A 72,089-nucleotide genomic window follows, 5' to 3' on the forward strand; every position below is an offset into this window, starting at 1 on the left:
CAACGGTGAATTCCAGAGTCATAGATGACCAAGATGATGCTACCTCACCACCTCCAACTTCGGCGCGTATTGACACTGCACCAAGTTCTTCTGCACCGCCAAACCCCGACGCCGACCCTGCTGCCTCACCTACTCCTTCTGGGAACGAGTAGAAGCTCTATGTCTTCAAACCTTTTTGGTCCTTTCTGACAAAAGGGGGAGAAGCATATGAGTTGATAGTCTTCAAGTGGGTCCAAATGGGCGGTTGCTTTATATTTTTGCCTAGTGTTTACAACTCCCGCTTTTGATACATTTGGTTCTTTTAGTTGTAACACTTGAACTTGATGGTCGTCTGCTACGTTTTCTGCTATTCTGTGATGCGATGATAAATTCCGCATGTGCGATGATAAATCCCGCACTTAGTCATATTGCAGACGTCCATTTTTCATTATGCATGTCATTATCTTCGTTATATCAATTCATGCATGATGAATTGTCTTCATAAGTTGAAGAGGATCTCCATAAGTACAACCTGCCATGTGCATTTGCATTCCAAAAGCAAATTACTTATATGCACATCTTCAGGGGGAGCCTTTTGCTACTTATGAAGACAATACCTTTATCCTTTACAATTTCACATACTTTTATCCCCGTTGAAAACTTCAACCAGTTTGTCATCAATCACCAAAAAGGGGGAGATTGTAAGTGCATCTAGTGCCACCCCTAGTTGGTTTTGGAGTATTGACGACAAACCTGGTTGAGGGACTAATGTGTTTGTGAGAATTGCAGGATAACACAGGTAGTAGTCCCTCATTGATTTGGTTTACCTATCGGAGATGACCCCTAAAAATGTATGAAGACATTGAAGACAATGGTGGTATGTGAAGATGTTCTCATTGAAGACTATGACATGAGAAGACATCGTTTGAAGACTATGGAGCGCAAAGACTTAGTTGTTTTGTTGTTTCCTTTTCTTCTTTGTTGAGTCATAGGAACCACCGTACTGTTAAGTGGGGTCCCAGTGAACAAAGTCAGAGTGACTGAAGTGATGCTCAACCAAATCCTATGTCTTCGAGCAAAGACAATGAGAGCAAATCTTATCCAGAGTTGGATGAGTCAGCTTTACTTGTAGCCCAAGTCAAGCTGCCGCGTGTGTTTGAAATCTGACCGTTGGAACACGTGTCAGTTCCTTAGTGACCCAGGGTCATTTCGGACAAATCAGGTCGGGTTGCCTAGTGGCTATAAATAGCCCACCCCCTACACCATAAATTGGTGGCTGCTCAGAGTTAGTGCACGGCTTTTGTCATTTGAGAGCAACCCACCTCCGAAGCTTTTGAGAGAGAGAGATCCTTGCGAGGACAAAGCCCAAACACCCAGAGCCAAAGAGTGTTAGGCATCACTGAAGTCTTTCTATCCGCGTGACCTGAAGACTTGTTACACTTGAGGACTGTGAATCCTCCAGCCGGTTAGGCGTCGCGTTCTGAGCATCCAAGAGTCATTGTGGATCGTCGGTGAACGAAGTCTGTGAAGGTTTGGAAGTCTACCTTGAAGACTTACCAGAGTGATTGGGCGAGGACTGGGTGTCCTTAGCTCAAGGGGAACGAGGTGAAGACACGGTCTTCTGAGTTAAATCTCAGCCTCCCTAACCAGACGTACAGTTGTCACAACAACTGGAACTGGTCCATCAAATCCTTTGTCCTCACCAAGTGACTGGTTATATCCTCTCCCTCTCTTTACTTACAGTTTGTCTTCGTGTAGTCACTGCCTGCTTGCACTACCTGTTTGACTTCACTGTGTGACTACTTTCGTTGTTTGGCTTCATACTATCTTCCATCCTGATCTTTACTACCTAGCTGCTATTAGTGTTCGTGCTTTCACTTCATTGAATACTTGACTATGGCATGCTTAGGGTAGTCTACCTTCCGTTGCATATCAATAGGTTCATTTCTATTGTTTGTCTTCGAAACTCTCATGTTTTGAAGACTTTCATAAAAATCACCTATTCACCCCCCCCCCTCTAGTCGATAACTAGCACTTTCACAAGCGCAGATTTTTGTAGGACCATAGCAATTTTCCCTCAAGTGGATGACCTAAGATTTATCAATCCGTGGGAGGCGTAGGATGAAGATGATATCTCTCAAACAACCCTGCAACCAAATAATAAAAAGTCTCTTGTGTCCCCAACACACCAGATGCAATGTAATTTGTATAGGTGCACTAGTTCTGCGAAGAGATGGTGATACAAGTGTAATATGGATAGTAGATATTGATTTTTGTAATAAGAACAATAAAAAACAGCAAGGTAGCAATTGATAACACGGAGCACAAACGGTATCGCAATGCTTGAAAATGAGGCCTAAGGTCCATACTTTCACTAGTGCGATCTCTTAACAATGCTAATATAATTGGATCATATAACCATCCCTCAAAGTGCGATGAAGAATCACTCCAAAGTTCCTATCTAGCGGAGCACATAAGAAGAAATTGTTTGTAGGGTACGAAACCACCTCGAAGCTATTCTTTCCGATCGATCTATCCAAGAGTTCGTACTAAAATAACAGCAAATAATTTCAGATTCATAATACTCAATCCAACACAAAGAACTTCAAAGAGTGCCCCAAGATTTCTACCGGAGAAACAAAGACAAGAACGTGCATCAACCCCTATGCGTAGATTACCCCAATGTCACCTCGGGAATCTGCGAGTTGAGTACCAAAACATATATCAATTGAATCAAAATAATACCCCATTGTCACCATGGGTATTCATATGCAAGACATATATCAAGTGCTTTCAAATCCATAAAAGTATTCAATTCGATAAAACGAAATCTCAAAGGGAAAACTCAATTCATCACAACAAGATAGATAGTGGAAAACACCATATGATCCGACTATATTAACAAAGCCCGCGATACACTAAGATCGTGACATCTCAAGAACGCGCGGGAGAGATTAAACACATAGCTACTGGTACAAACCCTCAGCCCCGAGGGTGGATTACTCCCTCCTCGTCATGGTGGCCGCCGGGATGATGAAGATGGCCACCGGTGATGATTTCCCCCTTCGGCAGGGTGCCGGAACGGGGTCTAGATTTGTTTCTCGTGGCTACAAAGCCTTGCGGCGGCGGAACTTTTGATCTAGGGGTTACCCCAAGGGTTTTGGAATATTTGGCAACTTATAGGGCGAAGAGGCGGTGCGGGAGGCCACCAAGGTGAGCACAACCCACCGGGGCGCGCCTGGGGGCCCAGGCGCGCCCTGGTGGGTTGTGCCCCCCTCGGGGCACCCCCTAGGTGCTGCTCTGGCCCATTGGATGTCTTCTGGTCCATAAAGAATCCACAAAAATTTTCGCGGTGTTTGGACTCCGTTTGATATTGATTTCCTGCGATGTAAAAAAACAAGCAAAAAACAGCAACTGGCACTGGGCACTAGGTCAATAGGTTAGTCCCAAAAAATGATATAAAGTTGCTATAAAATGATTGTAAAACATCCAAAAATGATATTTTAACAGCATGAATATTTCACAAATTATAGATACACTGGAGACGTATCAGCATCCCCAAGCTTATTCCTACTCGTCCTCGAGTAGGTAAATGATAAAAGAAATAATTTATGAAGTGTGAATGCTAGCAAAGTGCACAAGTTTGATCAATGATAATTTCAATCACTTTTCCTAGCATCATAACAGCAATTCTTTCTCATAAAACTTCTCATGTTAAAGTAGCAACCAATTCACATGCTAAGGTTCATACAATGAATTCTCTTGAAACTCAACAACCTATATTCTTAGTCACCAAACAATTGCAATTCAACTTACTCAACAGAGTCTAAGTAAGAGCTCCACATACTCAATAATCATATAGTCTTCCATGATTGCTACTACTCAAAGCATATTCTTAGAACAAATGGCATCCATCGAACACAGAGAAAGATAGGGGCTCAAACAGATCTCATGTTCGAGCGAGATGGCTCTCCTTTCCCCTCCCCGCTTCCCCCTCTCCTCTCCTCCCTCCCTGTGCTCCCCCGCCCCCTGCTGTGAGAGCTCCGCCGCCCCCCCTCTCCTCCCGTGCCTCCCACGCGCCCTCCTCTCCCCTTCCCTCTCCCTCGGCGCCGTCACGGGTCACGTTGACCCCTGCGCCATTGCTCGGCTCTCGTTTCTGGGCTCTGGACGTCGATGGTGATGGCTCCTCGGACGGGGAGGATGCGCCCTCGCCGGTGTCTCCCCTGCCGGTGTTGGCGCCTAAGGACGCGCCCCGCCCTTGCAAGTTTGCGCCTAGGGGCCAGGGCCGGTCGGTGGCATCGCCGGAGGCGGGCGCTGGTTCGATCCGCGTTTCTCGCCATCATCGAAAATCTTGTAAGATCCCCCTCCCCTCTCTAGCCTCTGGGATTATGGGAGCGGCACCGGCCGTGGGGTGGTCGCGGGTCGGTGGTGCCTGCTCTCCTGTCTCGCGTGCCTCTCTCTCTCTCTCCCCCTGCCTCTAACTCTAGGCCGTTGTCGTCGGTGATCTTGCGCCCGCCGGGGATCGCCGCAGCGGCGGCCGCGCATACCCTAGATCTGGCTCTCCCCATGGCAGCTAGTGGGCCACGTGAGGGCCTAGACCTTGGGCCTCTTGGGTCGCACGAGTGTGAGCGGCCCATCCCCTCCCCCCTCTGTCTTCTGTGGACGCGTTTCCCCCTCTCCCCCCATGGGCCCTGGGTGGTTGCCTGTGGCCAATGTTCCCCCCTCCTCCCTCTCGGCCCAGGTGGGGCTGGCCCGGGCGGGCTATATATGGGTGCCCCGCGGCTCCATCCCTCCCCTTCTAGGGCTTCCGGCCTCCGCCGCGGATCTGCGTAGACACAGAGCTCCTACCGCCGTCTCGTCAGATCCACCCCACCCCCTCCTCTTCTCCTTTCCTTCGTGGCAGCTCTCTCCATGGATAAGTCCAGGGGCTCGTCTAGCGAAGCCATGTCCGGTAGCAAGCGCCGGCACGAGGAGTCGCCGGGCTCGGGAATCGATCTGGAGCTCGAGGCCTCCCTGCATTCCAAGCTGGAGGCGGAGCAGGCGATCGTGAGCAGGTGGCTCATGACTGCGAGGCATGGGTGGCTGGTCCGCAGTGGCTCCAGCGTGCGGAGCGCGAGCGGGCGCTACCTGGATCTGGCCTTTTGGGCTCCGGATCTGGGTTGGCGGGGCCTTCGGCGCTGGATCCCTGAGAGATGGCGGCGGCGGCCGGAGCTGGTGGCTCCTCCTCGTCGGGGCCGCGCCCGGCTCTTGCTCCGGGTCGGGGTTCGGCGGTTCCGCTTCATCAGCCTCCTCGTCCCCCTACTGCTGGGGCTGGATCCCGTCCGCCCCCGCGTGTCTTCTCTGGTCATGCGCGTCGTCCTCCTGGCCCTTCCACTGGCTCCTCTTCGATGGGGTTGGGGGACGGTATCCTCCCCCTCCCCCACCCCCTCATCCTCGTCAAGGTGCAAATGCTCCGAGCAATCCTTCCGCCCTCACCTGCTTCGCTTGCCACCAACCTGGTCACTTCCAGTCAAGATGCTCTAACCCTCCTTTTTGCTTGATCTGTTGTTCTGAAGGCCACCTCACTGCCAACTATCAAAATCGCCTAAAACCCCCGGCTTTAGTCCACTTTGGGACGGGACTCCCTGGTTGTTCTTTCTTTGCGCTGGATAGCGACCTCCCTCTGGTGGCTGCGGCCCCTTCTCTCTCCAATGCTACTACTGTGACGGTCCAAGGCCAGAAGATCTCTCCCCAAACTTTGTTGGAAGGGCTGCAGATCTGGGATGAGGGTGGTTGGGACTGGCAAGTGAACCAGATCTCAGATCATGAGTTTGCAGTCGTCTTCCCCTCTAAGGAGTGTCTACGTATAATCTCTTCCTGCACTAGCTTCACTCTCCCTCTCAACCAGTTGGTGGTGTCAGTCAAAGCAGCAACTTGTGGTGTCAAAGCGATGGGACCGCTTTCTCAAGTGTGGGTGCTAGTTGATGATGTCCCGGCTGGTCTCCGTTCAACCCCTTTTCTGATGGCTTTCGGTGTCTTAATCGGGAAACTTGTGGAGGTGGATGCTGAGTCCTTGGAGAAGATTGGCCCAGTTCGGATCAAGGTCTGGTGCATGGACCCTATTTGTGTTTGTCGTGCTATTGACGTCTTCCTTTCCCCCGGCGGTGTGCGGCTGTGGGTCAGGGTGGAGGGAGCTGAGGCGTTCCAGGCCCCCCACCTCCTCCTCCTTCCAATCCTGAGGATTCAGACAAGCATGACAAGAATGGTGGTGGCTCTGTTGGTGGGCACAATCCTAGTGGGGGCTCTGATCCGCGCTTCCCTCAATCTGAATGGGATGGGCTGGAAGAATCTGAACGTGAGTTGTTTAAATCCAATTCTCCCGTCGACAAGGCTCCTAAAGATGCGGTGGACGCGCCTAGTCATGATGCTCGGACCTTGAATGCAGGTGCACTTAAGGACAAGGGTGTCGCGGCCACGGGCACTCCCATTTCGGGGGTATGCTCCAATCTCCTTGCCTGTCCGCTCTATTGGGGAACGCAGTAATTTCAAAAAAAATCCTACGCACATGCAAGATCCATCTAGGTGATGCATAGCAACAAGCGGGAGAGTGTGTCCACGTACCCTCGTAGACCGAAAGCGGAAGCGTTTAGTAACGCGGTTGATGGAGTCGAACGTCTTCGCGATCCAACCGATCCAAGTACCGAACGCACGGCACCTCCGCGATCTGCACATGTTCAGCTCGATGACGTCCCTCGTACTCTTGATCCAGTTGAGGCCGAGGGAGAGTTCCGTCAGCACGATGGCATGGCGATGGTGATGATGAAGTTACCGGCGCAGGGCTTCGCCTAAGCACTACGACGATATGACCGAGGTGTGTAACTGTGGAGGGGGGCACCGCACACGGCTAAGAGATTGTCTGTTGTGCCTTTTTGGGTGTCCCCTACCCACGTATATAAAGGAGGGAGGAGGAGGAGGCCGGCCCTAGAGGGGGCGCGCCAAGTGTGGGGAGTCCTACTAGGACTCCCAAGTCCTAGTAGGATTCCCCTTTTCCTTTCCGGAGTAGGAGAGAAGAAAGAGGGAAAGAGAGAGGGAGTAGGAAAGGGCAAGGGGGGCACCGGCCCCTTTCCCTTCGTCCAATTCGGACCCATGGGGGGCATGCGCCTCCTTCCCTTTGGCCCGCCTCCTCTATTCCCGTATGGCCCAATAAGGCCCAATACTTCTCCCGGCGAATTCCCGTAACTCTCCAGTACTCCAAAAATACCCGAATCACTCGAAACCTTTCCGATGTCCGAATATAGCCTTCCAATATATCGATCTTTACCTCTCGACCATTTTGAGACTCCTCGTCATGTCCCCGATCTCATCCGGGACTCCGAACAAACTTCGGTCATCAAATCACATAACTCATAATACAAATCGTCATCGAACGTTAAGCGTGCGGACCCTACGGGTTCGAGAACTATGTAGACATGACCGAGACACATCTCCGGTAAATAACCAATAGCGGAATCTGGATGCTCATATTGGCTCCCACATATTCTACGAAGATCTTTATCGGTCAAACCGCATAACAACATACGTTGTTCCCTTTGTCATCGGTATGTTACTTGCCCGAGATTCGATCGTCGGTATCCTCATACCTAGTACAATCTCGTTACTGACAAGTCTCTTTACTCGTTCTGTAATGCATCATCCCGCAACTAACTCATTAGTCACAATGCTTGCAAGGCTTATAGTGACGTGCATTACCGGGAGGGCCTAGAGATACCTCTCCGATACACGGAGTGACAAATCCTAATCTCGATCTATGCCAACTCAACAAACACCATCGCAGACGCCTGTAGAGCATCTTTATAATCACCCGGTTATGTTGTGACGTTTGATAGCACACAAGGTGTTCCTCCGGTATTCGGGAGTTGCATAATCTCATAGTTATAGGAACATGTATAAGTCATGAAGAAAGCAATAGCAACATACTAAACGATCAAGATGCTAAGCTAACGAATGGGTCTTGTCCATCACCTCATTCTCCTAATGATGTGATCCCGTTCATCAAATGACAACACATGTCTATGGTTAGGAAACATAACCATCTTTGATAAACGAGCTAGTCAAGAAGAGGCATACTAGGGACACTTTGTTTTGTCTATGTATTCACACATGTACTAAGTTTCCGGTTAATACAATTCTAGCATGAATAATAAACATTTATCATGAAATAAGGAAATAAATAATAACTTTATTATTGCCTCTAGGGCATATTTCCTTCAGTCTCCCACTTGCACTACAGTCAATAATCTAGTTCACATCACCATGTGATTTAACACCAATAGTTCACATCACCATGTGATTAACACCTATAGTTCACATCGCCATGTGACCAACACTCAAAGGGTTTACTAGTCAGTAATCTTAGTTCACATCGCCATGTGATTAACACCCAAAGAGTACTAAGGTGTGATCATGTTTTGCTTGTGAGAGAAGTTTAGTCAACGGGTCTGCCATATTCAGATCCGTATGTATTTTGCAAATTTCTATGTCAACAATGCTCTGCACGGAGCTACTCTAGCTAATTGCTCCAACTTTCAATATGTATCCAGATTGAGACTTAGAGTCATCCAGATCGGTGTCAAAGCTTGCATCGACGTAACTCTTTACGGCGAACTCTTTATCACCTCCATAACCGAGAAATATTTCCTTAGTCCTCTAAGGATAATTTTTGACCAATGTCCAGTGATCTACTCCTAGATCACTATTGTACTCCCTTGCCAAACTCAGGGAAGGGTATACAATAGGTCTGGTACACAGCATGGCATACTTTGTAGAACCTATGGCTGAGGCATAGGAAATGACTTTCATTCTCTCTCTATCTCCTGCCGTGGTCGGGCTTTGAGTCTTACTCAACTTCACACCTTCCAACACAGGCAAGAACTCCTTCTTTGACTGTTCCATTTTGAACTACTTCAAAAACTTGTCAAGGTATGTACTCATTGAAAAAATTATCAAGCGTCTTGATCTATCTCTATAGATCTTGATGCTCAATATGTAAGCAGTTTCACCGAGGTCTTTCTTTGAAAAACTTCTTTCAAACACTCCTTTATGCTTTCCAGAAAATTCTACATCATTTCCGATCAACAATATGTCATTCACATATACTTATCAGAAAGGCAGTAGTGCTCCCACTCACTTTCTTGTAAATACAGGCTTCACCACAAGTCTGTATAAAACTATATGCTTTGATCAACTCATCAAAGCGTATATTCCAACTTCGAGATGCTTGCACCAGTCCATAGATGGATCGCTGCAGCTTGCACATTTTGTTAGCACCTTCAGGATTGACAAAACCTTTTTGGTTGCATCATATACAACTCTTCTTTAAGAAATCCATTAAGGAATGTAGTTTTGACATCCATTTGCCAGATTTCATAAAATGTGGCAATTGCTAACATGATTCGGACAGACTTAAGCATCGCTACGAGTGAGAAAATCTCATCGTAGTCAACACCTTGAACTTGTCAAAAACCCTTTTCGACAAGTCTAGCTTTGTAGATAGTAACACTACTATCATCGTCCGTCTTCCTCTTGAAGATCCATTTATTTTCTATTGCTTGCCGATCAACGGGCAAGTCAACCAAAGTCCATACTTTGTTCTCATACATGGATCCCATCTCAGATTTCATGGCCTCAAGCCATTTTGTGGAATCTGGGCTCATCATCGCTTCCTCATAGTTCATAGGTTTGTCATGGTCTAGTAACATGATTTCCAGAACAGGATTACCGTACCACTTTGGTGCGGAACGTATTCTGGTTGACCTACGAGGTTCGGTAGTGACTTGATCTGAAGTTTCACGATCATCATCATTAACTTCCTCACTAATCGGTGTAGGCATCACTGGAAATGATTTCTGTGATGAACTATTTTCCAATTCGGGAGAAGGTACAATTAACTTATCAAGATCTACTTTCCTCCCACTCACTTCTTTCGAGAGAAACTCCTTCTCTAGAAAGGATCCATTCTTAACAACGAATATCTTGCCTTCGGATCTGTGATAGAAGGTGTACCCAACAGTTACTTTTGGGTATCCTATGAAGACGCACTTCTCTTATTTGGGTTTGAGCTTATCAGGATGAAACTTTTTCACATAAGCATCGCAACCCCAAACTTTAAGAAACGACAGCTTAGGTTTCTTGCTAAACCATACTTCATACGGTGTCGTCTCAACAGATTTAGATGGTGCCCTTTTTAACATGAATGCAGCTATCTCTAATGCATAATCCCAAAACGATAGTGGTAAATCGGTAAGAGACATCATAGATCGCACCATATCTAATAAAGTGTGGTTATGACGTTCGGACACACCATTACGCTGTGGTGTTCCAGGTGGCGTGACTTGCGAAACTATTCCACATTGTTTCAAATGAAGACCAAACTCGTAACTCAAATATTCGTCTCCGCGATCAGATCGTAGAAACTTTTTCTTGTTACGATGATTTTCCACTTCACTCTGAAATTCTTTGAACTTTTCAAATGTTTCAGACTTATGTTTCATCAAGTAGATAAATCATCTGTGAAGGTCAGAAAATAACGATACCCGCCGCGAGCCTTAACACTCATCGGACCACATACATCAGTATGTATTATTTCCAATAAGTTAGTTGCTCGCTCCATTGTTCCGGAGAGTGGAGTCTTAGTCATCTTGCCCATGAGGCATGGTTCGCAAGCATCAAGTGATTCCAAAAGCCCATCAGCATGGAGTTTCTTTATGCGCTTTACACCAATATGACCTAAACCGCAGTGCCACAAATAAGTTGCACTGTCATTATTAACTTTGAATCTTTTGGATTCAATATTATGAATATGTGTATCACTACGATCGAGATTCAATGTACCATTTATATTGAGTGTATGACCATAGAAGGTTTTATTCATTTAAATAGAACAACATTATTCTTTGACTTAAATGAATAACCGTATTGCAATAAACATGATTCAATCATATTCATGCTCAATGCAAACACCAAATAACATTTATTTAGGTTCAACACTAATCCCGAAGGTAAAGGGAGTGTGCGATGGTGATCTTATCAACCTTGGAATCACTTCCAACACACATCATCACCTCGCCCTTAACTAGTTTGTGTTTATTTTGCAACTCCCGTTTCAAGTTACTACTCTTAGCAACTGAACCAGTATCAAATACCGAGGGGTTGCTATAAACACTAGTAAAGTACACATCAATAACATGTATATCAAATATACCTTTGTTCACTTTGCCATCCTTCTTATCCGCCAAGTATCTAGGGCAGTTCCACTTCCAGTGACCATTTCCTTTGAAGTAGAAGCACTCAGTTTCAGGCTTGGGTCTAGCTTTGGGCTTCTTCGCGGGAGTGACAACTTGTTTTTCATTCTTCTTAAAGTTCCCTTTCTATCCCTTTGCCCTTTTCTTGAAACTAGTGGTCTTGTTAACCATCAACACTTGATGCTTTTCTTGATTTCTACCTTCACGGATTTTAGCATCACAAAGAGCTCGGGAATCGTTTTCGTCATCCCTTGCATATTATAGTTCATCACAAAGTTCTAATAACTTGGTGATAGTGACTAGAGAACTCTGTCAATCACTATTTTATCTGGAAGATTAACTCCCACTTGATTCAAGCAATGGTAGTACTCAGACAATCTGAGCACATGCTCACTGGTTGAGCTATTCTCCTCCATCTTGTAGGCAAAGTACTTGTCAGAGGTCTCATACCTCTCGACTCGGGCATGAGTCTGAAATACCAATTTCAGCTATTGGAACATCTCATATGCTCCATGGCGTTCAAAACGTTTTTGAAGTCCCAGTTCTAAGCCGTAAAGCATGGTGCACTAAACTATCAAGTAGTTATCATACCGAGCTTGCCAAACGTTCATAACGTCTGCATTTGCTTCTGCAATAGGTCCGTCACCTAGCAGTGCATCAAGGACATAATTTTTCTGTGCAGCAATGAGGATAATCCTCAGATCACGGACCTAGTCCGCATCATTGCTACTATCATCTTTCAACATAGTTTTCTCTAGGAACATATCAAAAAATAAACGGGGAACTACATCGCGAGCTATTGATCTACAACATAGATTTGCAAATACTATCAAGACTAAGTTCATGATAAATTAAAGTTCAATTAATCGTATTACTTAAGAACTCCCAATTAGATAGACATCCCTCTAGTCATCTAAATGATCACGTGATCCATATCAACTAAACCATGTCCGATCATCACGTGAGATGGAGTAGCTTTCAATGGTGAACATCACTATGTTGATCATATCTACTATATGATTCACGCTCGACCTTTCGGTCTCAGTGTTCCGAGGCCATATCTGCATATGCTAGGCTCGTCAAGTTTAACCCGAGTATTCTGCGTGTGCAAAACTGGCTTGCACCCGTTGTATGTGAACGTAGAGCTTATCACACCCGATCATCACGTGGTGTCTCAGCACGAAGAACTGTCGCAGTGATGCATACTCAGGGAGAACACTTATACCTTGAAATTTTAGTAAGCGATCATCTTATAAAGCTACCGCAGAACTAAGCAAAATAAGATGTATAAAAGATAAACATCACATGCAATCAAAATATGTGACATGATATGGCCATCATCATCTTGTGCCTTTGATCTCCATCTCCAAAGTACCGTCATGATCTCCATCATCACCGGCATGACACCATGATCTCCATGATCTTGATCTCTATCAACGTGTCGTTACATGGCTGTCTCGCCAACTATTGCTTTTGCAACTATTGCTATCGCATAGCGATAAAGTAAAGCAATTATATGGCGCTTGCATCTTATGCAATAAAGAGACAACCATAAGGCTCCTACCAGTTGCCGATAACTTTAACAAAACATGATCATCTCATACAACAATTTATATATCATCACGTCTTGACCATATCACATCACAGCAAGCCCTGCAAAAACAAGTTAGACGTCCTCTACTTTGTTGTTGCAAGTTTAACGTGGCTGCTATGGACTTAGCAAGAACCATTCTTACCTACGCATCAAAAGCCAAAACATTTTTTTTGTAAAGTGTGCTATTTTAACCTTCAACAAGGACTGGGCGTAGTCACACTCGATTCAACTAAAGTTGAAGAAACAGACACCCACTAGCCACCTGTGTGCGAAGCACGTCGGTAGAACCAGCCTCGCGTAAGCGTAAGCGTAATGTCGGTCTGAGCCGCTTCATCCAATAATACCGCCGAATCAAAGTATGACATGCTGGTAAGCAGTATGACTATTATCACCCACAACTCTTTGTGTTCTACTCGTGCATATAACATATACGCATAGACCTGGCTCGGATGCCACTGTTGGGGAACGCAGTAATTTCAAAAAAATTCCTATGCACACGCAAGATCCATCTAGGTGATGCATAGCAACGAGCGGGAGAGTGTGTCCATGTACCCTCGTAGACCGAAAGCGGAAGCGTTTAGTAACGCGGTTGATGTAGTCGAACGTCTTCGCGATCCAACCGATCCAAGTACCGAATGCACAGCACCTCCGCGATCTGCACACATTCAGCTCGATGACGTCCCTCGTACTCTTGATCCAGTTGAGGCCGAGGGAGAGTTCCGTCAGCACGACGGCGTGGCGACGGTGATGATGAAGTTACCGGCGCAGGGCTTCGCCTAAGCACTACGACGATATGACCGAGGTGTGTAACTGTGGAGGGGGGCGCCGCACACGGCTAAGAGATTGTCTGTTGTGCCTTTTGGGGTGTCCCCTGCCCATGTATATAAAGGAGGGAGGAGGAGGAGGCCGTCCCTAGAGGGGGCGCGCCAAGTGTGGGGAGTCCTATTAGGACTCCCAAGTCCTAGTAGGATTCCCCTTTTTCTTTCCGGAGTAGGAGAGAAGAAAGAGGGAAAGAGGGAGGGAGTAGGAAAGGGTAAGGGGGGCACCGCCCCCTTTCCCTTAGTCCAATTCGGACCCATGGGGGGCACGCGCCTCCTTCCCTTTGGCCTGCCTCCTCTATTCCTGTATGGCCCAATAAGGCCCAATACTTCTCCCGGCGAATTCCCGTAACTCTTTGGTACTCCGAAAAATACCCGAATCACTCGAAACCTTTCCAATGTCCGAATATAGCCTTCCAATATATTGATCTTTACCTCTCGACCATTTCGAGACTCCTCGTCATGTCCCCGATCTCATCTGGGACTCCGAACAAACTTTGGTCATCAAATCACATAACTCATAATACAAATCGTCATCGAACGTTAAGCGTGCGGACCCTACGGGTTCGAGAACTATGAAGACATGACCGAGACACATCTCCGGTCAATAACCAATAGTGGAACCTCGATGCTCATATTGGCTCCTACATATTCTACGAAGATCTTTATCGGTCAAACCGCATAACAACATACGTTGTTCCCTTTGTCATCGGTATGTTACTTGCCCGAGATTCAATCGTCGGTATCCTCATACCTAGTTCAGTCTCATTACCGGCAAGTCTATTTACTCATTCCGTATTGCATCGTCCTGCAACTAACTCATTAGTCACAATGCGCAGGGCTTATAGTGATGTGCATTACCGAGAGGGCCCAGAGATACCTCTCCGATACACGGAGTGACAAATCCTAATCTCGATCTATGCTAACTCAACAAACACCATTGGAGACACCTGTAGAGCATCTTTATAATCACCCAATTACGTTGTGACATTTGATAGCACACAAGGTGTTCCTCCGCTATTCGGGAGTTGCATAATCTCATAGTCATAGGAACATGTATAAGTCATGAAGAAAGCAATGGCAACATACTAAATGATCAAGATGCTAAGCTAACGAATGGGTCTTGTCCATCACATCATTCTCCTAATGATGTGATCCCGTTCATCAAATGACAACACATGTCTATGGTTAGGAAACATAACCATCTTTGATAAACGAGCTAGTCAAGTAGAGGCATACTAGGGACACTTTGTTTTGTCTATGTATTCACACATGTACTAAGTTTCCGGTTAATACAATTCTAGCATGAATAATAAACATTTATCATGAAATAAGGAAATAAATAATAACTTTATTATTGCCTCTAGGGCATATTTCCTTCACGCTCTCCCCCACCCATTCTGGCATTGAGGATCTGCCTCCATCCCCCCTGCGGTCTGCTGATCTACCCCAGTCTAAACAAAAGAAGAAGTCTTCAGTGCGGAATTTCTCAGCGAAAAGCAGGGCTTCCTCGGGCTTCAAGCAGTCGATGACGGGCATCTGTCGTCGTCTGGACAAGGACCTGGGGTCGGCGTCGCGTTCTGGCCCTGCCTCGGCTTCTCCTGCGGTGCGATCTCCTCTGATCCGGTCTCCTGCTTCCATGGCTCGTAAGGGCCGACGAGTTCGGGATTCGGGTGAACCGGTGGCGTTGCGGGTGGAGCGGCGCGCGACGGCTAAGGATCTTCCCTCCCCAGGTATGGTATCCAGCTCTCACCCTCCTCCTTCCCCGATTCGGCTCATTCTGCCTTCCTTTTCAGATGCCCATCTTTTAAGGGACAAATGCATTTTTGCCCCTACTTTGAACCTACCCACGGGTTTTACCCTTAATTTTCGACTTTGTTCAGTTTTGCCCTTAGATTTTCCCCCCAGGTCGTCCGAATGCCCTTTGACCGTTTGACCAATACTTTGAAAATTCATAACGAATTGATATGAACTCGGAAAAATGCAAATAAGATATTAAAATGTTCAGATAAACATTACCTTTATGTGTATGCCATTTGCATTCAGGACAAATGTACCATTTAAATTACCTAATGTTATCAATGTTATTAACATTGTTAAAAATAAAAAAAGGAATAAACAATATTTTTTCAGGAATAAAAATTACATGCAAATGTAGGTGATGTTTTCTGAACATCCTGATATGTTATTTGCATTTTTCTGAGTTCATATCAACTTGTTATGAAGTTTCAAAATAATGGTTAAAGTTGTTTGAAACTTCATAACAAGTTGATATGAACTCAAAAAAATGCAAATAACATATCAGGATGTTCAGAAAACATCACCTACATTTGCATGTATTTTTTATTCGTGAAAAAAATATTTTTTATTCCTTTTTATTTTTAATAATGTTATTAACATTGATAACATTAGGTAGTTTAAGCAGTACTTTTGTCCTGAATGCAAATGACAAGGTAATGTTTATCTGAACATTTTAATATCTTATTTGCATTTTTCGGAGTTCATACCAATTTGTTATGAATTTTCAAAGTATTGGTCAAACGGTCAAAGGGCATTCGCGCGACCTCGGGGGAAAATCTAAGGGCAAAACTGAGCAGAGTCAAAAAGTAAGGGTAAAAGCCATGGGTAGGTTCCAACTAGGGGCCAAAATGCAATTGTCCCATCTTTTAAATATTATGTCCGATGTCGGGGTGTCTCTTGATCCCGGGCATGGGTCCCCTTCTCTCCTCCTCTCTACTATTAGGGCCAATGAGATGGCCGAGGCAACCATAGCCAAGGCCAAAGAGGCTGCAGCCACTGCGACTGCAGTTGACTCGCAATCGGGGGTGAGGACGGAGGGCTTGGAGGTTGGTAGTGGCCAACCCCACCCGCTTACGTCCAGAAGGGGCAATTCCAAATGATCGAAATCCTGTGCTACCCCTTGCAGGTCCAGTCTTCGCATCAAAAACCTCTCCTTCAAATGAAAGCTCTATTCTGGAACATTAGAGGTTTCGGCGCTAGGGGGCGCCGAGACCAAATTAGAGACGTTGTTCGTGGTGATAATGTTGACATTCTAGGGCTGGTTGAAACTTTCAAAGAATCCTTCTCCCCTAATGAACTTTCTGCGATTGCGGGCGTGGACAGGTTTGACTGGCACTTCCTTCCCTCTTCTGGCCACTCGGGAGGGATTCTTATAGGCTCTAAACGGGATGTGTTTGATTTTGTGGCTTTCGATCATGGCATTTTCTGGTCTAGTGCAGTAGTGCATCACAGATCTCTGAACACCCTATGGGAATTCATGGTCGTATACGGCCTGGCTGATCACTCGTTGACCTCCTTATTTCTTGATGAGCTCTCCTCTAAAATTGAGGCCTGCACAATTCCGATTGTTATCGGAGGCGATTTTAACCCCCTTCGCACCCCCTCAGATAAGAGTAATCTAAACTTCTCCTGGCCTCTGGCGAACGCGTTTAACAACTTCATTAGCAACTGTGCTATCCGTGAGTTACCCAGGGTGGGTGCTCGTTTTACTTGGTCTAATCATCAGGATATCCCGATCAGGTCGGTGCTGGATTGGATTTTTATTTGTTCCAGGTGGGACTCCCTTTTTCCTCGTGCCTCCCTATTGACAAAATCCAATGTGGGCTCGAATCACACCCCACTCCTTCTTGATGCTGGTCTGCAGCAACCTGTGTCCTCTTCTCGTTTCTAGTTTGATGCTTCCTGGCTTCTAGTGGAGGGCTTCTCGGACATGTTGGCTATTAAGATATCAAACCTCCTTTCCTCTCGTACTAGATCTTTGGGCCTCATGGATGACTGGCATAGATGCTCTTATGAGCTGCGTAAATTTCTTAGGGGTTGGTCGCGCAATCATGCTGCAGAAGAGCGTAGGGCAAAAAAATCTTTAGAGACCCAGATCGAGGGACTTGATCGTACTGCTGATACCTTGAGCCTCTCAGAAGCGGGGTGGTCTTTGCGTTACAATCTTGAAGCTGCTTTGATGTAGTTGCATCAGCAGGCGGAGATTTATTGGCGTCAACGCGGTACTCTTAATTGGACGCTTAAAGGTGACTCTCCTACGGCCTACTTCTTCGCCATTGCCAACGGGAGAAGAAGGCGCAACGGGAGAAGAAGGCGGTGCTACATTGGCAACCTCCTCATTAATGGTGTCCGATCTTCGAACCAATCTCTCATTCTTTCTCATGTGGTTGAGTTCTTCTCTTCTTTGCTGGGGGCCAAACCGGAAAGTGGCTTTACTATTTCCCCCTCCCTTTGGGATGATATTAATAAAGTATCTACTGATGAGAATGAGGCATTAATGATCCCTCTCTCTGATAAGGAAATCTGGGATGTTGTCAATCGACCAATCCCAATGCTGCCTCGGTTCCTGATGGGTTCTCTATTCCTTTCTTCAAGAAATTTTGGCGCAGCTAAGGCGGCTGGTGTGCCAGATCATTCACGGGTTTTGTTTGGGGTCTATTGATATTTCTCACCTGAACTATGCTATGATTACCCTAATCCCAAAAGTTAAAGGTGCTGAGTTGATCTCTCAGTTCAGACCTATTGCTCTTATTAACAATTTTGCGAAGTTCCCGGCAAAAGGCTTTGCGACTCGTCTCACCCTTGTCGCTTATAGAACTATCAGCCCTTTCCAGTCTGCTTTTATCAAAGGTCATTTTATTCTGGATGGGATCATGTGCCTTCACGAAATTGTGCATGACCTCAGAACTCGTAAGTCTAAAGCTGTTATCCTCAAACTGGACTTTGAGAAAGCCTATGACCCGGTCAGTTGGCCTTTCTTGAGGAAGGTTCTCTTAGCTAAAGGCTTTGACAGTGCTTATGTTCATATGATCATGCAGTTGGTCTCGAGGGGCCACACTGCGATCTCTGTTAATGGTCAAGTCGGCAACTTCTTCGCCAACGGTAGGGGTCTGCGGCAGGGTGATCTAGCCTCTCCAATCCTGTTCAACTTCGTCGCTGATGCCTTCTCTCATATCATGTGGAGAGCTGCCTCGCATGGTCACATCTTCCCTGTCATTTCGCACCTCATCCCGGATGGTGTCACCCATCTTCAATATGCTGATGACACTATCAGTTGAACGATTCTTGTATTGCTCACCTTAAGTTCATTCTCCTCTGTTTTGAGGCCTTGTCGGGGCTAAAAATTAACTTCTCAAAGAGCGAGGTCATTATCACCGGCGTGGATGACAATGAGGCTCTGAGGGTGGCTCGCCTTCTCAATTGTAAGCTTGGTTCCTTCCCTTTCAAATATCTGGGCCTTCCTATCTCGCCGAATGTGCTTCATGCGAAAGACTTCGCTCCTGCTGTCGCTAAGGTTGGCAATAGGGTGCTCCCCTGGCGTGGTAGGTACAACACCAATGATGGGAAAGTGGCACTGATTAATGCTTGCTTGTCTTCTCTACCTATGTTCCTCATGGGGTTTTACCTTCTTTCGGCTGGTACCCATGCAAGCTTTGATTAGCATAGAGGCGCATTCTATTGGAACACAGCAGATAACCGGCGCAAGTACAGACTTGTTAAGTGGCAACTTATGTGTAGGCCAAAAAACCTTGGGGGGTTGGGGATCATTAACACTGCCGTCATGAACAAATGCCTCCTGATTAAGTGGTGGTGGAAGATCATGTCTAGTGGGGTTGGCTCCTTATGGTATTCTATCCTTAAAGCCAAGTATTTCCCCCCACACTAGTCCTATGTTTGCGGTGGCTCGGCGTGGTTCGCAATTTTGGAAAGATCTGATCCGGGTCCGCCCGCTGTTTCTAGCTCATGTTAAGTTCATTGTTGGAGATGGTACCCCCGTTCGCTTTTGGCTTGATTGGTGGTGTGGAGACTCACCTCTCTCTGTGAGCTTTCCTACTCTTTTTTCTTATTGCCCTAACCCGAATATCTCCATCGCGGAGCTGTCGGCTAATAATTGGGACCTTGCCCTCCGTCATTCCCTATCGCCTGTAGAGTTGGAAGATTGGCAAAGACTTACTGCCTTCTTCCCCCCACTCTCGGAGATTCCGGATTCGGTGGTTTGGCCTCTCACCTCTTCTGGTCGCTTTTCGATCAAATCTGTGTACTCTAAGCTAATTGGTGGCTCGCCCACCAATAGATTCTCTCGAATTTGGCAGGCCCGCATCCCCCCAAAAATTAAGATCTTCCTCTGGCAAGCCTTCAGAGGTCGCCTCCCTACGGCCGATCAAATTCGTAAGAGAAATGGCCCAGGCTCGGAGTTCTGCTTCCTATGTGGTGAAAATACGAATCATATATTCTTTCACTGTGTGCTTGCTAAGCTTGTTTGGAGCTGTGTTAGATCTTGGCTCCAGGTCACCTGGGACCCCTCTTCATTTTCTGAGCTGAGAGGCCTCACCAATTCTCTGGCAGGCGTTACAAAGAGGTTTTTTTTGGGTTGGTCTGGGTGCTATCTGCTGGGCGCTGTGGACTACTAGGAACAAGTTTACCATCGAACATGTTTTTCCTGCTAAACCTGCTGATTGTTTATTTAAATCGTGTATATTCTTGCAGCAGTGGAGATCATCGAATAAGCCGGAGGACCCGGATGCTCTTGATCTTCTCATATCTAAAGTTCGGGCCTCAGCGTCGTCCCTATCCAGGCAGAATCATGATGCTTAGCTGTTTTGGAGCCTCTTCGACTAGTAGTTAGCTACGTCATCTACTTTTTCTCCGGCCTGCGTGCTGTGTGTTGGCTGGGTGCCATGTATCCCTCATACTTTCGTTATCTTTGGGTCTGTGCTTGCCCTCGTTTGGGTATACTTTATGATGGTTTGGTTGGCTGGTTATGTGGTTCTATAACTCTGCCTAGTGGCTTTATTTATAAAGTCGGGTGCATGCCTTTTCTCTACAAAAAAGATAGGGGCTTAATATTTTGCCTCCCAACTCATTTATCATAGAGATAATTGTCAATAATAATAAATCATGATCAAATATATTTGACTGGTCATATGTGCCTAGATCTTTCCCCACCACATGATGCTTGCCGACTAGAGAATAATTGAGGTTGAATGAGGATGTATACTATTGACTCTTTGCATAAAAGTAAATACTGGAAAGTAAAAGATAAGCCCTTCGCAGAGGGAAGCGAAGGTTGCCATATGCTTTTTATTTGGATGCCCAAGCTCTTAATGTAAAGGAACGTCACGTTATATTTCCCCTTATGATAGCAAACTTTATTATGTAGTCCGTCACTTTTATTACTTTGCCATCACAAGTTCGTACAATGCTCAATTTTCCCTTACATTAAAATATCAAACATATTTAGGAGCAATTTTTATTGCTTTATGCACCGATGTCAACTTACTTGAAGGATCTTACTCAATCCATGTGTAGGTATGGTGGACACTCATGGCAAGAAACTGGTTTAAGGGTTTTTAGATGCACAAGTAGTATCTCTACTTAGTACGAATTTTTGGCTAGCAAAAAGATCATAGGAAAACACCACATGTTGGAGGATCCATAACAATATAACTTCTATGCAAATATACCCAAACGTAACTCATTACGTTGTCTTCCTTGTCCAACTTCAACTAATTTGCTCAAGTTTTAAAATAATTAATAGGTATTCACAATCTTAGAAGATGTCCAAGATAATATATTTGCATGTGAAAGTTCTCTTCCTTATAGTAATCATTCATGAATTGCTTGTATGACCAATATTGTGATTGTCAAGCTTCAAAACATTTCACTTTCTGAACCCAATGTGAAGCTACCACTAGGCATGATATGAACATATAATTTCAACTTCATGATATTCAATTCATTCAACAATTTAGTCATAGGATATAATTGAAGCATAAGAGTAAATGACAAGCTACTCCAAAAAGGTATAAGTAAATATCAAGCGAGTAGTTAAGTAAATAGGTAGCTATGTGAGGACTCTTTCTTATTTAAAAACAATCAGATCTAAGTATTTTATTAAAACATAAAGAAAAAACAAAATAAAATGGAATTCTAAGAATAGCACACATCATGTGAAGAAGCAAAAATGTAGGATCAACCGATACTAACCGATAACTGTTGATGAAGAAAGGTGGGATGCCTACCGGGGCATCCCCAAGCTTAGATGCTTGAGACTTCTTGAAATATTATCTTGGGATGCCTTGGGCATCCCCAAGCTTGAGTTTTTGTATCTCCTTAATTCCTTTTATATCATGGTTTCCCTAAATCTTAAAAACTTCATACACACAAAACTCAACAAGAACTCGTGAGATACATTAGTATCAATGCAAAACCTTACCATTCTCTACTGTAGCAAATTACTAAATTTATTTTTTAACATTGCATACTAAATGCCTCTGCATATTTAATACTCCTATCCGCAAATAGAATCATTAAACAAGCAAACATATGCAAACAATGCAACCATAACAGCAATCTGTCAAAACAGTACAATCTATAAAGAATGCAAGAACAATCATACTTCTGTAACTCCAAAAATTCTAAAAATTTACCACACTGTAGAAAATTTATTAGAGATTATTTTGCAAAAAGTTTCAACATTTTATCACATTCTGACTTTTCTGGGGAATTTTTGCAACAGAGATAAACTTTCAGTTTTGAAACAGCAACATGTAGACTTGCAAAATCAGCATGGTAAAGGGTATCCTTGACATTTTTATTGAAAAGAAAGATGCAAAACATTATTCTAAGTAACAGAAAGCAAATCCTGGCAAAAGAAAATGATGCTCCAAGCAAAACTTATATCATGTGATGAATGAAAACATAGCTCCAAGTGAGGTTACCGATAATGTTGAAGACGAAAGAGGGGATGCCTTCCGGGGCATCCCAAGCTTAGTTGCTTGGATCTTCCTTAAATATTACCTTGGGGTGCCTTGGGCATCCCACACTTAGGGTCTTGTCACTCCTTATTCTCCTCATATCGATATTTCACCCAAAACTTGAAAACTTCAATCACACAAAACTTAACGGAACTTCGTGAGATAGGTTAGTATGATAAAGAGCAAACCACTCACTTTTGGTACTGCCAAAGACAAGATTCATAATTGTTCTCACACAATTCCTACTGTACCATATCATTTCCACAATTTATATTGAGCAATATAAGCCATAGAAACTAGAAACAAGCAAATTATGCATTGAAAACAGAATCTGTCAAAAACAGAACAGTCCGTAGTAATCTGTACTCCAACCATACTTATGCTACTCCAAAATTACGAAAAATTAGGACAACGTATAGAATTTGTATATCTATCACCTGTAAAAAAATTCAGATCAAAAGCACGTTCCAGTGAATTTTCAAAATTCCTGGACTGAGTGCAAAAGTTTCTGTTTTTGCACAGATTCAAGTCAACTATCATCCACACTATCCCAAAGGATTTACTTGGAATTTTATTTAAAAAAAGCAATAAAACATGATTACTACAGTAGCATAATCATGTGAACACACAAAAACAATAGGTAAAAGTGTTGGGTTGTCTCCCAACAAACGTTTTTCTTTAATGCCTTTTAGCTAGACATGATGAGTTCAATGATGCTCGCATAAAAGATAAGGATTGAAACATAACAAGAGCATCATGAATCACAAGTTCCTCTATCATAATAATTTTCAGTAGCATCATGAATAGATTCATAAATATAACCATCACATAAAGCATTCTTTTCATGATCCAAAAGCATAGAAAATTTATTACTCTTCACATAAGAAAATTTCTTCTCATTCACAAAGGTGGGAGTATCATATGAAACTCGAATACTATAAATTGTTTCCACATTAAAAGAGTAATGTTCAGGAAAAGGGTAATCATAACTATGACAAGTTTTATAAATATAATCATCACTACTTTTTATAACATAAGTATCATCACAATAATCATCATAAGTAGCAACTTTGTTCTCATGATAGATAGGAGGCATGCAATCATCATAGCAAATTTGATCATTCAAAGTAGGGGGACTAAAAAGATCATCTTCATTAAACATAGCATCCCCAAGCTTAGGGCAAATATTAATTGCAGCAAATAAATTCTCAAACATGTCATTCTCATCAAACATAGCATCCCAAGCTTGTGGCTTGGCATATCATAAGCATAATCACTCTCATTATTAATAGTATGAATAGCACCAACGGTATAACTATTGCTATCATCATAATTTCCCCAGTTGGTGCCAACAAGATTTTCAAGATTGTAAGAAGTATCATTATCTTCCCAATCATAATCATCACAACAAGCAATAAGCATAACAAAATCATCATCAATAGTGCTCTTGCACATTCTATTTGTTTTCTTGTCTTTAGATAGTTGGCAATATAAGGATTCTCAATGCAATTTACCGCACAAAACATATAAATTTCATCTAGATCAAAATCAAGAAATCTCTTGAGATTAAATTTTGGAATACCCTCAGTTATACATTTCATTTCTTCATACCCCAAAAGAAGACTAAGCTCTTTATGATGCTCAAGGGTAATCAAGTTATCACAATTTTTGGACACGATTTGATCATGAAACAATTTGCATTGGAGATTTAAATGACCACGTTCATTGCAAAGTTCACAAGGATGGCGAGAAAAATTAAATTGTTCAGCACAATCATCTAGCCTCTCTTGCAACTTTTTCGTTTCTAAATATTTATGCTTCTTACAAAATCTAACTAAACTTTTTGGTGTGCATTTGCACTCCCAATTCACTCCGCAAAAATTGACATTCTTATAGGAGACATCATTATCATGACTAATGCAATCATCATTAACATCACAGATATTCAAAGAATTCATACTCGCATTATTGCAATCATGCCCATCATCCAACGTTTTTATGCCATAAATTTTGTTGAATTCTTTTTCTAGCAATTGAGTACAATCATCGGAATCCTTATTCTCAAGATAGACATTATAAAGATAGAGAACAACCCGAGGTAACCCAATCTCCATTTTTTTGTAGTTTTCTATTATAAAACCAAACTAGTGATAAAACAAGAAACTAAAAGATTCAATTGCTCGATCTAAAGATATACCTTCATGCACTCACCTCCCCGGCAACGGCGCCAGAAAAGAGCTTGATGTCTACTACACAACTTTATTCTTGTAGACACGTGTTGGGCTTCCAAGAGCAGAGTTTTGTATGACAGTAGCAATTTTCCCTCAAGTGGATGACCTAAGTTTATCAATCTGTGGGAGGCGTAGGATGAAGATGGTCTCTCTCAAACAACCCTGCAACCAAATAATAAAAAGTCTCTTGTGTCCCCAACACACCAAATACAATGGTAATTTGTATAGGTGCACTAGTTCTGCGAAGAGATGGTGATACAAGTGTAATATGGATAGTAGATATTGATTTTTGTCATGAGAACAATAAAAAACAGCAAGGTAGCAATTGATAAAACAGAGCACAAACGATATTGCAATGCTTGAAAATGAGGCCTAAGGTCCGTACTTTCGCTAGTGCAATCTCTCAACAATGCTAATATAATTGGATCATATAACCATTCCTCAAAGTGCGAGGAAGAATCACTCCAAAGTTCCTATCTAGCGGAGAACATAAGAAGAAATTGTTTGTAGGGTACGGAACCACCTCGAAGCTATTCTTTCCGATCGATCTATCCAAGAGTTCGTACTAAAATAACAGCAAATAATTTCAGATTCATAATACTCAATCCAACACAAAGAACTTCAAAGAGTGCCCCAAGATTTCTACCGGAGAAACAAAGACAAGAACGTGCATCAACCCCTATGCGTAGATTACCCCAATGTCACCTCGGGAATCCGTGAGTTGAGTGCCAAAACATATATTAAGTGAATCAAAATAATACCCCATTGTCACCACGGGTATTCATATGCAAGACATATATCAAGTGCTCTCAAATCCATAAAATTATTCAATCTGATAAAACGAAATCTCAAAGGGAAAACTCAATTCATCACAACAAGATAGAGAGGGGAAAACACCATATGATCTGACTATATTAACAAAGTTCGCGATACATCAAGATTGTGACATCCCAAGAACACGAGAGAGAGATTAAACACATAGCTACTGGTACAAACCCTCAGCCCGAGGGTGGACTACTCCCTCCTCATCATGGTGGCCACCGGGATGATGAAGATGGCCACCGGTGATGATTTCCCCCTCCGGCAGGGTGCCGGAACGGGGTCTAGATTGGTTTCTAGTGGCTACAGAGCCTTGGGGCGGCGGAACTTATGATCTAGGGTTACCCCGAGGGTTTTTGGAATATTTGGCAATTTATAGGGCGAAAAAGGCGGTGCCGGAGGCCACCGAGGTGGGCACAACCCACCGGGGCGCGCCTGGGGGCCCAAGCGTGCCCTGGTGGGTTGTGCCCCCCTCGGGGCACCCCCTAGGTGCTGCTCTGGCCCATTGGATGTTTTCTGGTCCATAAAAAAATCCACAAAAAGTTCCGCGGTGTTTGGACTCTGTTTGATATTGATTTCCTGTGATGTAAAAAACAAGCAAAAAACAACAACTGGCACTGGGCACTGGGTCAATAGGTTAGTCCCAAAAAATGATATAAAGTTGCTATAAAATGATTGTAAAACATCCAAGAATGATAATATAATAGCATGAATACTTCATAAATTATAGATACATTGGAGACGTATCAATGGGCGGCATCTAGCTGGCACCCGGACCTGAGTGGCTGAATCGAGACGCTCAGAGACAATGTAGCCAACCTATTTGCTTGGTTGATGGCATCTGAGTGTCATAGCCTCGCCAGTCGCTCCCGAGTGTCACTTGTCTTGCTTGTCAAGATGTGAGCGGGAATTGTTGAATTCCCCGAAAGACAGAGAAGGCAAAAAGCATAGCGGCTCCAACCTCGCACAGGTAAGAGCATTGTGGCAGTTGAGCTACTACTGAGTAAGAGCATTGTGGCGGTTGAGCTACTATCGACTAAGATTATGTGGTATCCACTTCCTCCCAGCCGAGGGGGGGGGGGGGTAGCGGTCCATTCTAGAGCATACCATGAATTCCAGCGGAGTCCTGAGTGGCGGATGTCAGACCAAACGGGGCGGTCCCAACCAACATCATGGAGGAACAACATCACATCTATTTTTGGGACCAAGTATCAGGTCTCGGTGTCTGACACCTCTTGTTAGGGTTTCAACTTGTGCCCCATGGAGGACCGTGATCGCCCTTCATTTAGGCGTGGCCCGAGCGGCCTGGGACCATGGAGGTCAGCTACATGTACCGATGTACTCATGATTGATGGCGCCCGAGTGTTGAAGGTTTTAGTTCTCGCCTAGTGCTCATAGGGGGTTTTCCTCTCGGGTGCCATTGTCACACCAGAGTTTTGCATGATGTCACAAAACACTCCAACGCTTCTATGACACATTAGGGTTCCTGCCGCCCCAACATCTCGAATTGGCCGGGCGGGAGGAACGAAAAGGTGCATCCCTCGCCTCGGTCTTCGAGGTGGGACCGTTAATCCATCGTCTTCCTAACAGTCTTCGAGAGGTCATGCACGTCGTGGGGAGGTAGGCGCTGATGCGTGGCACCCGATAGGACGTGACGTTTGGGGTTTCTCTCCTGCCCCTATGTAAATCGGGGAAGAGTTGGGAAAAGGTGTGTCCTTGTACCCGCAAATTCACCTGCACCAGGGCCCCTCGCAGTGCCGCGCTCCGGCCAAACTCGTCGTGCTCCGGGCTCCCATCATGGTCGTCGTCGCTCGCTTGATCTTCCTATCCGGTGCCCGGCTCTAGGTCTGCGCTGCACCCACCTCTTCTTGACGCCATGGGTTGCCCTCCGGCGTAACAGGTGGTGGGGCGGAGTATTAGGCGGCAATGGCGACAGCGTCGAAGGTGTCCATTGTGACATCAGTGATTATGAAAAAAAGATAATAAGAATAGAAGAAGTGGTAGGATTTAAAAGTCTATTATGCCCTCTGTCCCAAAGGATGGTGTGTATTAGATTTTTATTTACAGCCAAATCTTATAAATTTTGATCAACCTTATAGATTTCTTAGAATACAAAATCAATATTATTAGATTCATTATGAAATATATTTTCATATGATACATACGGAGTATTTGCTATATTGTAGACATGGATAATTTTCTCAATTAATTTGGTTAAAGTTCGTGAGATTGACTTTCAATACACGTCGTTGGCAAGTTTCGCTGCAAACTGAATTGTGTAGAACCAAACAAGCGAACCGATCGTCTTTGCCCTCTGCCGTCTACGCTCTCCTTCCAACCTCCGGTTCTTTCCCCATCTGCCGTCTGAAGTCTCAAGCCGCCCTGTTCCTACTCCGCAGAGACCTCGCCGCCGGCGACTCGGGATCTAACCCCTACACCTACACCACAACGCACTGAAGAACAAGGCGCAGTAACAGCAGAAATGGTGCTGATCCCTCTCATCCGGGATTACATCGACCGCATGCTCCAGGACATCTCCGGCATGAAGGTCCTCATCCTCGACCCCCAAACCGTACGTACGCGGCCCCCGAAACCCTAGCCCTGGCAGGCCTCTACTCCTCCCCATTTTTCTCACCAGATCCGCGGGCTCGTTCCAGGTGGGGATGGTTAGCGTAGTGTACAGCCAGTCGGATCTCCTGCGGAAAGAGGTGTTCCTCGTGGAGACGGTCGACGACGCCTCCAGCTCCAGGGCGTCCATGGCGCACCTAAAGGCAGTCTACTTCCTCCGCCCGTCCTCTGACAACGTCCAGAAGCTTCGCCGCCACCTCTCTGCGCCGCGATTCGCCGAGTGCCACCTCTGTGCGTAATTGATCCCCATTTGCTATATTCAACCCGTGAACTTGCTACATTCCTGTTAGTTCACGTCTTTTCTGTGTGTTTTACTTTGAGAAGATCAGAAGAGTTGATTGCGATGGGGATGCAAACAATTTGGTAGACAACCCCAACAAAAAGAAAACCAGCACATGAAGTTTGGGGCAAGCAAGATACTAAAGCAACTACTCAAGACTACTTGCTCTTTTCTGGAAAATATGTTGCTCACCCTACTGTCTAAGAAGTTCTTAAAGTTATGCGTAACTAGAAATAATAATATTTAAAATCAAATACAATGTAGCAGTGGGTGATAGTGTTGTGCCTTGCAGCGGGGTCTGAAAGAGGGATAAATACTTGGCTTGTCGCAGCAGAGTATTGCTGATTTTGTTCATTTATTATTTGTTTCCTTGCAGTCTTCTCAAATATATTGAAGATTCCACAGATTCAGGTGCTTGCCGATTCTGATGAGCAGGAGGTTGTGCAGCAAATTCAGGTATATGTCGTTTATGATTGTAAATACACATTGTAATGAAGTGTTTGAGAGTTGAAAGGGAGGATGGAGTTAGTATATTAATGCTGTTTTGTTTTGCAGGAGTTCTATGCTGACTTTTGTGCCATTGATCCTTTCCATTTCACTCTGAATATACACAATAACCACATCTACATGCTTCCAACGGTGGTTGATCCTCCTGGTATGCAAAGCTTCTGCGATCGAGCTGTTGACGGCATCGCTTCTGTCTTCCTGGCTCTGAAGCGTCGCCCTGTTATTAGATACCAAAGGACATCAGATGTCGCAAAAAGGATTGCACAAGAAACTTCGGTGGGTCCACTGTCAATATTAAATATTACTACATGGAGACCATGAAAAGAAACATCAATTTAGGATTTCAGTACATGTCAATATTAAATATTACTACATGAAGCATTGTAGAGAAATCTTTTTACATGCTTATCCCAATGATTGAAACTGTTGAAAGATCACTGTCAACTACATAAAGCATTACATTTTTGTTACTCTAGACATCTTCAGGTGTTAAGTCACTAGAAAACAGAAACACTTAACCTTTATACAGTAGTGATGATGCCTCATGCCTACACTGACATGTGGTTCTTTTCGTACTCTCTTGATTATTCTGTTCATATCTGCTTTCTGTGCTGTGATCCACATCACTTATGCCCGTCCGATTGTACTTCCATTGTCTGATCTTGAAGGCACAGTTACATATAGCCTCTTATTCCTCCCAAGCGACATGTTCATCTCTGCACACACTGCAAGCTAGCCCTAGGTGGATTTTTGTGCAGTTCTTACTGAAAGCTTGAATTTCTTTTATACCTTCTCATTATTTATCAATGATCTTAAGTTACACAACGTGACTCTGGGCTTTTATTGTTAGAGCATGTTAGAATGGTTTAGTTATTCTGCACTTTGTCTTCAGTGAGTTGGAGGATTATGATCAATGAAATTTGTATTGATTGTAAGTTTGTCTCAGATAGGTATTCTGCGAGACTGCATAGAATTGTTGAACCAACAATGAGATTACGAAGGGAGTTAGTATGGCTCTGACCTGTTGAATCAACAATGAGATAATGAGAATACAACCAAAAAAGTTGTAGTTAAATTTTATCATGTAAAAGGGTGGAGTGGTACGAGTATAAGGGCAGTAGTTTTCATGTGGCATTTATCTAATTGAGTGCCTCTGGTTGGCACTATGTTACAATCATTGGTCAATTATGCATGTTGTAGAGAATTTTCATGATAAACTTCACATTCTACAAACGGCAGTAGGAAGAAGTGCAATGTATAGAAGTAGAGGAAGATTGAAAATCTTTTCTGTGCCAAAAAATGTACGCAATTCTGTATCATAATTATACCTTACTTCTGTTTTAAGGATTTTGTGATGCCATTGTGACTTCTGTTTGCAATACTTGTTGCTGAAGCACTTACAATTTGGAATGTGCAGAGGTTGATGTATGAGCAGGAAAGTGGCCTGTTTGATTTTAGACGAACTGAAAACTCTTCCTTATTATTGGTGATTGACAGAAGGGATGATCCTGTTACTCCGTTACTTAATCAGTGGACATATCAGGTACTCTAAAAGATTATAATCTGTGGCTGTTTTGAATGTACTTTTCTGTTGATTTGTTTAAAAATTTGAATTCATAGGCAATGGTCCATGAGCTTATTGGAATTGAGAACAACAAAGTTGATCTTAAGGAGTTCGCTAATGTCCCTAAAGATCAGCAGGTTGAGAAGTGTTGAATTTCTTCTTTTCATACTATGTTAAAACACTGTATGAACTTCCTTTAAATATGATTGATGTGAAATATGTTCATATAGGAGGTGGTTCTATCAGCAGTACAAGATGACTTTTTTAGAGTGAACATGTTCGAGAATTTTGGAGACCTTGGTATGAATGTCAAAAGAATGGTAGATGACTTTCAACATCTTTCAAAAAGCAGCCAGAATTTTCAGAGTATAGGTAAGTGATATGGATTTTTGCTTTTGTTGTTTCCTATGAAAGAAATGGATCACGGAGAAATTGTGTCTATTTACCTAGTTTTTTCATTTCATTTGTAATTTCACACCTTATACTTAAATATTGTCTTCTTATCCCCAACTAGTTTGATTTCTTTGAATAATTAATCTTGCTATAATATCCTTTACTATCATATTAGTTATTTGTTATTGTTACTTTTACGGACAAGTGCATCTAATGATTTAAGTGTTGAACTTAATGTGTTCCTGTCCTCTCCTTACTATGTTATGGTGTCAGTTTATATTTTAAAACATGAGTATTTTCATAAAAAAATATCCTCTTTTTAGTAGCTGCAGTTGAATAAAATCTTAGCGCTTGTTGAATAAATGGCCCATAAGCCCATAACTAACAATCCAACATGCTATGAACTTTTTTGGGGGGTGGGTAGTGGAATGCAAATACCTGTAATAGGCTGTGGGTCATAAAAGGGGACCAGGAAGAAGATATCTGTCATGTGGGGCCGCACATATGTGCGCTGCTGCAAGGTGCCTGGAGGGCAGCCACCCTGATCTCCACCCTATGGGATCTGTTCGCATTAAGCTAGGTCAGGAGAAGCACCTTACTAGTTGTTAGTTCTTACCATATGGGGAGAAAGCACCTGATTAGTAACTAGTAGTCCGTGTCAGTTTAGGCTATGTTTCTATTATGCAATGCATCCCTTATATATAAAGTGGCGTAGGCTGTAGCTTAAGGAAGATTAGGCTCCATGTACAGCAGCAACCCAGGTTGCCAGAGTATGCCACCACAGCCGTCCAGAAGCCCAAGTAACCTCGCCCTCGCCCTGAAATCCAGCACGAGTACTACTCCCTCCGTTTTTATTTACTCTGCATATTAGAGTTGACTAAAGTCAAACTTCGTAAAGTTTGACCAAGTTTATAGAAAACAATATAGACATTTACCATAACAAATCTATATGATGTGAAAGTACATTCAATAATAAATCTAATGTTGTTGATTTGTTATTGTATATGTTAATATTTTTGTTTATAAACTTCGTCAAAGTTTATAAAGCTTGACTTTGACCAAAGCTAATACGCGGACTAAATAAAAACAGAGGGAGTACCTTCGAAATCTTGGATGTGACAATATATCTCTAGTTCTTGAACATTATGTCAATGCCAGTTTGTACAATACAGTTTGTTGGTTTATAGTCTGAAATACATATGTGTTTTGTGCTTTGTTTTAAACTCTGAATGCCTGATATGCTAATGATTGTAGATGATATGGCAAAATTTGTGAGCAACTATCCTGAATACCGAAAGACACATGGAAATGTGACAAAGCATGTTGCTTTGGTGAGCGAGATGAGCAGAATGGTGGAGGAAAGGAAGCTTATGCAAGTTTCACAGACGGAACAAGAGCTAGCATGTGCAAGTGGACAAGCAGCAGCCTTCGAGGTATTCATTTGATGCCCGGAAACTATTTCATGCCTTTCAGGGTAACTTGGTCTTGGTATAGCTTTCGTTTTGAACCCATTCTACTATTGTTGTTGCTTTGACCACTGTCATTAGCCATGTAAGTCGAATTGTGCCTCCCCTTAGAAGCAGCTTAAGGAGTTGATTTTTCTTTAGAAGAAAATTTGCATTTCTATTGCTTTGACAACTGCTATCAGCTAGTGTTCAAACTATACCTATTCTTGGAACTGCTGACCTATCTGTTGACTTGCTCATTAAGATAGAAATACATTATGTATGACAAGGCTCATTTGTCTGATCAGTTTGATGCTAGTTGAATTAATGTGTGCAGGGTTTTACTCCACGGAGAAACTGACCAGTTGATTTTTTTTGCCAATCATTGACCAGTTGCTTTTTTGCAGGCTGTTACTTCCTTACTTAACAATGAAAGTGTATCTGATATTGATCGTTTGCGACTTGTAATGCTCTATGCTTTGCGGTATGAGAAAGAGAGTCCAGTTCAGCTGATGCAGCTTTTCAACAAATTGGCTTCTCGCTCTGCTAAATACAAGTCGGGGGTATGTGAACTGTACTAGTTCTTGTGGTAGAACATTTCTCCTTGTTTTCTTCTATTGCACATGTTGCTTTATTTCTTTTTCAGTTAATGGTCTTTCTAGTTCTTCAATGGAAGCTAGTCTTTATTTGTACTGTTTAAAGCGTAATGAATTGCAGTTTAATACATCTGAAGCATTTCTTCTATTTCTTGTTAACTAACCGTCCCATAATATAAGATGTTATTACAATCGATATCGGTTGTAATTGTTAGGAATAAGCAACTTGTATTCCCATGAGGCCATAGGCCGATATATATACATGTACAGGTGTGGTACATATGCAGGAAACCCCTTATACTACGGGATAAATACAAAGGGGTATACATGACTTATATTATAACTCTAACACCCCCCCTCAAACTCATGGTGGAGGAACAACACTGAGTTTGGAGAGATAAAAGCCATGTTGTGCTCTAGTCTGGGCCTTCGTCAGGAAATCCGCCAACTGTAACTCGGAAGGCACATACTGAAGAGCAACAACCTGATCCTGCACAGCAGCGCGCACATAGAAAGCATCAACACCAATATGCTTGGTGAGCTCATGCTTCACAGGATCGCGCGCAATGCTAATAGCACCTGTACTGTCAGATAAGAGCATAGTCGGTGTAGTGACAGAAACACCAAAGTCCTGAAGTAACCACCGTAACCAAGTCACCTCTGCCGTCAAAAGAGCCATAGCTCGCAACTCAGCCTCTGCACTCGAACGGGAAACTGCAATCTGTTTCTTCGTCTTCTAGGCAATGAGAGAACCGCCAAGAAAAACACAGTAAGCAGAAAGCGAACGGCGATCAGAAGGATCACTAGCCCACGTAGCATCCACATAGGCCTGAAGCTGTAAAGAACTGGAGCTAGGAAAGAAGAGACGGTGAGAGATCGTGCCCCGAAGATATCGGAGAACACGAAGGAGATGACTGTAATGAACCGATGTGGGAGCAGAAACAAACTGACTCAGAATATGAACCGGATAAGAGATGTCCGGACGAGTGACAGCTAGATAGACAAGACTGCCAACGAGATGACGATAACGCGTCGGGTCAGGGAGAGGATCACCATCAGTAGCACGGAGGTGAACATTGAGCTCCATAGGAGTCTCAACAGTGCGCTCGTCAGAAAGAGCAGCACGAGCAAGAAGATCCTGGATATACTTTTCCTGGGATATAAAAAAGCCATCAGAGGTAGAAGAGACTTCAATCCCAAGAAAATAGCGAAGAGGTCCAAGATCAGACATAAGAAACTGCTCACTAAGACGGGCCTTTACAAAGGCAATATACTCGGGGTCATCCCTAGTGATGACCATATCATCAACATAGAGAAGAAGAAGAGTCCGGCCACGAGGAGAAAGGTGAATAAACAATGCGGGATCATGAGCACTTGCTGAAAAACCAGCAGTAGTGACCACAGAAGCAAAACGCTCAAACCAGGCGCGAGGGGCTTGCTTAAGGCCATAGAGAGAGCGACGAAGACGACACACCATGCCATCAGGAACAGAATACCCAGGTGGTGGCTGCATGTACACCTCCTCACGCAGCTCACCATTAAGAAAGGCATTCTTAACATCAAGCTGAGATATAGACCAGTGGCGTGCAGAGGCAACGACAAGAAGTGTACGAATAGTGGTCATATGGGCCACAGGAGCAAAAGTCTCGTCATAATCACGACCATGCTCCTGCTGAAAACCACGAGCCACGAGACGAGCTTTGTGACGCTCAAGAGAACCATCGGAGCTAGTCTTAACCTTGTAGACCCACTTACAAGTGATGGGACGGACTCCGGGAGGAAGAGAAACAAGATCCCAGGTACAAGTGCGTTCAAGAGCAGCAATCTCCTCTGCCATCGCAAACTGCCATTCAGGATGAACAACAGCCTGACGGTAAGAAGTCGGCTCAAGAACAGCAGCACCAGCGGTGGGAAATCCAAAGCGATCAATAGGCGGACGAGGACGAGAACGCAAGCCATAAGTAGGCTGAGAGGAAGAGGACGACTCATCCAAGGAAGCATCCACAGGCCGTGAACGACGAGTGTAATGCTGAGGAAGAGATGGAACAAGAGAAGGAGGAATCGCCAAGGTAGAATCAGGGGGAGGCGACGAAGAAGTCACCGGAGATGAAGGTGTAGAATCCGGTGACATGCTAGGTGAGGAGACCGGGGAAGATGGTGGCGGTGAATCGACAAGGGGTGGAGAAGCAGAGGGAGTGGGACGAATAGGCACAGGCGCAACAGGAGTGATAGGGGAGTCAGGAAAAGTGAGAAAAGAGATATCCTCCACGGAAAAGACCGAGGAAGATGGGCGTGGGTAAAAAGGACGAGACTCATCAAAAGTCACATCTCGAGAGATACGCATCCGACGACCGACAGGATCCCAACAACGATAGCCCTTATGCTCATCACTGTAGCCTAAGAAGACACACTCAACAGACTGAGCGGTCAGTTTGGTGCGTTCGCGAGGGGCAAGAAGAACATAGCAAACACAACCAAACAAGCGAAGCATCGAATAATCGGGAGAGCGATCAAACAGACGCTCAAAAGGAACACCACCCTGCAAAGCAGCAGATGGCTGAAGGTTGATGAGATAGACAGAAGTGGAGATAGCCTCGGCCCAAAAATGAGGCGGAAGAGAGGCGGCGATCATCATAGCACGAGCCGTCTCAAGAAGGTGACGATGCTTGCGCTCAGACACACCATTCTGAGCATGAGCACCAGGACAAGAGAACTGGGCAAGAGTACCCTGCTCAGCAAGGACACCACGCAACATCTTAGAGATATACTCACCAGCGGAGTCAGCACGAAAAACACGAATGGGTGAAGAGAACTGAGTATGAACCATGGCAGCAAAACGCTTATAAATAGACAACACCTCACTACGTGAAGTCATGAAATAAAGCCATGTGTAACGAGAAAAATCATCGATGAAAATAATATAGTATTTATGACCACCTTTCGAAGGGAAAGGAGCCGGACCCCATACATCAGAATGGACTAAATCGAAAGGACGCTGAGACACTGACTCACTATGAGAATATGGTAGCTGAATCTGCTTGCCAAGACGACAACCCTGACACTCTAAAGAGACATCTCCTGAGACAGACCCCAGAAGACCTCGACGAACTAAAGACGATAATCGAGAACCACACAGATGACCAAGTCGATGATGCCATTGCTTGAAGGAACCAGTAACAGAAGCGACAGCAGCGGAGGAACTGGCGATGGTGGTGGCAGCGGAAGGAACATGAAGCCAGTCCAACTCCCAGAGACCCTGAGAATCACGGCGGCGAGGGCCAGCCCCAACCAGAGTGTGCGTGCGACGATCCTGAACAGAACAAGAGTCAACATCAAGGATGACACGACAACCAGAATCAGTAAGTTGACCGGCAGAAAACAGATTCATGGTAAGTCGAGGAACATGAGCAACATCAGGAACAGAATAAGAAGGAGTAGAAAGATGGCCTCTACTAGCAACAGAAAGTGGAGTACCATCAGCAGTGAAGACATGAACAGGAGAATCCAGCGAGCGAAGAGAAGACAAAGCGGAAGAATGAGAAGACATATGAAAAGAAGCTCCAGAATCCAGAACCCATGGGGATGTACCTGACTGTGTAGAGGGCGGGTGCTCAGTGCGGGAATCATCAGTCACAGAACCAGCAGTACCCGTCGAGGAAGAACCTGAAGCCGCGAGCAGACGCTTAAGTCTCAGAATATCCTGCTCGGTCAAAGCAATGGCTGAAGCTGGCGAGGGAGATGACGAAGTCCCTGAGGAGGATGATCGCGCCTTGCGCAGGTGTTTCCGCTTTGTGTAGCACTGGGACTCAATATGACCATCATTGTTGCAGTAATCACAATGTGAACGGGGCCGACCTGAGCCGCCAGAAGGAGTGGGCAAGAGCGGCGGAGCACTCGAGCGAGAATGGGGCGGTGCAGCAGGTGGAGTGGAAGAAGCCCGAGTAGCGAGCACCGAGGGAACCTCCAGCAAACCAGCACCGCGTAGGCGAGTCTCCTCAGCACGAATCTCCGAAAGCGCCTCCATGAGAGAAATACGACCACGAGCAAGTACGGAGCCGAGACAGGAACTCGTAGACGCGATGAAACTCCAAATCGGCCTGGACAGCCTGGCAGCAGGGGCAAGTACGACAACCAGCACTGCGGAGAGAATCAAGCTGGCGCCAGATAGTAGAACTCTGTGCATAAAAGTCATCAACAGTAGAGTCACCCTGCTGAAGAGCATGCTCCTGACGAACCACAGACAGGTATAAGGCATCACCAGAGGGCTCATAGCGCTGACGAAGACAGGTCCACATCTGGAAGACAGTAGGAAGACCCAGAAACTCAGAAGCAAACTGAGGCAGAACACTAGCAGTGAGAACAGCGGCAGCACGAGCATCATCATCAAGCCACTGGGTGTAAACAGACAAAGCACCATGATACGTCTGAAGAGCCTCCTCATAAGCCAGAGCCCTCTCATCATAGGCACGATCAGCAGCCTCATCAGCAACCTTAGCCGCATCCTTGGCGGCCTGATTAGCATCCGGAGGAAGAACCAGTGGAGTCGGCGGAGTAGGGGCCACCGGAGGAACCGGACGTGGCGGACAGCAGACCTCGCCAGAAAGAACACCCCAGAGACGGATGCCACGCATGTGAATGCGCATGAAGCCAGCGAACTCGGTGTAGTTAGTACCGTCGAAGATCACCGGACAGCGAGGGACAGCGACATAGCCTGATGCAGCAGACCTTTTTTTTTTTTTTTTAGGAATAAGATCGAAATCAGCAGAGGCCGAGCGGCAGGGGATCTCGATCGGAGCAGGCTAGGCGGGGGCAGACGGGCGGAGGACCGCGAGTCCTGGCGGGAACGGGCGGGCGAAGGCGGCGCCGGAGAGCTGGAGCGGCGGGAGCAACCGCACCTGGCGGGTGGGCGCGGGGCCGAGCACTGGCGGCCGCGGGAGGAGCGGACCAGCACGGGCGGGCGCGGGCCGAGCACGGGCGGCCGCGGGAGGAGCGGACGAGCACGGGCGGCCGCGGGGCCGAGCACGGACGGCCGCGGGAGGAGCGGACGAGCACGGGGAGAGCTGCAGCGGCGGCCGACTTCGAGCGGGAGAGAGCTTCGAGCGGGAGCAGCCACGGTCGACTCGAGCGGGACGGATCAATAGCACGAGTTGCGGCGTGCAAAAAATTGACCTAGCTCTAATACCATGTTAGGAATAAGCAACTTGTATTCCCATGAGGCCATAGGCCGATATATATACATGTACAGGTGTGGTACATATGCAGGAAACCCCTTATACTACGGGATAAATACAAAGGGGTATACATGACTTATATTATAACTCTAACAGTAATAACATCTTATAGTATGGGACGGAGGGAGTACCTTCTTGCTGGCCAATGGACTGAAAGTGCTGATCCATTGTTTGCTCTGGCTACAGCCAATATGATATTGATTGTTTTCTGAATTCTAAATACCAAAGTTGAAGCAGCACAAGGTTGTGGAGGAGCAACTCCACCTTGCTGGTACAAAGTGTTGAAGGAACTACTTCAGCGTGATGTGCTCGATATCACTCTAGGGGCGATAGGCCGATATGGCTGCATGAGTGCAATACTAAAACTCCTAGAATACAAGATCTAAGATCTTAAGATAAGAACATGAAGTTCTTTTAAGTGTAACTGGTACGTAGTTTGAGTTCTATACCTAGAGGAGGTGAGGGCTTCTATGTGGCTTTGTGAAGCCTGACTCTAGAAAATATCACTTAAAGGTCAAGACATCTCAGCGTCTACTCATAGATAGAAGACTCTACTCGAAGGGAGTATTACTTAAAGGTTAAGAAAACAAATACAACAACATATGACTGAAGGACCAACTTATCTAGAATGGAGTAGAAATATGTAGAAGTCAATTCGATTTCTGTTTTTTTTTCTCTACTGTTCCTTACAATTATCCCATAGTTCTTTGGAACTTGGCCTTGAGTTATCTTCATAGAGTGCTTGTTCTGGATGGTAGAGAGTCGAGTCTGCAACATTGAATGTGTTGGATATACCCATCTTGCTTGGAAGATATATCACATAAGCATTATCATTTATCCTCTTTAAAATAAGGAATGGGCCATGCTTTCTTTGTCCAAGTTTCCTATTGAACACCTAAAGGTAGCCTTTCTTTTCTGAGATGTACTATCATCTTATCACCTTCATAGGAGGAGGATTTCATCCTCCTTTTGCAACCAGATAACCGTTTGTACTTCTGATTTTGTGCTTCCAGAACACTGCAATTTCTTTGAATAATCCATTGTAGTTATCAGCAAAGTACAATGCTGATTTTGAGTCCCCCTTGATGGTAGCTTCACCAGTTCCACCACATGTGTTGGAACTTTAAAGAGAAAATAACTCCTGGTTGGAGTTATTGGAGAACTCAGCAAAAGATAAAGCAAAATCCCATTGTTCCTTTCTTTCCGCACATATGCAACAGACCAGATTACCCCAAAACTTCTGCACCATTTCTGTTTGTGGATGTACAGTACTAGAAGATTTTAATTCAGTGTTGAATTGCGTCCACCAAGTGAGCTAAATGCAGCAAGAAACTTTCTATCATGATCTGAGATGATTGACCTTGGAAAACCATGAAGTCTGAACAGTGAACACTTCATGGAAGAGTAGTTTTGTCACATGATGAGCATCTGTTGTCTTGCGGCATGGAATTAAATGAACCATTTTAGAGATCTGTTGGCCACCACAAACAGATCAATCCCTCGTCCTGTTCTTGGCAAGCCCAAGACGAAGTCCATGCTCCATAGAGATGTCCTCCCATGGAGCAACAGGAACATGCAAAGGCATTTATAACCACGTGTTTTGGACCTAGCCTTTGCAAGTTTCACATCTGGGGCACCTTTGGACAAACTCTCCAGCATCTCCTTTTAGTTGTGACCAAAAGTAACGATCCTCCAGGTTAGCTAATAGTATTGTCGCGCCTAACATGGCCACTAAGATAACTTAAATGGAGCTTTCTGATCAGCTTGTCACATAGGGTGTGTTTGGTAGCTGTTCTCATCCTAGCATGGCTGTTCCCCTTTGGGACATGCTGAGTACATGCAACTGCTGATGTTTGGTAGCTCTGTATGTGCTGAGACATGCTGAGTTGAGACTTTGTTTGGTAGCCTGCATCTGGTTAGACATGCTGGGCTGAGACTCTGTTTGGTGGCCTGTATCTGAGGTAGATGTGGTTACCTCCTCTTAAGGTTGTAAGGATACCACAATAGTTACAAACACATGATAAAGAAAAATTGTGTGCACAATTAAATTGAGTTTTTGGCGCCAATACAACATTCAACCAATATTTCAACTATATGTAAATATGAAAAAAAAACATATTCAACACTGAACTAATAATAGGCATTACAAAAAGGATAGAATAACACAACATAGGATCAATTGTATTAGCACATCTGAAAATAAGTTTGCATGTCTGAAATTTATCAAATCTCTGAAATTTATACATATACATACTACTTTACTAGACAGTGCTCTATCTCTGAAATTAGCACATCTATGAAACTAGTGTAATAGTGCCATGGTGTCCTACGACTTTGTACAAAATTGTGCTCTGCACAATGGCCGGAAGTTCGAGCGTACGCACACAGCAAGCACAGACGGCTGGATCCATGCACGTACGGCACCGGCGAGCTTGGACGGCTGCGAGCAGACAAGGCGTCGACCTAGGGCAGCGGTGACCTTGGACGGAGGCAGCGACCAGGGGCGGTGAGGGAGAGCTTGGATGGGGGCGGCGGCGATGGTCACGGGGTGGCAACCAGGGATCCGGCGACTGCGCTTTGGTTCGCCATTGTTGCCAGAGAGGGAGAGAGAGAGTCGAAAGAGTGGCGGTGGTCATGGGGGGATTTTCCGTTTCGGGAGGTAACCGTAGCTCATGGTGGGTCGTGAGGAGATTTTTACGGAGCCCTGAGCGAGCATGGCTGAGTAGCGAACGTCCATCTAGGTGTTCGCAAGTGAGCATGGCTGAGGGCCCTTTTTAGCATGAGTTGAACTTAGCTGAGTGCTCATAAACCCTACCAAACAGTGAAAAGTAGGCTGGATAGGGAACTTTTAAGCCCATGCACCATCCATGCATCCTACCAAACACACCAATAGTGAACTTCTTGGGATGCACAGAAGATTATTCTTGAAGAGATAGTCATCTTGCACCAAATAATTTTCACCTGATGGCTGGCCCCTAATGTGCTTTACCCAAACATGGCCAAAGTCTTCGGTGGAGGTCCAGGTCGGAGCAGAGAAGGGTGGCGATGGAGGGTGCGAGGGGAGCTGGTGGGAGGGGTGGCCATGGAGGCGTTAGCAGCTGCTGAAGGGGCGACACTGGTGGAGCCTCTCGCGTGTGGCTAGATAAGGCCTAACATGGACAGAATATTCAAACTGCAAAATCCGAGGCTTGATGTCTTGAACCCAAGACCTCTTAGCTCTGAGACCATATTATCATGCACCGAGTAGAACCAAAAGTCCGAACTGATGGAGAAGGTTGGGCAATCCACATATATACTTAAAACAGTTTTAGCGATAAGTTCTTATATTTTATATCTTCATTTCACCATATGAACTCCATTATACAGCAGATCTCTAGAATCGATGGTACACATGGTTCTTCAGATTCTAGGAAATATAATTTCTGTAAATCAGACTATGCAATATTCCTTGAAGTGAATTAAACATGATGTTAATTGGGCTTGAATACTATAAATTACCTTTGTACTCATGTTTAATGAACATAGTTAATGGGATCTTCCTCAGTTATTTGTTTTGTTATTTATACTACAGGCAAAAGATGGAAGTAGTCAGTTGTACTCCCTCCATCCCAAAATTCTTGTCTTAGATTTGTCTAGATACGGATGTATCTAATACTAAAACGTGACTTGATACATCCGTATTTAGACAAATCTAAGACAAGAATTTTGGGATGGAGGGAGTATTTTATTGGAGGTTTGGGTAAGTCTAATCTGTGTCACTACTTCTCTATGCAGCTTGTTCAATTCCTGCTTAAGCAGGCTGGTGTTGACAAAAGAACAGGCGACTTGTACGGGAACCGTGACCTATTAAATATTGCTCGCAACATGGCTCGTGGACTTAAGGTCGACACAAAAGTTTGTCCCCACAGTATGTTACATTTGCGTAGCTTGTTCCTTATGCGGTTATTGGTTGCAGGGCGTTGAGAACGTATACACCCAACACCAGCCTCTGATCTTCCAAACAATGGAAGGAATTGTCAAGGGGCGATTACGGGATGCTGACTATCCACTTGTTGGCAACCATTTCCAGCAGGGCAGGTTGGTAACATGTGCCGTGTTAAGTGTCTGTGAAACTACTTTCTGTAATTCACTAACTTGGTTTATTAATGGACATGTACAGTCCGTCCTTGAGCACATCCTACAAAATAAAGCTCAATCATTGATAGGGTACACTTCAGCTTTTGTTTAGTTTTCAAAATGCAACGGGCTAATTTATAGAAGTGATGGCACCCCACAGGCCTCAAGATGTTGTGATATTCATCGTTGGTGGGACAACTTATGAGGAAGCAAGATCAGTAGCCCTTTATAATGCAGCAAATCCTGGAGTTCGTTTCTTCCTTGGAGGTTCAGTGGTTCTAAATTCGAAGAGGTATGCACTGTTAACCATCAGTCTCCTTGCAATTCTTCATAGTGTGATAACCATATTTGGTGTTAGATATTTCCTTATTTTATTTTTACTTGGAGCGGAATATTTGGATTACAATTTTTGTAGTTGGTTTCCATAAAATTAGATTTAGATGAGAGGGGTCATGACTTGATGGTGTTACCGATGACTTTGCAGATTTCTTGAAAACCTGGGGGAGGCACAAAGAATATCGAAGTCTAGCACTCTATTATGAGCATGCTGTTGTCCCTTCCTGCTCGAGGCTTGCGAGAATGTGATAATTGATAGTTTCACTGCATATATTCAGAGAGAATGCAATTTGTGGTAATCTTTGTAATGTATAGCTTTAGCTGTTAGTGCAATACCACAGCGTATCTATAGAGGGCTCAGCTTCTGTACATTTCACATTTGTTGTGATAATTTTTTACTATCCAGTTCCAGTCCAGTTGACACGATCAAGAAGTGGACTATACCGAAATCTTTTCTTGTCTATTCTGATGGAGCACCACACTGTTGTTGGGGATCCTGGAGATAAGTGTGTTTAATCCCCTAAATTATTAGGTTTGGGACACATTCCCCCCTAACCCTTCTTTTAGGGGAGATACACATCAGGTTGAATTATTATGTTCAGTTTGGGCTTGACCATCTGTCTGGCAACGTCGTGTGCTCCGTGGTTGTGTTGTGTTAGAGCATCTCCAGTCGTTCGGTGCCCCCCGGGACTGAAATATTGCCTTTTGGGGGCAAGCAGACGCTTTTTTCACCGTGGAGGTGGTCGGGTTCCCCACCGCCACTTCAAGTTGGCCTCAGACGCCGTTTTTTGAAATACAAGTTTGGCTAAATTTTGAAGAAAATGACATGAATTTGGACCTAAAGTCAATTTGGAAATAAAGTCAGACGGTTTTCATTCATATTTGTACAAATTTAAAGACATAATTAAAAAATAAAAAAACTACGCCGCCCTGTCGTCCTGCACGCCGCCGTCCTTGCTGCAGCCTTGTCCTGGGTTGCCGTTGTGAACGGGGTTGGTCGGCGCCGACGACTCTTCCTCGCCGCTGTTGAGGAGATGACGCCGCCCTCCTCACGGCCGAGGTGCCGAGCGGCGATCTCCTCCAGGGCGTGGCGTTGGCGCTCCACCGCCCCCGCACGTAGTCGTCTCGTGCCCATTTTAGGCCGGTTTCGAGGTCAGCGGCCATGTCGACGTGCTCCTGCTTGATGACGACGGGCAGCGTCGCCGACTCCTTCGGCCTGACCAGACGAAGATGGCCGCGGGATGGAGGGGAAGGTTGGCGGTGGCCCTCGTTTATGACGAGGCTGCCGCCGCGGCGGCGTCTCCTGGGGCTCGGCCTTGACGGCGGCGAGCGGCGTCGTTGTGCCAGAGGAGTGGGAGCTGGAGGAAGAGGAGGACGCCCCCGCCATGCGCCTCGGCAGCCATGAGCTACCGCTCCGGCGCGAGAAAGAGGGCGCCGGGTACTCTAGCGCCGGCGCGTTGCCGCCATCGATGTGCTTGAGGACGGCATGGAGCGTGCGCTCGGGGACGCCCCACCATTAACGGCTGCCGTCAGAGTTGTGGCGCCCCCCTTGGCGCCGGAGTGCCGTTCGTGGACACGAGCTGGTCGGCATGGCGGCGCTGGAAGTACGCCGTCCACAGAACATGGTTGTCGGGGGCGTACTTCGGCTGCTGTCGCGCTTCCTCCGGCAGCGCCGGCCAGATCCGCGCGATCTCGCCGCGGCGTTCAGCGTCGGAGGGTGGCGGGGGCACGGGGACGCCGCCGGTGCTGAGCCTCCATGAGCCCGGCACGCGCATGTAGAGGAGGCGCGCCTCTCACTCATGCATATAGCGGTGGTCGAAGCCGTTGGCCGCCGCTCCGTCGCTGGGAAACGTCTCCGCCATCGGTCGGGCTTGAGACGGGGAAAGGAGAGAGGGTGGTCGGCGATGAAAGAGAGAGGGCGGCGGCGATAGAGAGATGGTTGTGGCGAGGCAAGTGCGCGGCCAGCGGCGAGGAGGGGGGCGGCTTTTATAGCGGCGAGTGGGCGGCAGCAGTGTGGACGCGTGGTGGGAAGGGGCGGGACGCGCGGCGGCTCGCCTTCATTGCGCCGCCCGTGATCAATGGAAGGCTGACCCACAACAGCCTTGCCATTGATTCACGCAGGAGCCGAGGCGATGAGATGAGGACGACGATGCAATCACTGACGCGGCGGGTTCACGGGGTGGGAATCTGGCGCGGAAAGTTTTGGCGCGTTTTTCCTTTCCCTCGGCGCCCCCGGTCGCCCCCCAGCGTGCTGGGTTCGGCCTGGGTCCGCTGGCGCCAGTTTCGGCCCTAACCGGCAAAATTGGGCTCTTGGGGGGGGGGGGCGATTGGGCCATTTTTTTGGAGCCGGCGATAAAAAAGCGGCCTGGGGGCCTGTTGGGGGGGGGGGGGGGCGAGTGGGGATGCTCTTAGACTACCCATAATGGGAGTAACATAGGTGCTAACATCACACATATCTAGACAAAATAGATGATGTGTCAAGCAATTAATAAAGAAAGAGAGACATGTGATAACATAGCTAGTTACTCCCCATATACCAAGACAAGACGAGTCTATAACCTAATAAATGAAGTGTTGCATGACATCATCCATATGTTACTCCCCACTATAGAGGTGGTAACATAGACTAGCAATATATGCATGTTACTAGTCTAAGTTACTCCCCACTGTGACTACTCTTAGGGCAATTTAAACATTATACATCAAACCGCTCCTAAATATCTTAGCCGCATGGTATTTTACCCTCAACAAACGCTATACTGCTCTGTTTTTTAAATGTAAATAACTTTATTCCTTGTATGATAGCCATGTCATTTACAATATGCGGAAGAATAAAGTTAGGGACATGGAAGTCCCAAACTTCAGATAAACTAAGATTAAAGGAGTGCTTTGCTAAACAATCAACAATAAGATTGGTTTTCCTCCGCAATGAACAAAATTGACATTTGAAAAGTCCATCACCAGCAGACTAGTCTTGATGATGATTGGCACATCGGACCCGTCTGCTTCGTGGGGTTTGCTTCTCGCAAGGCTGTGGTGGGAGCTTGTCAGTCTTTTTTTGCATTTTATCCCCTGTCTTCTATAAAGTTAAGGTACGTAATTTGCGTGCTCTAGAAAAAAAATTATGAGTTGGGTTGTATTTTACCCTCAACAAATGTTGCACGTATGCTCCGTGGGGTTTGCTTCTAGTTTGGTCATGGTAGGAGTTTGTTAGTATTTCTTGTATTTTACTTTTTGCCTTCTATAATGCTAAGGCACACAATTTGCGTGCTCTAAATAAAATGTTTAAGCCGCATGGTTTGGACTTTTTTAGTCATCCAACGGGATATATCAAACATCTGTAAACTTTGTCTTTGTCCGGAAAATCATATCCCGCCAAACTGGAACCAAACAAGCGGAGGTATAGGGTCATTCGGATGTCCACCTGGTCCAGTCCACGTCAACAAAAGTCACCATGGATCCCATCACAACCTCTCTTTTTCCCTTCTTCTTTTCTCTCTCTCCTTGCACGCTGTCTCTGCCTCCTCTAGTGTGCTTTCCATGATCAACAGTGTTGCAGTGCCCGCCCCGACGCCCCCTCCCCACGCGCGCAAGTGCCTCCCGATTTTCAGGCGCTGAGAGCATCTCCAGCCCCCCCTCCCGAGTGGCCCCCAGGAGCCCTTTTCTCCGTCGGCAAAGCGAAATCCTCCCAGCCGCCCCAGGGACCTAATTTGCGCCGGATTGGGCTGGAAATTCATCCGGCGAACCCAAACCAAACCCAGCGCGCTGGGGGGGGGCATGGGGGCGCCGGCGGAAGCGAAAAGGTGCATGGGTCAGCTCTATCGGTGAGCCAGCCCCACATTCGCCCTCCCGCGCAACAGACTGTCACTTTTCCCTTCGCCGCCACGTCGCTGTCGGCACCACCCCTCTACCTGAAAATCGCCTGCTGGGGGCTCGAAGTTGGGGGCGCGGTTGGGAAACAACACCCCCACGCCGAATTAACGCCGGGACCCCCCAAGCGGCGCTATTTATCATTGAAAAACGGCCTGGGGGCTCCAACGGCTGGAGATGCTCTGAGAGGTAGCCACAAAATCTTGGAGAGAAGAACCGAGGGAGGAGGAGGTCCGGCACAAGAGAACTGCATGTGAGTCCTTCTCGAACCGCCTGCTAGTGCTCCCAATTTTGGCGTCGTCGATGCCTTGCCCACAAATTCCTGGTTGGTGTGGGGGAATGTTGCGACAGTTTAGTGTCGCCGAGGAGAGAGAGGTGAAGGGTGATTGTGTCGCGCCAGTGATTGATGACCCACAAGTATATGGGATCAATTGTAGCCTTTTTGATAAGTAAGAGTGTTGAACCCAATGAGGAGCAGAAGGAAATGACAAGTGGTTTTCAGCAAGGTAATGTCTGTAAGTGCTGAAATTGTAAGTAACAGAGTAGTTTGATAGCAAGATAATTTGTAACGAGCAAGTAACGGTAGTAGTAACAAAAGTGCAGCAAGGTAGCCCAATCCTTTTGAGGCAAAGGATAGGCCAAAACGGTTGCTTATAATAAGCAAGGCGTTCTTGAGGGTACACGGAAATTTCATCTAGTCACTTTCATCATGTTGGTTCGATTCGTGTTCGCTACTTTGATAATTTGATATGTGGGCGGACCGGTGCTTAGGTGATGTTCTTACTTGAACAAACCTCCTACTTATGATTAACCCCTCGCAAGCATCCGCAACTACGAGAAAAGTATTAAGAATAAATTCTAACCATAGCATTAAACTTTTGGATCCAATCGGTCCCTTATGGAATATCGCATAAACTAGGGTTTAAGCTTCTGTCACTCTCGCAACCCATCATCTAATAACTACTCCACAATGCATTCCCTTAGGACCAAATATGGTGAAGTGTCATGTAGTCTACGTTCACATGACACCACTAAGAGAATCACAACATACATACTATCCAAATATCGAACACATATCAAGTTCACATGATTACTTGCAACAAGATTTCTCCCGTGACCTCAAGAACAAAAGTAACTACTCACAAATGATAATCATGCTCAAGATCAGAGGGGTATTAAATAGCATATTGGATATGAACATATAATCTTCCACCAAATAAACCATATAGTAATCAACTACAAGATGTAATCAACACTACTAGTCACCCCAAGTACCAATCAGAGATTCCGGTACAAAGATTGAACACAAGAGATGAACTAGGGTTTGAGAGGAGATGGTGCTGTTGAAGATGTTGATGGAGATTGCCCTCCCCAAGATGGGAGAGTTGTTGGTGATGATGATGACGATGATTTCCCCCTCCGGGAGGGAAGTTCCCCTGGCAGAATCGCTCCCCCGGAGGCAAAAGTGCTCCTGCCGAAGTTCCGCCTCGAGACGGTGCCACTCCGTCCCGAAAGTATTCTCCTTATTTTTTCTAGGTCAAAATGACATATATACCAGAGGATGGGCACCGGAGGTGGGCTGGGCTGAGCACAACCCACCAGGGCGCGCCTGGGGGGCCAGGCGCGCCCTGGTGTCTTGTGCTCACCAGGTGGCCCCCCTCCGGTAGTTATTTGCTCCAGTATTTCTTATTTATTCCATAAAAATTCCTCGTGAAGTTTCAGCTCATTTGGAGTTGTGCAGAATAGGTGGCCTGACGTAGCTTTTCCATGTCCAGATTTCCAGCTGCCGGAATTCTCCCTCTTTGTGTGAACTTTGCATATTATGAGAGAAAAGGCATTAGAATTACTCCAAAAAGCATTATTATGCATAGAAACATTATAAATAACAGTAGGTAAACATGATGCAAAATGTACGTATCAACCCCCCAAGCTTAGACCTCGCTTGTCCTCAAGTGAAAACCGAAATTGAAAAACATGTCCACATGCTTAGAGAGAGAGAGGTGTTGATAAAAAACAAAATACAAACATAGAAGCATCATGTAGATTATTATAACAACAACAAACTTAAATATAAAACTTTTATCATAGACTTTTATCATAGACTTCTCATGAATAAGTGAAAATTCATCACACCATCGAAGTATAAAGCATAAACTCTATTGGAAATCAACAAACTGTATTCTCAGTCAACTTTGCAACTACAATTCGTCATCTTTTCAGGAAGGGTCATGTATCGGTGCCTTTAGGCAAGTCCACATACTCAACCATCATAAAGTCTTCTATGATTGCTAACACTCACCGCATACACATGAGCAAAATGTTTCAATCAGACACATAGAAAGATATGGGCTTATAATTTCGCTTCCCAACGTATTCACCTCAAGGGTGATGACAACAATAATAACTCATGCTACCCACATCCAACTAGATATATGTGCCTAGATCTTTCCTCACCACATGATGCTTGCCAAAAGAGGAAATAAAAAAGGAATAGAGAGAAAAACTTTGACTCTTTGCATAAAAGTAAATACATGACAGTAAAAGATAGGCCCTTCGTAGAGGGAAGTAGAGGTTGCCATGCGCTTTTAGTCTGTATGCTCAACCCCTTAGTGCAAAAGAACGTCACATTATAATGCCCGTTATGATAGCAACCTTTATTATGCAGTCTGTCACTTTTATTCTTTGCTATCACAAGTTCGTACATCGCTCAATTTTCTCTTACACTAAATGATCTAACACTTTTAGAAGCAATTTTTATTGCCTTATTGCACCGATGACAACTTACTTGAAGGATCTTACTCAATCCTTAGGTAGGTATGGTGGACTCTTGAAAATAAGATTTGGGTTTAAGGGTTTTTGGATGCACAAGTAGTATTTCTACTTGGTGCGGAATTTTTGGCTAGCAAAGATGGGGGGAAAGCACCACATGTTGAAGGATCTATGACAATATAACTTCTATGTGAATATGAACAAACATAAATCATTACGTTGTCTTCCTTGTCCAACGTCAACAATTTTGGCATATAATATTTTGATGGGGGCTCACAATCACAAAAGATTTCCAAGATAGTGTATTTGCATGTGAATCTTCTCTTCTCTTATTAATTCTTTCATGAATTGCATCATTGACCAATGCTATGTTTGTCAATCTTCAATAAAATATTCTACTTATACTTTTACTTATGTGGTGTCATTACTTACCATAATATTAGCATATGATCTTTTTCATTTATTTCCTTTCTTTTTATTGCAACATGAAAGTAAAGAAAGCAAAACTCAAACTAAACTTTATTATATATCTCACACATGATTACAAAGATAGATCACTAAGCAAACTCTCAAAAAGAAAGGATCGAACTAAACTTTTATTCATCTAAAGCAAAAGATAACTAAGGATCAAACTAAGATAAGTAAAGGCAAAAGATAGTGGAGGTGATACGATACCGGGGCACCTCCCCCAAGCTTGGCGTAAGCCAAGGGGAGTGCCCGTACCCGATACTCAATTTTCTTTTGGTGATGAAGAAGGAGGTGGTGGTGAGATAACTCCCAATATATCCATGAGTGCCTCCTTCAAGCCTTGAATCTCATGAAGGGCCTTGTGAAGCAACTCAGTGTTTTTCTCCACTTCAGCCATAATATGTTTATTCTCCGGCCCCCAATAACTTGTTCCTGCATCACTTTCTCTTAGACGAGATATGTCCCAATTGGACGGTATGTGCACACGAGGAGTATTCTCGAACCCATAATTGTGAATCAAATTGTGAAAATTGTTACCATGTAACCGATGTAAAGGCCTCCTTGGTGGGAGTCCTTCGTGCACTTCGGGGCTCTCTTGATTGTTTGATGATCTCATGGCTTGATGAGGATTAGGAAGAGTGGAGATGCCAGCCAGTGTTCTGCTACCTCTTGAGCACCGCGTTGGTTTTTCCTTGAAGAGGAAAGGGTGATGCAGCAAAGTAGCGTAAGTCTTTCCCTCAGTTTTTGAGAACCAAGGTATCAATCCAGTAGGAGGCCACGCACGAGTCCCTCGCACCTACACAAACAAATAAATCCTCGCAACCAACGCAATAAAGGGGTTGTCAATCCCCTCATGGTCACTTACGAGAGTGAGATCTGATAGATATGATAGGATAATATTTTTGGTAGTTTTATGATAAAGATGCAAAGTAAAATAAAAGGCAATAAAAATAGCTAAGTGTTGGAAGGTTAATATGATGGAAAATAGACCCGGGGGCCATAGGTTTCACTAGTGGCTTCTCTCGAGAGCATAAGTATTACGGTGGGTGAACAAATTACTGTTGAGCAATTGACAGAATTGAGCATAGTTATGAGAATATCTAGGTATGATCATGTATATAGGCATCACGTCCGAGACAAGTAGACTGACTCCTGCCTGCATCTACTACTATTACTCCACACATCGACCGCTATCCAGCATGCATCTAGAGTATTAAGTTCATAAGAACAGAGTAACGCTTTAAGTAAGATGACATGATGTAGAGGGATAAACTCATGCAATATGATATAAACCCCATCTTGTTATCCTCGATGGCAACAATACAATACGTGCCTTGCTGCCCCTACTGTCACTGGGAAAGGACACCGCAAGATTGAACCCAAAGCTAAGCACTTCTCCCATTGCAAGAAATATCAATCTAGTAGGCCAAACCAAACTGATAATTCGAAGAGACTTGCAAAGATAAGCAATCATACATAAAAGAATTCAGAGAAGATTCAAATATTGTTCATAGATAAACTTGATCATAAACCCACAATTCATCGGTCTCAACAAACACACCGCAAAATAAGATTACATCGAATAGATCTCCACAAGAGAGGGGGAGAACATTGTATTGAGATCCAAAAAGAGAGAAGAAGCCATCTAGCTAATAACTATGGACCCGAAGGGTCTGAGGTAAACTACTCACACATCATCGGAGAGGCTATGGTGTTGATGTAGAAGCCCTTCATGATCGATGCCCCCTCCGGCGGAGCTCCGGAAAAGGCCCCAAGATGGGATCTCACGGGTACAGAAGGTTGCGGCGGTGGAATTAGGTTTTTGGCTCCGTATCTGGTAGTTTGGGGGTACGTAGGTATATATAGGAGGAAGAAGTACGTCGGTGGAGCAACGTGGGGCCCACGAGGGTGGAGGGCGCGCCCCCTACCTCGTGCCCTCCTGGTTGATGTCTTGCGTAGGGTCCAAGTCCTCTGGATCACATTCGTTCTGAAAATCACGTTCCCGAAGGTTTGATTCCGTTTGGACTCCGTTTGATATTCTTTTCTGCGAAACTCTAAAATAGGCAAAAAAACAACAATTCTGGGCTGGGCCTCCGGTTAATAGGTCAGTCCCAAAAATAATATAAAAGTGTATAATAAAGCCCATTAATGTCCAAAACAGAATATAATATAGCATGGAACAATAAAAAATTATAGATACGTTGGAGACGTATCAAGCATCCCCAAGCTTAATTCCTGCTCGTCCTCGAGTAGGTAGATAAAAATAGAATTTTTGATGTGGAATGCTACTTGGCATAATTTCAATGTAATTCTCTTAATTGTGGTATGAATATTCAGATCCGAAAGATTCAAGACAGAAGTTTAATATTGACATAAAAATAATAATACTTCAAGCATACTAACTAAGCAATTATGTCTTCTCAAAATAACATGGCCAAAGAAAGTTATCCCTACAAAATCATATAGTCTGGCTATGCTCTATCTTCACCACACAAAGTATTTAAATCATGCACAACCCCGATGACAAGCCAAGCAATTGTTTCATACTTTTGATGTTCTCAAACTTTTTCAATCTTCACGCAATACATGAGCGTGAGCCATGGACATATCACTATATGTGGAATAGAATGGTGGTTGTGGAGAAGACAAAAAAAGGAGAAGATAATCTAACATCAACTAGGCGTATCAATGGGCTATGGAGATGCCCATTAATAGATATCAATGTGAGTGAGTAGGGATTGCCATGCAACGGATGCACTAGAGCTATAAGTATATGAAAGCTCAACTAGAGAAACTAAGTGGGTGTGCATCCAACTCGCTTTCTCACGAAGACCTAGGGCATTTTGAGGAAGCCCATCATTGGAATATACAAGCCAAGTTCTATAATGAAAATTTCCCACTAGTATATGAATGTGATATCATAGGAGACTCTCTATCATGAAGATCATGGTGCTACTTTGAAGCACAAGTGTGGTAAAAGGATAGTAACATTGTCCCTTCTCTCTTTTTCTCTCATCATTTTTTTTATTTTGGGCCTTTTCTCTTTTTTTATGGCCTCTTTTTTTTAGTTCGGAGTCTCATCCCGGCTTGTGGGGGAATCATAGTATCCATCATCCTTTCCTCACTTGGGACAATGCTCTAAAAATGATGATCATCACACTTTTATTTACTTACAACTCAACAATTACAACTCAATACTTAGAACAAAATATGACTCTATGTGAATGCCTCCGGCGGTGTACCGGGATATGCAATGAATCAAGAGTGACATGTATGAAAGAATTATGAACGATGGCTTTGCCACAAATACGATGTCAACTACATGATCATGCGAAGCAATATGACAATGATGGAGCGTGTCATAGTAAACGGAACGATGGAAAGTTGCATGGCAATATATCTCGGAATGGCTATGGAAATGCCATGATAGGTAGGTATGGTGGCTGTTTTGAGGAAGGTATATGGTGGGTGTATGACATCGGCGAAAAGTGCGCGGTATTAGAGAGGCTAGCAATGGTGGAAGAAAGAAAAGTGCGTATAATCCATGGACTCAACATTAGTCATAAAGAACTCATATACTTATTGCAAAAATCTACAAGTTATCAAAGCAAAGTATTACACGCATGCTCCTAGGGGGATAGATTGGCAGGAAAAGACCATCGCTCGTCCCTGACCGCCACTCATAAGGAAGACAATCAATAAATAAATCATGCTCCGACTTCATCACATAACGGTTCACCATACGTGCATGCTACGGGAATCACAAACTTTAACACAAGTATTTCTCAAATTCACAACTACTCAACTAGCATGACTCTAATATCATCATCTCCATATCTCAAAACAATTATCAAGCATCTAACTTCTCATAGTATTCAACACACTCATAAGATTTTTTTTACTAATCTTGAATGCCTATCATAATTAAAGCAAATTACCATGCTGTTTTGTAGGACTCTCAAAATAATCTAAGTGAAGCATGAGAGAACAATAGTTTCTATAAAAAAAATCCACCACCGTGCTCTAAAAGATATAAGTGAAGCACTAGAGCAAAAACTATATAACTCAAAAGATATAAGTGAAGCACATAGAGTATTCTAACAATTTCCGAATCATGTGTGTCTCTCTCAAAAGGTGTGTACAGCAAGGATGATTGTGGAAAACTAACAAACAAAGACTCAAATAATACAAGACGCTCCAAGCAAAACACATATCATGTGGTGAATAAAAATATAGCTCCAAGTAAAGTTACCGATGGAAGTAGACGAAAGAGGGGATGCCTTCGGGGGCATCCCCAAGCTTTGGCTTTTAGATGTACTTAGATTATCTTGGGGTGCCATGGGCATCCCCAAGCTTAGGTTCTTGCCACTCCTTGTTCCATAATCCATCAAATCTTTTACCCAAAACTTGAAAACTTCACAACACAAAACTTAACAGAAAATCTCGTGAGCTCCGTTAGCGAAAGAAAACAAAACACCACTTCAAGGTACTGTAATGAACTCATTATTTATTTATATATGTGTTAAACCTACTGTATTCCAACTTCTCTATGGTTTATAAACTATTTTACTACCCATAGATTCATCAAAATAAGCAAACAACACACGAAAAACAGAATCTGTCAAAAACAGAACAGTCTGTAGTAATCTGTAACTAAGCAAACTTCTGGAACTCTAAAAAATTCAGAAAAAATAGGAAGACCTAGACAATTTGTTTATTGATCAGAAGCAATTGGAATCAATATTTTATCACATTCTGGTGATTTTTAACAATTGTTTTCGTGAACAGAAAGTTTCTGGAATTTTCAGCAAGATCAAATAACTATCATCCAAGAAGATCATATAGGTTTAACTTGGCACAAACACTAATTAAAACATAAAAACACATCTAACCAGAGGCTAGATCAAATATTTATTCCTAAACAGAAGCAAAAAGCAAAAAACTAAAAACAAAATTGAGTTGCCTCCCAACAAGCGCTATCGTTTAATTAACGCCCCTAGCTAGGAATAATAGCAAGGATAGATCTAGGTATTGCCATAATACTAAGATAGATAATTAAAAATCATTTCATATTCTCTACGTTCAGCAGCAAGTTTTCTTTGAGGCAAGCAAAAGTAATCAAAAGGGCTAAATTTAATGGGACAAAAATTCCCAAGATCAACTTAGGAGGTATAGGTTCCTCCTTTGGCCCTTCGTATTGCACAACCAATTCATCATTATAAGTATTCTTTTGACAGAACTTTGTGAGCCTATATTCGAGAGAATATCCTAGCTCATTATTGAAGGAAATATGCCCTAGAGGCAATAATAAAGTTATTATTCATTTCCTTATATCATGATAAATGTTTATTATTCATGCTAGAATTGTATTAACCGGAAACATAATACATGTGTGAATACATAGACAAACAGAGTGTCACTAGTATGCCTCTACTTGACTAGCTTGTTAATTAAAGATGGTTATGTTTCCTAACCATATACATGAGTTGTCATTTGATTAACGGGATCACATCATTAGGAGAATGATGTGATTGACTTGACCCATTCCGTTAGCTTAGCACTCGATCGTTTAGTATTCTGCTATTGCTTTCTTCATGACTTATACATGTTCCTATGACTATGAGATTATGCAACTCCCGTTTACCGGAGGAACACTTTGTGTGCTACCAAACGTCACAACATAACTGGGTGATTATAAAGGTGCTCTACAGGTGTCTCCGAAGGTACTTGTTAGGTTTGCGTATTTCGAGATTAGGATTTGTCACTCCGATTGTCGGAGAGGTATCTCTGGGCCCACTCATTAATGCACATCACTATAAGCCTTGCAAGCATTGTAAGTAATGAGTTAGTTGCGGGATGATGTATTACGGAACGAGTAAAGAGACTTGCCGGTAACGAGATTGAACTAGGTATCGAGATACCGACGATTGAATCTCGGGCAAGTAACATACCGGTGACAAAGGGAACAACGTCTGTTGTTATGCGGTTTGACCGATAAAGATCTTCGTAGAATATGTGGGAGCCAATATAAGCATCCAGGTTCCGCTATTGGTTATGGACCGGAGACGTGTCTCGGTCATGTCTACATTGTTCTCGAACCCGTAGGGTCCGCACGCTTAAAGTTCGATGACGGTTATATTATGAGTTTATGTGTTTTGATGTACCGAAGGTAGTTCGGAGTCTCATATGAGATCGGGGACATGACGAGGAGTATCGAAATGGCCGAGACGTAAATATTGATATATTGGACGGCTATATTCGGACATCTGAAAGGTTCCGAGTGATTCGGGTATTTTTCAGAGTACCGGAGAGTTACGGGAATTCGCCGGGGAGTATATGGGCCTTATTGGGCTTTAGGGGAAAGAGAGAGGAGAGGCTGCGCCCCCCCAAGGCCTAGTCCGAATTGGACTAGGGGGAGGGGCTGCGCCCCCTCCTTCCTTCTCTTCTCTCTCCCCTTTCCTTGACTCCTACTCCTACTACTTGGAAAGGGGGAATCCTACTCCCGGTGGGAGTAGGACTCCTCCTGGCGCGCCTCCTCCTGGCCGGCCGCCTCTCCCTCCCTTGCTCCTTTATATACGGGGGCAGGGGGCACCCCATAGACACAACAATTGATCTCTTGATCTCTTAGCCGTATGCGGTGCCCCCCTCCACCATAATCCACCTCGATAATATCGTAGGGGTGCTTAGGCGAAGCCCTGCATCGATATAACATCATCATCGTCACCACGCCATCGTGCTGACGGAACTCTCCCTCAAAGCTCGGCTGGATCGGAGTTCGAGGGACTTCATCAAGCTGAACGTGTGCTGAACTCAGAGGTGCCGTGCGTTCGGTACTAGATCGGTCGGATCGTGAAGACGTACGACTACATCAACCGCGTTGTGCTAACGCTTCCGCTTTCGGTCTATGAGGGTACATGGACAACACTCTCCCGTCTCGTTGCTATGCATCACCATGATCTTGCGTGTGCGTAGGAATTTTTTTGAAATTACTATGTTCCCCAACAGTGGCATCCGAGCCAGGTTTTATGCGTAGATGCCATATGCACGAGTAGAACACAAGTGAGTTGTGGGCGATATAAGTCATACTGCTTACCAGCATGTCACACTTTGGTTCGGCGGTATTGTTGGATGAAGCGGCCCAGACCGACATTACGCGTACGCTTACGCGAGATTGGTTCTACCGACGTGCTTTGCACACAGGTGGCTGGCGGGTGTCAGTTTCTCCAACTTTAGTTGAACCGAGTGTGGATACGCCCGGTCCTTGAGAAGGTTAAAACAACACTAACTTGATGAACTATCGTTGTGGTTTTGATGCGTAGGTAAGAACGGTTCTTGCTCAGCCCGTAGCAGCCACGTAAAACTTGCAACAAGAAAGTAGAGGACGTCTAACTTGTTTTTGCAGGGCATGTTGTGATGTGATATGGTCAAGGCATGATGCTAAATTTTATTGTATGAGATGATCATGTTTTGTAACCGAGTTATCGGCAACTGGCAGGAGCCATATGGTTGTCGCTTTATTGTATGCAATGCAAACGCCCTGTAATGCTTTACTTTATCACTAAGCGGTAGCGATAGTCGTAGAAGCATAAATTGGCGAGACGACAACGATGCTACGATAGAGATCAAGGTGTCGCGCCGGTGACGATGGTGATCATGACGGTGCTTCGGAGATGGAGATCACAAGCACAAGAAGATGATGGCCATATCATATCATTTATATTGATTGCATGTGATGTTTATCTTTTATGCATCTTATCTTGCTTTGATTGACGGTAGCATTATAAGATGATCTCTCACTAAATTATCAAGGTATAAGTGTTCTCCCTGAGTATGCACCGTTGCGAAAGTTCTTCGTGCTGAGACACCACGTGATGATCGGGTGTGATAGGCTCTACGTTCAAATACAACGGGTGCAAAACAGTTGCACACGCAGAATACTCAGGTTAAACTTGACGAGCCTAGCATATAACAGATATGGCCTCGGAACACGGAGACCGAAAGGTCGAGCGTGAATCATATAGTAGATATGATCAACATAGTGATGTTCACCATTGAAACTACTCCATCTCACGTGATGATCGGACATGGTTTAGTTGATATGGATCACGTGATCACTTAGAGGATTAGAGGGATGTCTATCTAAGTGGGAGTTCTTAAGTAATATGATTAATTGAACTTTAATTTATCATGAATTTAGTCCTGGTAGTATTAGCATATCTATGTTGTAGATCAATAGCTCGCGATGTTGCTCCCCGTTTAATTTTTATATGTTCCTAGAGAAAACTAAGTTGAAAGATGTTAGTAGCAATGATGCGGATTGGATCCGTGATCTGAGGTTTATCCTCATTGCTGCATAGAAGTATTATGTCCTTGATGCACCACAAGGTGACAGACCTATTGCAGGAGCAGATGCAGACGTTATGAACGTTTTGACAAAAGCTCAGTATGATGACTACTTGATAGTTAAGTGCACCATGCTTTACGGCTTAGAACCGGGACTTCAAAAATGTTTTGAACTCCACGGAGCATATAAGATGTTCCGAGAGTTGAAATTGGTATTTCATACTCATGCCCGTGTCGAGAGGTATGAGACCTCTGACAGTACTTGCCTACAAGATGGAGGAGAATAGCTCAACCAGTGAGCATGTGCTCAGATTGTCTGAGTACTACAATTACTTGAATCAAGTGGGAGTTAATCTTCCAGATAAGATAGTAATTGACAAAGTTCTCTAGTCACTATCACCAAGTTAATAGAACTTCGTGATGAACTATAATATGCAAGGGATGACGAAAGTAATTCCTGAGCTCTTCGCGATATCGGCGAAGGTAGAAATCAAGAAAAGAGCATCAAGCATTGATGGTTAACAAGATCACTAGTTTCAAGAAAAGGGCAAAGGGAAAGAAGGGGAACTTCAAGAAGAACGGCAAGCAAGTTGCTGCTCAAGTGAAGAAGCCCAAGTCTGGACCTAAGCCTAAGACTAAGTGCTTCTACTAGAAAGGGACTGGTCACTAGAAATGGAACTGCCCTAGATACTTGGCGGATAAGAAGGATGGCATAGTGAACAAAGGTATATTTGATATACATGTTACTGATGTGTACTTTACTAGTGTTTATAGCAACCCCTTAGTATTTGATACTAGTTCAGTTGCTAAGATTAGTAACTCGAAATGGGAGTTGCAGAATGAACAGAGACTAGTTAAGGGTGAAGTGACGATGTGTGTTGGAAGTAGTTACAAGATTGATATGATCATCATCGCACACTCCCTATACTTCCGGGATTAGTGTTGAACCTAAATAAGTGTTATTTGGTGTTTGCGTTGAGCATGAATATGATTTGTTCATGTTTATTGCAATACGGTTATTCATTTAAGTTAGAGAATAATTTTTGTTCTGTTTACATGAATAAAACCTTCTATGGTCATACACCCAATGAAAATGGTTTGTTGGATCTCGATCGTAGTGATACACATATTCATAATATTGAAGCCAAAATATGCAAAGTTAATAATGATAGTGCAACTTATTTGTGGCACTGCTGTTTAGGTCATATTGGTGTAAAGCGCATGAAGAAAATCCATGCTGATGGGCTTTTGGAATCACTTGATGCTTGCGAACCATGCCTCATGGGCAAGATGACTAAGACTCCGTTCTCCGGAACAATGGAGCGAGCTACTGACTTATTGGAAATAATACATACCGATGTATGCAATCCGATGAGTGTTGAGGCTCGCGGCGGGTATCGTTATTTCCTGACCTTCACAGATGATTTGAGCAGATGTGGGTATATCTACTTAATGAAACTGAAACAGTTGAAATGTTCAAAGAATTTCAGAGTGAAGTGGAGAATCATTGTAACAAGAAAATAAAAGTTTTTCTGCGATTTGATCACGGAGACGAATATTTGAGTTACAAGTTTGGCCTTCAATTAAAACAATGTGGAATAGTTTCACAAACTCATGCCACCTGGAACACCACAGCATAATGGTGTGTCCAAACGTCAGAACCGTACTTTATTGGATATAGTGCAATCTATGATGTCTCTTACCGATTTACCACTATCGTTTTGGGGTTATGCATTAGAGACAGCTGCATTCACGTTAAATAGGGCACCATCTAAATCCGTTGAGACGACACCATATGAACTGTGGTTTGGCAAGAAACCAAGGTTGTCGTTTCTTAAAGTTTGGGGTTGTGATGCTTATGTGAAAAAGTTTCATCCTGATAAGCTCAAACCCAAATCGGAGAAAAATGTCTTCATAGGATACCCAAAGGAGACAGTTGGGTACACCTTCTATCACAGATCCGAAGGCAAGACATTCGTTGCTAAGAATGGATCCTTTCTAGAGAAGGAGTTTCTCTCGAAAGAAGTTAGTGGGAGGAAAGTAGAACTTGATGAGGTAACTGTACCTGCTCCCTTATTGGAAAGTAGTTCATCACAGAAATCTGTTCCTGTGACTACTACACCAATTAGTGAGGAAGCTAATGATGATGATCATGTAACTTCAGATCAATTTACTACCGAACCTCGTAGGTAAACCAGAGTGAGATCCACACCAGAGTGGTACGGTAATCCTGTTCTGGAGGTCATGTTACTTGACCATGATGAACCTACGGACTATGAGGAAGCGATGGTGAGCCCAGATTCCGCAAAATGGCTTGAGGCCATGATATCTGAGATGGGATCCATGTATAAGAACAAAGTGTGGACTTTGGTTGACTTGCCCGATGATCGGTAGGCCATCAAGAATAAATGGATCTTCAAGAGGAAGACGGACGCTGATAGTAGTGTTACTATCTACAAAGCTAGAATTGTCGCAAAAGGTTTTTCGACAATTTCAAGGTGTTGACTACAATGAGAGTTTCTCACTCGTACCTATGCTTAAGTCTGTCCGAATCATGTTAGCAATTGCCGCATTTTATGAAATCTGGCAAATGGATAAACAAAACTGCATTCCTTAATGGATTTATTGAAGAAGAGTTGTATATGATGCAACCAAAAGGTTTTATCCATCCTAAAGGTGCTAACAAAATATGCAAGCTCCAGCGATCCATCTATGGACTGGTGCAAGCATCTCGGAGTTGGAATATACGCTTTGATAAGTTGATCAAAGATATAGTTTTATACAAACTTGCGGTGAAGCCTGTATTTACAAGAAAGTGAGTGGGAGCACTACATCATTTCTGATAAGTATATGTGAATGACATATTGTTGATCGGAAATAATGTAGAATTATTCTGCAAAGCATAAAGGAGTGTTTGAAAGGAGTTTTTCAAAGAAAGACCTCGGTGAAGCTTCTTACATATTGAGCATCAAGATCTATAGAGATAGATCAAGACGCTTGATAAGTTTTTTCAATGAGTACATACCTTGACAAGTTTTTGAAGTAGTTCAAAATGGAACAGTCAAAGAAAGAATTCTTGCCTGTGTTACAAGGTGTGAAATTGAGTAAGACTCAAAGCCCGACCACGACAGAAGATAGAAAGAGAATGAAAGTCATTCCCTATGCCTTGACCATAGGTTCTATAAAGTATGCCATGCTGTGTACCAGATCTATTGTATACCCTACACTGATTTTTGCAAGGGAGTACAATAGTGATCTAGGAGTAGATCACTGGACATCGGTCAAAATTATCCTTAGTGGAATAAGGATATGTTTCTCGATTATGGAGGTGACAAAAAGGTTCATCGTAAGGGTTACGTCGATGCAAATTTTGATACTGATCCAGATGACTATAAGTCTCAATCTAGATACATATTGAAAGTGGGAGCAATTAGCTAGAGTAGCTCCGTGCAGAGCATTGTTGACATAGAAATTTGCAAAATACATACGGATCTGAATGTGGCAGACCCATTGACTAAACTTCTCTCACAAGCAAAACATGATCACACCTTAGTACTCTTTGGGTGTTAATCACATAGCGATGTGAACTAGATTATTGACTCTAGTAAACCCTTTGGGTGTTGGTCACATGACGATGTGAACTATGGGTGTTAATCACATGGTGATGTGAACTATTGGTATTAAATCACATGGTGATGTGAACTAGATTATTGACTCTAGTGCAAGTGGGAGACTGAAGGAAATATGCCCTAGAGGCAATAATAAAGTTATTATTTATTTCCTTATATCATGATAAATGTTTATTATTCATGCTAGAATTGTATTAACCGGAAACATAATACATGTGTGAATACATAGACAAACAGAGTGTCACTAGTATGCCTCTACTTGACTAGCTCGTTAATTAAAGATGGTTATGTTTCCTAACCATAGACATGAGTTGTCATTTGATTAACGGGATCACATCATTAGGAGAATGATGTGATTGACTTGACCCATTCCGTTAGCTTAGCACTCGATCGTTTAGTATTCTGCTATTGCTTTCTTCATGACTTATACATGTTCCTATGACTATGAGATTATGCAACTCCCGTTTACCGGAGGAACACTTTGTGTGCTACCAAACGTCACAACGTAACTGGGTGATTATAAAGGTGCTCTACAGGTGTCTCCGAAGGTACTTGTTGGGTTGGCGTATTTCGAGATTAGGATTTGTCACTCCGATTGTCGGAGAGGTATCTCTGGGCCCACTCATTAATGCACATCACTATAAGCCTTGCAAGCATTGTAAGTAATGAGTTAGTTGCGGGATGATGTATTACGGAACGAGTAAAGAGACTTGCCGGTAACGAGATTGAACTAGGTATTGAGATACCGACGATTGAATCTCGGGCAAGTAACATACCGGTGACAAAGGGAACAACGTATGTTGTTATGCGGTTTGACCGATAAAGATCTTCGTAGAATATGTGGGAGCCAATATAAGCATCCAGGTTCCGCTATTGGTTATTGACCGGAGACGTGTCTCGGTCATGTCTACATTGTTCTCGAACCCGTAGGGTCCGCACGCTTAAAGTTCGATGACAGTTATATTATGAGTTTATGTGTTTTGATGTACCGAAGGTAGTTCGGAGTCTCAGATGAGATCGGGGACATGATGAGGAGTCTCGAAATGGCCGAGACGTAAATATTGATATATTGGACGGTTATGTTCGGACATCTGAAAGGTTCCGAGTGATTCGGGTATTTTTGGAGTACCGGAGAGTTACGGGAATTCGCCGGGGAGTATATGGGCCTTATTGGGCTTTAGGGGAAAGAGAGAGGAGAGGCTGCGCCCCCCCAAGGCCTAGTCCGAATTGGACTAGGGGGAGGGGCTGCGCCCCCTCCTTCCTTCTCTTCTCTCTCCCCTTTCCTTGACTCCTACTCCTACTACTTGGAAAGGGGGAATCCTACTCCCGGTGGGAGTAGGACTCCTCCTGGCGCGCCTCCTCCTGGCCGGCCGCCTCTCCCACCCTTGCTCCTTTATATACGGGGGCAGGGGGCACCCCATAGACACAACAATTGATCTCTTGATCTCTTAGCCGTATGCGGTGCCCCCCTCCACCATAATCCACCTCGATAATATCGTAGCGGTGCTTAGGCGAAGCCCTGCGTCGATAGAACATCATCATCGTCACCATGCCGTCGTGCTGACGGAACTCTCCCTCAAAGCTCGGCTGGATCGGAGTTCGAGGGACTTCATCGAGCTGAACGTGTGCTGAACTCGGAGGTGCCGTGCGTTCGGTACTAGATCGGTCGGATCGTGAAGACGTACGACTACATCAACCGCGTTGTGCTAACGCTTCCGCTTTCGGTCTATGAGGGTACATGGACAACACTCTCCCCTCTTGTTGCTATGCATCACCATGATCTTGCGTGTGCGTAGGAATTTTTTTGAAATTACTATGTTCCCCAACAATTATTTCGAATAGCAAAATCATTATTAAGTTCAGAAATTCTATCAACTAGAATATTGGTAGGAACCTTTTTTCTAAGGTTTTCATTAAAAGCAACATAGTCTAGAGATTGAAAACGCATTATTTCCTCTTGATCAAATAAAATAGTTTCTATGGGAGGACGGCCAGCATCCACCCTATAATGCGCAAAGATTTCTTTGGCCTCTTTTATTATAAATCTGAACTCATGAGCCAAAAAGATAGTAGCGACACGCTTAACAGAAGAATGCTCAATATTAGAAAATTCTAGGAAAATCATTTGTATGCAAGGATGCGTGTGCATAAATTGTCTTTCAAGTTCAACTACAAGCATGGTGATAGCGTCCGCAAGACTACTAGTTCTATGAAGAATAGAACTACCCATAGAAGGCAAAGCACCGGCACAAGTAAAGAAATCTTGGATAACTCCTTTTCCGATAATATTACCACTACCAATTCGGAATTTTTTTTGTATGTAAGATAGGGGGTTCCTCAGCAGGAGCATCAGAATTTTCCATGATATTATTATTGTTCATATCGACAATAATTTCCACAATTTCAGACATAACGACAGAAAGTGCAAGGGGCAAAAAGAGAGAGGAAGGCGGACAGAAAAGAGAGGGCGAATAAAACGGCAAGGGTGAAGTGGGGGAGAGGAAAACAAGAGGCAAAAGGCAAATAATGCAATGCGGGAGATAAGGGTTTGTGATGGGTACTTGGTATGTTGACTTTTGCGTAGACTCCCCGGCAACGGCGCCAGAAATCCTTCTTGCTACCTCTTGAGCACTGCGTTGGTTTTCCTTGAAGAGGAAAGGGTGATGCAGCAAAGTAGCGTAAGTATTTCCCTCAGTTTTTGAGAACCAAGGTATCAATCCAGTAGGAGGCCACCCACGAGTCCCTCGCACCTACACAAACAAATAAATCCTCGCAACCAACGCAATAAAGGGGTTGTCAATCCCTTCACGGTCACTTACAAGAGTGAGATCTGATATATATGATAGGATAATATTTTTGGTATTTTATAATAAAAATGCAAAGTAAAATAAAAGGCAATAAAAATAGCTAAGTGTTGGAAGATTAATATGATGGAAAATAGACCCGGGGGCCATAGTTTTCACTAGTGGCTTCTCTCGAGAGCATATGTATTACGGTGGGTGAACAAATTACTGTTGAGCAATTGACAGAATTGAGCATAGTTATGAGAATATCTAGGTATGATCATGTATATAGGCATCACGTCCGAGACAAGTAGACCGACTCCTGCCTGCATCTACCACTATTACTCCACGCATCGACCGCTATCCAGCATGCATCTAGAGTATTAAGTTCATAAGAACAGAGTAACGCTTTAAGTAAGATGACATGATGTAGAGGGATAAACTCATGCAATATGATATAAACCCCATCTTGTTATCCTCGATGGCAACAATACAATATGTGCCTTGCTGCCCCTACTGTCACTGGAAAAGGACACCGCAAGATTGAACCCAAAGCTAAGCACTTCTCCCATTGCAAGAAAGATCAATCTAGTAGGCCAAACCAAACTGATAATTCGAAGAGACTTTGTGACGCCCGGATAATTAAGGTACAGTAATTCCACGCTCATGATGCCACGTCACCTCGGTTACTATTGTTAATCTCGCGTTAGTTCGAAACTGATCCAAATTCAAATTTGAAAATCAAGTCAAACATTAAAAGTTTTGAAACACTAAAACTAAATTGTTCAAAATGTGACAAATAATGCAGAAGTACTAATGGTGGAGAAACCAACGTCTTTAAAAGTGTTTAAATGCCCTAAACTAATTAAGACAGTGGTTGAAACAATAATTTAAATGCTTATCAAATAATAAAAATTCTAAGATAATTTATTTAAATGTTACACTTAATATGAGAGTGGCCTAATTATTAGTGCTAACATAGGTACTAACTTTATATCTTATAAACCTAAAACAAATAAAAGGAAATTAGGAAATAGAAAAGAAATAATAAAAGAAACAGAAAATAGAAAAATAAAAATAGAAGAAAAGGGGCCTAAGCTTCTGGTGGGTGACTAAGGCCCAGTCCACCGCGGTCAGCCAGAAGCCCAGCCCACCTCTCCACTCATCTCCTTCCTGCTACAGGGAGGCAGGGGGGAATCGTGGCAAGCATCCCGTGGCCATGGCCGTGCCTGGCCACGTGCCAGCCATCCAACGCCCCCCCCGACGAGGATAGGGCCACCCCGAGGCCGTCCCCAAAACCCTAGCTGCTCTTTCCTCTCCCCCGCGCATTTTTTCCTCTGCCCGTCACCACTTGAGATCGCCCGTGCTCCGCCATTGATCCTGCGGCCGCCGTCGTCCCCGCGCCCCGCCGAGGTGTCCAGAAGCTCCATCGACGACTGCTACGTCCTCCTCGACCATGAGCTCAAGCCGGGACCCCCTACATCAGCGGGATCGACCTCCGTCTACTTCGGACCACCACTGGAGCTCGTCTTCGATTCCGGCGCCGTCGAGCCCTCCCCGAGCCCACTTAGCACCTCTACAGGCTCGCAGTGAGCTTCTCCTCCATCTCCCCCTATTTTGCCCTTCGTTCCGACGCCGTAGACTGCTCGTCCCGTCGTGCCTGAAGCTCCATGCCCACAGCCATGTTCATCCGCTCATGGTCGCACCTCTAGCCGCGTACGGCCACGCGCCCGCTCCTTCTTCTCCTTGCAGTGCCGCTGTTGCGCTGTTGTTGCTGCTCAGCTACTGCTGTTGCTGTTTGCTGCCGTGCTGCCCTGCTACTACCTGCGGCTGCTACTGCCTGCTGCTCATGCCATGCGCCGTGCTCGTGCGCCGCCGCCGGCCGCGACCCAGCCACCCCCGCGCAGCCTGCTTCCGGCTACGCCTGCTGGCCAGGGCCGCGCCCCGCTTTCCCCCGCCCTGTGCGTCGGGCATCAGCCGCGGGCGCTCCTTTGGGAGCGGCCCTGCGTGCTCCCAGCCACGATTGGGGCCGGCCCGACTAATTGGGGATTAGCCCTCCTTTTTTTAGTTTAGTTTCATTAGTTGTATGGCCCTATGACCAGTGGCCCCCACTACCAATTAATCTAAGTTAATTAAAGTCTAACTAAGTCAAGTCACTGACAAGTGGACCCGAGTCACCCCTTGACCAATCAACTGTCCTAGTTGACCAGTCAACTGGACCCCACCTGTCAGCCTCTTTGCACGATGTTGGGTACACTTCTTTGTGTACCCATAGCAGTTTAGGTATTTTAATTTTCGAATTAATTTAAACCAGGAAATTCCAGAAATATTAACAAAACTTTGAAAATTAATAAAAAATAAACCGTAGCTCGGATTAAAATAATTTATATATCAAAGTTGCTCAGAAAAATGAGACGAATCCGACTACGCAGCTCGTTCGTCCGCCACACATCCCTAGCATAGCGAACACGCAACTTTCCCCCTCCGGTTCATCTGTCCGAAAACGCGGAACACCGGGGATACTTTCCCAGATGTTTTCCCCCCTTCACCAGTAGCACCTACTACCGTGTTAGGGCACACCTAGCATCGTGTATTGTCATGTTATGTTTTGTGATGCTTTGTTTGTTCCATATTTACTGTTTCTTCCCCCTCTTCTTCTCCGGTAGACCCCGAGACCGACGTTGATGCCCCTGAGTACGACTACGTCGACGACCACCCCTCCTTCTTGCCAGAGCAACCAGGCAAGCCCCCCCCCTTGATCACACGATATCGCCTATTCCCTCTCTACTGCTTGCATTAGAGTAGTGTAACATGTTACTGCTTTCGGTTAATCCTATTCTGCTGCATAGCCTGTCATTGTTGCTACAGTTGTTACCCTTACCTGCTATCCTACTGCTTAGTATAGGATGCTAGTGTTCCATCAGTGGCCCTACACTCTTGTCCGTCTGCCATGCTATACTACTTGGCCGTGATCACTTCGGGAGGTGATCTCGGGCATATGCTATATACTTTATACTGTTACATTACTTATGATACCGTTCGGAGATGGGGCTGAAGGGGCAGGTGGCTCCATCCCGGTAGAGGTGGGCCTGGGTTCCCGACGGCCCCCGACTGTTACTTTGTGGCGGAGCGACAGGGCAGGTGGAGACCACCTGGGTGACAGGTGGGCCTGGCCCTGGTCGGCGTTCGCGGATACTTCAATTAACACGCTTAACAAGATCTTGGTATTTGATCTGAGTCTGGCCACTGGCCTATATGCACTAACCAACTACGCGGGAACAGTTATGGGCACTCGACGTCGTGGTATCAGCCGAAGCCTTCGTGACGTCAGCGACTGAGCAGCGCGCGCCGGATTGGACTGGAACGCCTGCTAGGCTAGGTCTGCTTTCGGCCGCATTCGCAACGTGCAGGTGTGCAATGGGCGATGGGCCCAGACCCCTGCGCCATAGGATTTAGACCGGCGTGCTGACCTCTCTGTTGTGCCTAGGTAGGGCTGCGACGTGTTGATCTTCCGAGGCCGGGCATGACCCAGGAAAGTGTGTCCGGCCAAATGGGATCGAGCGTGTTGGGTTATGTGGTGCACCCCTGCAGGGAAGTTTATCTATTCGAATAGCCGTGATCTTCGGTAACAGGACGATTTGGAGTTGTACCTTGACCTTATGACAACTAGAACCAGATACTTAATAAAACACACCCTTCCAAGTGCCAGATACAACCCGGTGATCGCTCTCACACAGGGCGGCGAGGGGAGGATCGCCGGGTAGGATTATGCTATGCGATGCTACTTGGTGAACTTACCATCTACTCTCTTCTACATGCTGCAAGATGGAGGCTGCCAGAAGCGTAGTCTTCGATAGGACTAGCTATCCCCCTCTTATTCTGGCATTCTGCAGTTCAGTCCACCGATATAGCCCCTTTACACAGATACCCATGCATATGTACTGTAGATCCTTGCTTGCGAGTACTTTGGATGAGTACTCACGGTTGCTTTTCTCCCTCTTTTCCCCCTTTCCATTCTACCTGGTTGTCGCAACCAGATGCTGGAGCCCAGGAGCCAGACGCCACCGTCGACGACGACTCCTACTACACCGGAGGTACCTACTACTACGTGCAGGCCGCTGACGACGACCAGGAGTAGTTTAGGAGGATCCCAGGCAGGAGGCCTGCGCCTCTTTCGATCTGTATCCCAGTTTGTGCTAGCCTTCTTAAGGCAAACTTGTTTAACTTATGTCTGTACTCAGATATTGTTGTTCCGCTGACTCGTCTATGATCGAGCACTTGTATTCGAGCCCTCGAGGCCCCTGGCTTGTAATATAAAGCTTGTATTATTTTATTTGTGTCTAGAGTTGTGTTGTGATATCTTCCCGTGAGTCCCTGATCTTGGTCGTATACATTTGCGTGCATGATTAGTGTATGATTGAATCGAGGGCGTCACAAGGTGGTATCAGAGCCGACTGCCTGTAGGAATCCCCTTTCCAACTCCTTGGCCGAAGTCGAGTCTAGTCATTAAAAAAACTTTTACTAACATGGCTGTGTGGCTTACGGGCCCACGTCGCCATTGGGTGGTATTAGGATCTTTTATTCCTCGACCTATACTCTGGGACTCTGACCTCTCTTCTATTCGGGTGAAATAATTTTACTAACTCTGACTCTAGGTTCTCGTAACTACTTCCTCCCGGAGAGCCCCTCACTCCAGATGATTGCTTGGTGCACCGAAGGATTTCGAAGATACTCTCCGATGTTCTCGAGACTTTGTGCTCGTTGCTTTTGCAATTCCCTACCACTGATTTATCCCTATGGATAAATACTTACACCTGTCGTGCTTACTTATTCCCAGTTGATCTTGTTATTACAAGATACCCCAAGAATATTTTGTGCCTACTGCCTTGCAGTTTTTGCCACCTGAATACCCTAAGAATAATTTCTCGCACTTTTCGAGTATCCGCTCATCCCCAGTTGTTCAGGTGTTTCACAAAAGTCTTTGAAATACTATTCAATCCTCCGAAAATCCTTAGCAGCTTTATTGCTCTGCAAATACTTGTCTACTTGCATTATGGATGCTTCCCATATATCTGGCAATATTCATTAGTCTCCTTTGACACCGTCATTTTGATCCTGTTGATTCAACATGAGTGCGAATGCACGCAATCGTCGGTTGATCCTTTTAAATTATCTATCCGGCTCAGATGTCATTTTGAACATGAGCTGGTTCTCAACCAATCCAATTGCCGTCGATTGTACCCCTAAGACTATTCAACTTATCCATCCCTAATCAGAACATTGCTTCTGATCCCTTGATGTGGAAATCATAAATTCCTTTGCATCTGAACTTTGAATTAGTCAGTTGTTTCTATAATCCAAGGTATTTGCATTGATTCTTCCTCTGGTTGTGTGCCGATACTCACATCAGATCCTTTATGGACCATTATAACCTTGTTGGATTTTATCCGACAACGTCCTTCATATTCAATCACTTTGGAAGTTCTTTCCCTGATACATAATGCCTTTGGTAAATCCTATTCCTTGATTTGGCCAACCATGCTATGCTTTTGAGCTGGTGATATTTACTATTGAAGCTTGTGGTATATGTTTCCACGATGCCCCGATGGGTTGAACCTATGCCTTCCATAATATGTGTGAACTCGAAAGTTTTCATGAGTCATACTCTTCTAGTATTTTGCCAGATAAAATTTTCAACACTGCAACTTCATCAAACGCGAGAAGTGAATGAAAGGTTATGCATTGAAGAAGTGGGAGTCGACCTTGAACTTTGCGTTCATGCCCATGGACACGATGTAGATCTTATCATGGAAGCTTCTCGCAAAATAGTTACCCCCTTGTTATAAGTGCTTGTATATGTGGTTTGATCATTTACAAATGTGGTTCTGATCAAATTGTTCCCCTTTGAATCAATTTCTCAGACAAGTTAAAACCACTTGTCCTCTACAGATCAATGCACCAGTCCAACCTTTACTTTGATCTTTCGTCGAGTATTACACCCTGGTATCTCGAGATTATCACGGAACTGCATAACTTCTTATGAGTTCTCCATCAAGTACTATATTCTCACTGATTCCAATTTTTCACGGGCTCTGAGTCATTAAACACTCAAGAAACACCGATAACTGAATCGAGTCCGCATCGTGATTAAACAACTGTTAGTAGTCTTCTTTGCTTACGAGTTTAATACTCCATCATGTCATTCCTAGCCTGATCGCTACATCATTATCGTGCTAAATTTAACTATGCTACCTGGTTCTTCTTCTCGGAGCACAAAATTCGACGATGAGCTAATCTTACGTCGATCTTTCTCGTCATATCATTTCTCCTTGAACAGCAAACTTGATTTCAAGTTTGTGTCGTACCCATGGTTCCAATAACCCTTTGCTTCATCATTCCTTTGACTTGATGTCATCGCCGACCGTTTACATCTTCATGAAACCTCTTGACAAATGTGTCATGATCATAATCAACATTCTGAGCGTTTCCAGGATATCAATCGAATTCATGATGGGAGATATCATCCTTGCCCCCACGATGATTGTGTTAACATCGACAACATTCTTGCATTTCCGCAACACAAAACTGGTTCACGGTTTGTGTTGTACCTTGAGTTCCTTGCTATCCAGCATTTGTTCTTTACCTTGGAGTATTACCATCTTTTATGTCAACAATGTTGTGAGAATTTCAACACCTCTTAAGAATTCTTGATACAATTGGTACATCTCGCCATCTACATTCATCTCTTGGTCCCCGTGTTGATTCTAACCGGGATACCAACAAGTGAACGGTGCTGCTGGGATTCTGTACTTCTAGCAACCCTATTGCTTTGGAGTTGATGGTCGATAGTTCGTTCTTAAACTATTGGTTGTTGAACCACCATTCTAACGCTGATCATGTTACCTAAGCCCATATTTCGGGCGCACCTTTCAACCATTGTTTAAATTGTGTATGTTTTCCTCAAGCATACATCATTATATCATTTGATCCGACAAATGTTATCTCCTTGTTCACATAATTGTGGAAATCCATCCTTTGGAAATCTCGATGATTTGTCGCTGAGTCCATTAGCCACCTCCTCATCCTCTCCTTGGTTTACTGATGAACTCTTGTTTCGGAACTCACTTCCATAGTTCATTTCCCGAGAATCTTATGACGACTTCTCGTCAATTCGTGTCACACCTTTTTATCTTAGGATCCTGAGTCTGAGGTATCCTGACACCAATCAGATCTGAATCTCGGTCAGATATGATGGTTGGAACATATTTCCAAGAGTTATAACATTGGTCTTTATATGACTCGGTAAGGTGATGTCATGCCTAGCACACCTGGCCGGAGGACCTATTGTTATAGTTTCCTTTTTGGCAAGGTTAGTCATTCTTCAATGAGGAAATTGTAAGACTTATTCTATAAGTTGTTCCAGATGGATCCTTTTTGTTTCCAAAGTCTGATCTTCAACTGTTGACCATGTCAATGCTATCTCGAAGCATGTCTATGGTACTCCGATTTTCAACAGGAACATTTGAAGCCCAATGTTAAATGTTTCCTGCTCAATTATCCAAACACCGTTGTATGGGTAATGTCATGAAAATTCTCTCCCGTACCTAAAGAGTTTTCTACATTATATGCTGTCA

At 44.3% G+C, this 72,089-nt stretch overlaps 1 protein-coding gene across 2 annotated transcripts; it reads left to right on the plus strand.

The window, feature by feature from the left end:
• The first annotated feature begins 27,780 nt into the window (after nucleotides 1–27,780).
• LOC123052920 (vacuolar protein sorting-associated protein 45 homolog) lies at nucleotides 27,781–43,023 on the plus strand. Of its 2 annotated transcripts, none has more exons than XM_044476288.1 (13): nucleotides 27,781–28,045; nucleotides 28,155–28,356; nucleotides 28,782–28,861; nucleotides 28,961–29,188; nucleotides 30,330–30,455; nucleotides 30,533–30,613; nucleotides 30,707–30,848; nucleotides 32,124–32,302; nucleotides 32,722–32,877; nucleotides 41,916–42,023; nucleotides 42,097–42,218; nucleotides 42,418–42,549; nucleotides 42,742–43,023. In XM_044476288.1, exons 1-13 carry the CDS (start codon nucleotides 27,980–27,982, stop codon nucleotides 42,797–42,799), a joined length of 1,680 nt encoding a protein of 559 aa, XP_044332223.1. In that variant the 5' UTR covers nucleotides 27,781–27,979; the 3' UTR covers nucleotides 42,800–43,023. The 2 variants fall into 2 exon arrangements, with proteins under 2 accessions (XP_044332223.1, XP_044332222.1); XM_044476287.1 differs by having other exon boundaries at nucleotides 27,782–28,069.
• The last annotated feature ends 29,066 nt before the right edge of the window (nucleotides 43,024–72,089 follow it).

This window comes from Triticum aestivum, chromosome 2D (assembly GCF_018294505.1).
Source record: "Triticum aestivum cultivar Chinese Spring chromosome 2D, IWGSC CS RefSeq v2.1, whole genome shotgun sequence".
Classification (NCBI taxonomy): Eukaryota; Viridiplantae; Streptophyta; class Magnoliopsida; order Poales; family Poaceae; genus Triticum; species Triticum aestivum.

What these genes read in the sequence shown, in the direction of transcription:
- LOC123052920 (XM_044476287.1), top strand. Translation starts at nt 27,980, where the DNA reads ATGGTGCTGATCCCTCTCATCCGGGATTACATCGACCGCATGCTCCAG. An exon ending in AGGTTGTGCAGCAAATTCAG is followed by an intron (nt 28,862 to 28,960) that starts GTATATGTCGTT and finishes TTTGTTTTGCAG; the next exon opens with GAGTTCTATGCTGACTTTTG. An exon ending in CTGCTAAATACAAGTCGGGG is followed by an intron (nt 32,878 to 41,915) that starts GTATGTGAACTG and finishes TTCTCTATGCAG; the next exon opens with CTTGTTCAATTCCTGCTTAA.